This window comes from Medicago truncatula, chromosome 2 (assembly GCF_003473485.1).
Source record: "Medicago truncatula cultivar Jemalong A17 chromosome 2, MtrunA17r5.0-ANR, whole genome shotgun sequence".
Classification (NCBI taxonomy): domain Eukaryota; kingdom Viridiplantae; phylum Streptophyta; class Magnoliopsida; order Fabales; family Fabaceae; genus Medicago; species Medicago truncatula.
The window spans coordinates 8,226,195-8,287,873 of NC_053043.1; the positions used below are offsets into that span (position 1 = coordinate 8,226,195).

The 61,679-nt window shown below is 31.8% G+C and overlaps 5 protein-coding genes across 6 annotated transcripts in view; 4 read left to right on the forward strand and 1 right to left on the reverse strand.

The window, feature by feature from the left end:
- Positions 1-6,497, forward strand: part of LOC120578139 (uncharacterized) — a 13,451-nt gene extending 6,954 nt beyond the window's left edge. For both annotated transcript variants that reach the window (XM_039830333.1, XM_039830334.1), the window contains exons 8-10: positions 1,031-2,509; positions 3,419-3,496; positions 5,293-6,497. In XM_039830333.1, the coding sequence (XP_039686267.1) occupies positions 1,031-2,509; positions 3,419-3,496; positions 5,293-5,454 (1,719 nt within the window). In that variant the 3' untranslated portion in view covers positions 5,455-6,497. The remainder of the gene's footprint in view (positions 1-1,030; positions 2,510-3,418; positions 3,497-5,292) is intronic.
- Positions 6,498-6,842: 345 nt separating this feature from the next.
- LOC25481739 (ATP synthase gamma chain, chloroplastic) lies at positions 6,843-8,476 on the forward strand. The gene has a single exon (XM_039830335.1). The coding sequence runs from the start codon at positions 7,058-7,060 to the stop codon at positions 8,180-8,182; it is 1,125 nt and encodes a 374-aa protein (XP_039686269.1). The 5' UTR covers positions 6,843-7,057; the 3' UTR covers positions 8,183-8,476.
- A 16,102-nt stretch (positions 8,477-24,578) lies between these two features.
- Positions 24,579-37,176, forward strand: LOC25486162 (starch synthase 3, chloroplastic/amyloplastic). Its single transcript, XM_013607374.3, has 15 exons — positions 24,579-24,996; positions 25,143-26,366; positions 26,955-27,169; positions 28,224-28,494; positions 29,032-29,207; positions 31,120-31,227; positions 31,642-31,751; positions 32,483-32,588; positions 33,150-33,320; positions 33,439-33,567; positions 34,130-34,312; positions 35,764-35,898; positions 35,999-36,110; positions 36,218-36,341; positions 36,656-37,176. Exons 1-15 carry the CDS (start codon positions 24,867-24,869, stop codon positions 36,789-36,791), a joined length of 3,330 nt encoding a protein of 1,109 aa, XP_013462828.1. The 5' UTR covers positions 24,579-24,866; the 3' UTR covers positions 36,792-37,176.
- Positions 37,177-39,808: 2,632 nt separating this feature from the next.
- On the reverse strand, positions 39,809-41,300 carry LOC25486164 (nuclear transcription factor Y subunit C-2). The gene is made up of 2 exons (XM_013607375.3): positions 41,161-41,300; positions 39,809-40,704 (listed from the first exon to the last, which is right to left on the reverse strand). The coding sequence occupies exon 2, from the start codon at positions 40,688-40,690 to the stop codon at positions 39,956-39,958; it is 735 nt and encodes a 244-aa protein (XP_013462829.1). The 5' UTR covers positions 40,691-40,704; positions 41,161-41,300; the 3' UTR covers positions 39,809-39,955.
- Positions 41,301-57,841: 16,541 nt separating this feature from the next.
- Positions 57,842-58,773, forward strand: LOC25486167 (uncharacterized). The gene has a single exon (XM_013607377.3). The coding sequence runs from the start codon at positions 58,104-58,106 to the stop codon at positions 58,572-58,574; it is 471 nt and encodes a 156-aa protein (XP_013462831.1). The 5' UTR covers positions 57,842-58,103; the 3' UTR covers positions 58,575-58,773.
- The last annotated feature ends 2,906 nt before the right edge of the window (positions 58,774-61,679 follow it).

The following is a 61,679-nucleotide window of genomic DNA, read 5'->3' on the forward strand; positions in this document are numbered from 1 at the left end:
TCAGTAGTCATCTTAAATGTAGTTTTTGTTAACTGCCAGAATGGCTTAGGACAAATAACATACAAATGCACAATATACAATTTAGTCTACCTTTATGCAATCTTGGCTCATACGTACATGCACCATAAGTATATAACAAATTGTAATCATCATGATTTTATGTTAGTGTGCTTGTAAATGTATCAAGAGTAAGTCTAAAGAGTTACTCCAAATCATGGCCCTTCATTTGAATGGTAATTAATGGTTGTGATTAATTGATTATAATTGTTATGGTGAGGGTTTTGTACTCCTTCTTGTAAGTCTGATGGGAATACCGGTGTTGCTTAATTCTTCCATTATCTCTGTATCTGTCAGCCCTTCGACACCTTCCCATACCACAATTCAATTTCAATCTTTAATTTTTTTTTTAGATCAAGTCTCATTCACAAAATACTGATCCCCCATGTAGCTTTCATGGAATTGAAATTCATGGGTTTCCTCTTTTTCAATTGATTAATGAATGGCAGACAACAACGTATATGAGAAAAAACAAATCTTGCTGATCTTCCCAAGTAGAAAAGGTAAAACACAAAAAGCAAATAAGGTGAATTGTTGTCCATAGAAAATAAGCGATGTCTATGTGTATTGATGTCAGACTTGAAAGGAGTACAAAACCCTCACCATAACAATTATTATCAATTAATCACAACCATTAATTACCATTCAAATGAAGGGCCATGATTTGGAGTAACTCTTTAGACTTACTCTTGGAGTCAATGGATCCCTTCTCTCTCTCTCTCTCTCTCTCTCTCTCTCTCTCTCTCTCTCTATATATATATATATATATATATATATATATATATATATATATATATATATATGTGACATGTTCACATTTGCACTGGCTAGTTCATCGATCATTGCAGTGGACAATGAACCTATGGCTTAGTCTGAGTGCATAGGTCATCTGGGCTTTTATATTTGTTTTTAAGGATTGGAATTATCAGATTTTGGATTTACTGTTGTGAGCTTTCTTTGGAACTTAATGCAGGATTGTGAGGCCGAAATTGCAGATGGCATGGATCATTCAGATGTTCCTTATGTCCACCAGGCATTTCTGGCAGATTGGAGACCAGACACGTCTACTCTTAATCATTCAGAACACATTTCCTCGGCATCTGCAGAAGTAAATCTTGGCCATGATTCAGTTTCACAAGATAGTCAGCTTTATAGAGGAATTAACAACTATGGTTTAAGTGGAAATGTTCAACATCAGAATGGTAATCAGCCTGCATTTCCATCCATATACAAGCTTCCCCTGCCTTTTCACTCTACATCTGATTTTAGGAGTGGCATGAAAGGTGCTCCCAGTGCAACTATTCCTAAAAACCCATTTTTGGGTACGACCTCTAGCTCCAAGTACTGTTCTCGGCCATATCGGTCTCGGAGGCCAAATAGCGCTCACTTGGTAAAATTAGCACCGGGCTTGCCTCCTGTAAATCTTCCTCCATCTGTTCGTGTAGTTTCTCAGACTGCTTTTAAAGGTTTCGAGACTGGAACATCAAAAGTTCATCCTTGTCGAGATGGTGTTAATGATGTTAGAAAAGATAATTCTGCGTCTCAAATTCCTCATGGTGAGAAAATTGGAATTGATCATCGTGCTAAACGTGCAAGACCTATGCCAAAAGACAGTGGGGTACATTCTCAATTAGAAAGTTCTGAAACTGCTGAAGGCAGATCTACTGTGGCAGAGAAATCCACTTACGCTGATCTCCAAATGCATCCTCTTCTGTTCCAGGTCACTGAAGTGGGTAACACACATTATTATCCATTTAAATTTAATTCTGATCCTTCTAGTTCCTTCAGCTTCTTCTCAGGTAGACAGCCGCAATTAAATCTGAGTCTGTTCAGTAGTTCACAGCAACAAGGGCACGTTGATAGTGCTAACAAGTCATTGCAGTCAAAGAATTCCTCATTAAGGTTAGGAGGCATTGATTTTCACCCACTTCTGCAGAAATCTAATGATACACAGGCGCCAACTAGTTCGGATGCTATTCAGGCCGAGCCACTTGTCAATAGTGGTGTGCCTGATACAACTAATATATCTTCTGGTCTTTATGACAAATCCAATGAACTTGACTTGGAGATTCATCTAAGTTCTGTATCAGAAAGTGAGAAATCTATGAAAAGTAGACAGCTAAAGGAACACGTTCCTATAGAGTCTCAGCAAATCATAGCTAGTAGTGCAACAGAAATGAATGCTCCATATTGTCAGCAGGGTGGTAGAATTCCTTCACCGAGCGGCTGTATACTTGCTTCAAGTGCCCCTTTAGTCGTTCCTGATGATAACATTACCAGATATGATGATGTTGGTAACCAGTCTCATCCTGAGATAGTGATGGAGCAAGAAGAGTTAAGTGATTCCGAGGAAGATATTGAAGAACATGTTGAGTTTGAGTGTGAGGAGATGGCTGATTCTGAGGGAGAGGATGGTTCAGGATGTGAACAAGCTTCTGAGGTTCAAAATAAGGTAGGTTCTTTATTTTTTTTGCAGTTAGTTTTAGATTTTAATCGTGCGTGTCTTTGTGTGTGCTATATATGTTACAAATTTCAATATTGAGGAGAAATACATTCTCACAAATTTCAATAATGTGGAGAAATAACAAATCTTCTGTTATACAATACAGTTTTTTTTTTTTTTTTTTTTAACTTCAATCTTCTCTTATTTAGTTTTTATGCTGAACCATGAACTTTTAATTTTCATTCGGTTTTCAGCATATACTTTACTATGTGGTCCTCTCTGCTTACCAGAAAAACTTTACTTTCTTGTCTTGAGTTTAATTATTTAACATGAAAATTCGCAAGTACGCATTTTGTTTGAGCCTTGCAATGAGATGGCATACATCTATATTGAGACTGCCCTGTCCATGTCTTTCCAAGTTTGACTCTGTTATTTGTTTGTCCTGTACGCATGCTACATTGGATGGTAATTAATATATCAGTTTGTCAATGCCAGCATGATAATTCTTTACTTTAGCTGACAAATTTGAATTCATGTTATTCTTGTGAGGTTCTCAGCTCTTCCATGCCATGTTTAAACTCAAAAGGCCCACATATAATTCATTTGTTACACATGTAAATCCAGCTTCCTTTATGCAAAGTTGGAAATTTTCTAATTTCAACTTTTGCTCCATGCTTTAATTCATATGTTTTTCATCAATCTATTAACTATTTGTTTCTGTTGCTTCTGATTCATGACCATCTGCTGCCAACCTTATTCTGTTGAATAACCTTTATGCTGGGTGATGGTTGTCCATTTTTCTTTGCTTTATAGTCGTGTACCATTCAGCACCTCATTCTTCTTTGGTGCTGGTTCGTATTCTTAGTTTTAAAAAATTTTTTTCCTTCCCTTATAACCTTGATTTTAATTTTGTTTTAGTTTGAGTGTGAGGAGATGTCTGATTCTGAGGAAGAGGATGGTTCAGGCTGCGAACAAGCTCCCGAGGTTCCAAATGAGGTAGTTGCCTTATCTTTTTCACTAAGTTTAGTTTTAATCGTTTGTGTCTGTGTGTGTATATTACAAACTTAATATTGAGGGAAACATTTTACAAATTTCAATAATCGTAAGAGATAGTATATTTTTTCTCTTATATAGATATAGATTTTTTTATGTTTTCCTCAAAATAAATCTTCCAAATGCAAAACTGAATATTTTTGTAAACCAAATTTTATGTTGAGCCACCGATTATTAATTTTCAATGTAGGTTTTCATCAGATGTTTAATGATGTGTTGCGTTTCTTACTCCTTACTATGACTTCTTTGTAATGATTTTTGTGTTAGGATATAAGAAAATATCTTGACGTTATGTCAGTATAGATGTTTGCTAAATGGTGGAGCTCAGTTTTTTGTTTTCTATTTATTTTTTATTTGCTAGACAATGCATTATTTTCTTGTAACAAGCTTAGTAAACCTTAGCTTGAGGGAGAGTATTAGAATAACAACAACAACAACCAAGCATTATCCCACTAAGTAGGGTCGGCTACATGGATCAAACGACGCCATAATATTCTATCATATATCATATTTCTATCCAACTCATTAATCTTTAGATCTTTCTTAATAGTTTCTCTTCATAGTTTTTTTAGGTCTATAAGAAAATAAAATATCTTTTAATATATTGATATTATGTCAAAATATCTTAGTTTGTCTCTTAGGATTAGTTTCTTATCTCAAAGTTTCTTAGATTATCTTTTAGGACTGGTTTCCATATCTTAGTTTTATCATGATTTATTTATTAATTAGGACGAGGAGACTTGTATCCCTATATATTAAGGATAATATTTAGTCTTTTGTATAAAGTTAGTATCCAGTTATTACTTTTCATCTAAAACCCATAACTTCAACAAGTTTAATTATTTAACATAAAAATTACACTTTTTTTAGCCCTGCAATAAGAGGGCATATATGATATTATCTATTTTGAGACCGCCATTTACACATCTTTCCACGTTTGACTGTGTTATTTGTTTGTCCCTTGTGAGCTGTGACTCCTTAATTGGGTGGTAATTAGTATATAAGTCAGTCAGTGGCAACAACATAATAATTCTTTACTTGAGCAGGACATTTGAAAATAATGTTATCCTTGTTAGGTTCTCAGCTTTAAATTCTGATCCATGCTTAGACTAGAAATGCCCAGATAATTAAGTTTTTGCACTTACACATGTAATTACACCTTCCTTAGAAAAATCTTTCTAGTTTCGACTTTTGCCTCATGCTTTAATAGATATCTTATTCTGTTGACTAAACTTTATGCTAGGTGGTGGTTGGTTATTTCTCTCTGTATAATCTTGAACCATTTAACTCCCACATTGGAGGTCCTTTAAGTTATTTAATTGTAATAAATTGGTTCTTTAAATTTTTTTCGTACCACTTAGGTCGTTAATTAATTGTAACAAACTAGTCTTTAAATATTTTTCTTAACACTTAGGTTTTAAGTTATTTAATTGAAACTTTTAGGCTCCAACTAACTTACATTTTTAAGATCTGAAATCCCCTAAATTGTTACGGTTAAATAACTTAAAGGACCTAATTGGTACGGAAAAAACTTAAAGGGCCAACTTATTACAATTAATTATCTTAAAGGACCTAAGTGGTACGGAAAAAACTTAAAGACCAATTTGTTACAATTAACTAACTTAAAGGATTTCTGGTATAATTTAGCCTTTTCTTTTTATGCTAGTTTATACTCTTGAGCAGTTTTTCAAAATATATTTCCTTCCATTATAACCTTCCTTTTAACTTTATTTTGTTAGGAGGTCCCAAGAGCCAATTCTGATATTCAACTTGATTCTTGTCTCCCTACAACTGATGCTATGCCAAATATGACTTTGATTAGTAAGGAAATGGATGACAAAAGTAATTCGTCGTGGCTAAGTTTAGACTTTATGTTTAGACTTAAGTTTAGACTCAAGTAGATTCAAAAATCTTGTACCATCAAAGGCTATGCTTCAGCAGGTAACAACTGGTGAAGATTCTGCGTCCAAAAACTTCTCAATTGGTAAAGCAGACATGGGGGAGGGACATTCCGAAGACATTGTACAATCGCCAAGCATAGGTCCTCGTGTGTGTAGACCACGAAATCCCAGGAAGCGTCGCAGCGAATTGAATACAAATAAATGATTGACCGTTGAAAAAATCAAACCATGATGGTAATGGTGAAGATAGCTTATTGAAATTTTCTGGCAAGTCGTGTGCAAATTGGATTCAATGTTATTGAGTTCAGGACATGGTGGTAGTGTTCAAGACTTTTGATTGATGCACCATACTACCATCTAAATTCTGAATTAACTGGACTTTTTGCTGCTGCTGATGTTGTTGTTCGTCGTCGTCGTATTCGCCATCATCTAATATTATTGCAATTGCTGGATGGCAGTTAATCAGAGGTCAGTTGCTACAGGATAAAGAAAATCGACAACAATTTTTCCCCTTCCCTTTGTCCTTTGATGGAGCTCCTTCGTATTTTCAAGGTAGTCTGAATAATTTGAACTTTAGATTTGTATAGTTACTGGCAAGGGTTCAAGTGATGTGTTTTGTCTTTGTAAATATGTTAAGAGGTCATGGCCAAAAAAAAATTGATCTTCACTGGGTCATGTTCACTGGACAACATTTAAAAAAAAAAAAATTAGTTCCTTGTGGAATTATTCAATTGTACAGAACTTCGTCCACTAATTTTGACCTCCCAACAAATAATGTCCAAAGAAGTGCCAAGAACTTATCCATTGGATCCTTGCTCATAGCTTTTGCTGTAATTATTTTTGTTCAGGCTAGAACCTCCAATATTTAATTCACCCATTAACCATTTATTGTATCTGAAATATCAGGTTGGGAATGTCTATGATATTATTTTTAGCTATTGTAATGTTTTAACCGATAAGGTGTTTAACTTATAAATATCTTTGCATCATACCTGCAAGAGAACTTAAATTTGTATATTTGAATACAACTTGTGTTATGTTAATGAATATCACATATATTTAATCACAATTTAAATAGGTAATGTTATATCTATATTTGAACACTTGAAAATTGTAGTTAATTGTGTTCTACTGAATGAATATTTAATTATGACTCCTTGTTATATTCATTAATTATCAACTGAAAGTTGTTAATTACATATTTGAACCATGTTAACTAGTATCTAGTTTATTGTCCAAATTTGATGTTAAGTTTGAGTTAACAAGTTCAAAAGGAATCACCACTCAAATAGCCGCATATACCCTCAGACAACACAACAGCCACATCAGATTGGACCCACAAATGGAAATCTACTCTTACTCTCTCCAACACCCAAAATCGTTATCTCAAAACCTCATCTACTTCCTTTCATTCCCTCCACTCATTCCTTTCATGCCAATAGAGATTAGAGAATCCAAACACAACACACACAACACATTAACATTAGAACAAGATAAGACATCACAAAACTAAAAAAACAACTCATAATATAACCAACCAAATCCACACAGACCATCCTCTCTTTCTCTGCTGTAAACTCTGCAGAGCCTCATCATTGCAACAATGTCTTGCTCCAATATCACCATGTTGGTCTCATCCAAACCTTCATTACCTGATGCCTCTAACCTCTCTTTCCGTTCTGCTCTCAACCCTTTTCAGCTTCCTTCACAAAACTCATCATCTTCTTGCACTCCTTCAAGACCAACTCAAATTCAGTGTGGTCTAAGAGAACTCAGAAACCGTATTGATTCTGTCAAAAACACTCAGAAAATCACTGAAGCAATGAAGCTTGTGGCTGCTGCAAAAGTCAGAAGAGCTCAAGAAGCTGTTGTTAATGGCAGACCTTTCTCACAGACACTAGTTGAAGTCCTTTACAGCATCAATGAACAGCTTCAAACCGACGATATCGAAGCTCCTCTAACTAAGCTTAGACCAGTGAAAAAAGTTGCTCTTGTTGTTTGCACTGGTGATAGAGGTCTCTGTGGTGGATTCAACAATGCAATATTGAAAAAAGCTGAAAAAAGGATTGCTGAGTTGAAAGGTCTTGGACTTGATTACACTATTATCAGTGTTGGTAGAAAGGGTAACTCTTATTTCCTTCGTAGACCTTATATACCTGTTGATAGGTTTCTTGAAGGTGGAAACCTTCCTACTGCTAAAGAAGCACAAACTATTGCGGATGATGTTTTCTCACTCTTTGTTAGTGAAGAAGTTGACAAAGTTGAACTTTTGTACACTAAATTTGTGTCATTAGTGAAATCAGAGCCTATAATCCATACTTTGCTTCCACTGTCACCAAAAGGTGAAATCTGTGATATTAATGGAAACTGTGTTGATGCTGCCGAGGATGAGCTTTTCAGGTTAACAACAAAAGAAGGAAAGTTAACTGTTGAAAGAGATGCTGTTAGGTCTAAGACGATTGATTTTTCGCCGATTTTGCAGTTTGAGCAGGATCCTGTTCAGATTCTTGATGCACTTTTGCCACTTTATTTGAACAGTCAAATCTTGAGGGCTTTGCAGGAATCACTTGCTAGTGAATTAGCTGCTAGAATGACTGCTATGAGTAGTGCTTGTGATAATGCTATTGAGTTGAAGAAGAATTTATCAAGGGTTTATAATAGACAGCGTCAAGCTAAGATCACTGGTGAAATCCTGGAAATTGTTGCTGGTGCTGATGCCTTGGTATAGAGTGTATTTATATGTTATATTCTCTCATCCATGGTTGGATTCCTTTGTAGGTATAATGGATATTGCCCTTTTCATTCTATATATAATATGCTTATGCTTGTATAAGACTGTTATGCTATGCATGCAATTGTTACAATTTTATTGTCTTTTCCTAATATGCAAACTTTGTGCACTAGGAAAACTGCAATTTAATTTGAAGTGGACTCACTCTTTGTTCAGTTTTTTTCCATTCTGAGTTATATATAAATGTAATAACATATCTGTATAAATAATATTCAGAAAGTTCTGTGTTAATTTGTTCTATATGGGCATGGTTGTAGTCTGATATTCTTATAGTGAAATTTCACTTACTATTTTCTATGAATGAGTCACAAATTTGTTGTCTGTAATATGGTAATTTTGATTTGATACTTCGACAAATGTTGATTTTTGTCTCTATAATGACTCTTAAAGATATTCATGTATCTAAGTAATTAGATATAATAATTGCATAATTCCTGTCTTATGGAGTAACACATACCAGTAGGTAGTAATTAGTAAGTAAGTAGTTGAGGGTATTCTGTTCACGTTGTTTCCTTGAAATCAAGTTATATGAGCAGATGAAAAAGTTGTTGAGCAATCCTTTGATTGATCAAATTATGTAGTAGTAATGTGGAAGTGGAATCACCTTAGAATCGTTACATATTTGTTATGATCCAAATATTTAAATACCAAGTGCAATGACTATGAGCACCCTTAGATGATGAGTCACACTCACACCACCTTCTAAAAGGATCTAAATGACTATTATGAGGAGTGATAGTTTGTGGTGAAGTGAATGTGCCAAGTTTCACCGTGGAATTGTTAATACACAAGAAAACTATGGAAGGAAGTTAGTTAGTTAGCCTAACATAGTTATTTCTCTCACTTTTACTCTTACTACATTTCCTTTCTTTTTCTCTATACTACCAAAAGCTGGTACACTACAATATTCTTATGTGACCTCGGAAAATTAGCGCCTAAAGAAAGGATGGTTGAGTCAATGTCCTTATGATTTCTACACCAGAAACATTTTTGTTCACAAATTCTACGATGGAGCTGTAGGAAATATGAATACTAGAGAACACTAAGGCCAAAACAAATTAGAAAGGATGGTTGAGAGTTTGTATCTGAAATTTTATTAGACTATAATAGCAAAACAGTCAACTTGCAATAAGTTTATTATACTGAAATTAAGAAGGGTTCAAAGTAGCTGGTGAGATAAAGAATGATTTGACTTCAATTCTGTGATCAGAGGTGCAAATACAACTAAGATAGTTCCAAGAGAACTATTAGAGTTAGAATTTAAGAGAATTATTAGAGTTAGGATTTAATAACTATTCACTCAAGGTGGGGGTGTTGGTAAAATTTCTTTAGATTGGAACACTAAATTGCATTGTATCACAAGGATGCTGTTATGTACAAAATGCATATGAAATCTGTTCATATGCATCTTTGCAATATTTGCAGTATATCTGCCATGGTCAATAACTAGAGGAAGCGCTCATTATAATCGGTATATATTATCACAAGCGTGTAGTCGAACATTCTTTGACGTGAGTGTCTAACGAAGCCCCTCCCACCACACCGCGTGTTCTTTCCCGTGAGAGTTGATGTATTTACAGCGAGTGTTTAACACCATTGTTGACGAATCCATTTTCGCCTCACCTTTCCTGCAAACAAGAGTCCCACACGGTGTTGTTCTTTCCATCTTGCTATTTCCGGGTCAACCACCCTGTGCCGAGAGCAACACAACCAGTTCACTTTGTGAAAAATAGCATTTTTTTCTTCTCAGTTTTACTTTCCCAACATAATAGGTGAGAATCATGTCCGTTTCCTTTGTTTTTCTTCTTCATCAACCTCTATGGTTTAAACAATGCAAAGCAACATTTAAATCTACATCTTTCATTTTGTAGACGTGTGATTTTTTTGTTCTTTTCGTTCCTGTCAATCTCACCTTATGGCTTATTATAGTATGAATTTATGTTAATAAATGATCTTCCTTCAAATAAAAATGTTAATAAATGATCTAGGTGTATATTGAGGGCATGGAAAATCATATAATACAGACATCGAAGATCATGTTATTATACTTTTAGTTGATATGAAGAAAAGTGAAAGGAGGTTTCTCGTATATGAAACTTGTTCATTGTTCATATGTATCTTTGTATTATTTGCAGTCTATCTACCATGGTCAATAATTAGATGAAATCACATTTGCGATGTTAGATTTTATAATACAAATAACCCGTTCAAGGCTATGTTAGATGTGTGTAGTAGCAAGTTTATACTCTAACTAGACTCTAACCCGTACGATGTACGAGTTTTTGTAAAGTTTCATATATAAGTATCAAACTGATTATATTATTAATTTTAGAGTTATAAGTCATAGACACAATCAAATTAAGTATGATTGAGAGTGCCAACATACAAAATCTCAAAAAAGAAAATTAGAAACATTTTGTTTGCATAAAAAAAATGCATATGAAACCAAACTCATAAACTAAATTATGTGAAAGTAATCAAACGTGGAAATAAACGCAATAAAAATGAGTGTTGGTTGGTGGCTTAAAAAAATGCCTTTAGGATTGCATATCTATTTTAGAAGCAACAATCTTTCAATAAAAATATTAGTGGTCTAGTGGTAAAAGCTCAAAGGTGTTGGTACCTAATTCAATTCCTTGCAAACCTTTTTTTCAAAATAATTATTTAGACCCGCCAAAAAAAGGCGGGATTAGGGTTAATCAGGGTTGATTGGAGATTGTCTAAAATTTATATATATATATTAAGATATATTATGGTCAGTGATAATTTTACTTAAAAATAGAAAGAAAGAAAGACAAAGTTAGCATTAAAAAAACACTTTTTCAAATTTCAAAAGGTAAACATTTCTAAGGTAGATATTTCCTTTTCTTTTTTTTTTGACAAAATAAACATTTCTTTTTATAATACCTTAACCAGTGCCCGTAGGCACTAGTTAGCATTTCTCATATTTTAATTCAACTTTGATTTTGTGTAATACCAACAAAGAAGTATGACCATTGTTAAAAAAAAAGTATGACCATTGTTATAAAAGAAAAAGCCTATTATATTTACTATTCAAAAGACGGAAAAAAAAAAAAAAAAGGTTTAAATCATTTAAGATACCAGTATTTTGCTAAATCAATTATAAGAAAATAAATTTGCTAAATCAATTATAAGGTTTGATCGCACCCTAGATCCGTGGGGATGCACGGGTTTGTAATTAGTTTTTTAGTTATCAGGCTTCAGAATTTTATCGGGAAAAAAAAATAAAATTGACAAAAGGTCAACAAAAGAACCAACATTTTTTTTTTTATGAAATAGACATAAATTTAAGGAAATATGTATCTTATATTTTGTTTTAAAAAAATGAAAATTTCAAATGTTTCCTTTGTTTGGGACATAGTTAACGGGATAGAATGATTTTTTGTCAAAAGCAAGTGAGTCTGAATTGCTAACTTACTCTCAATTATTTTTAGACAGGTATATATATTAATAGCTCTTATATATAATCTAAAGCATGAATCGCATGTGATACTCATCATTTATAGAGGAATTTGAAAGACTAGTCACACGATTCAATTAATACAACCTTTTAATTACAAATCAATTTATAAAAGAGGAAGTAAAAATTTGATGAACCCTATATACTTGCATCCTACTCCAAACTGCAATGTACATATAACATGTCGAGTCCTTTGTCAAAAATTAATTGTCAGACCTCAATCTCCTATTTAATTTAATAAAAAAAAAAAAAAAAACATGTCGAGTCCTTTGTCAAAAATTAATTGTCAGACCTCAATCTCCTATTTAATTTAATAATAAAAAAAAAAAAAACATGTCGAGTCCTTTGTCAAAAATTAATTGCCAGACCTCAATCTCCTATTTAATTTAATAAAATACATTGTACTTAGTGACAGAAAAAAAAAAACACTTTTTTCTACTACTTCTTTGCCCACTCACCTTTAACACGTTGGTTCTCAACTGAAACCACCCACACCACCAGGGACGACCTTACACTATTGAAGTGTGTAGGCCTTTGCCCTCACTATCTTAAGGATTTTCTTTCGATACTGCGTACATTTTATGGGTTTCATTTGAGTGATTTTGAATCTAGTAATTTTGATAACTTTATATCTTACTTTAATCAATAATTCTCTCTCATCAAAATAATTTATTTTAATCATTCATTTACCATTCTTTTTTATCAAAAGTATACTAAAGTCACCAAAATCAACAATAATATTTATTGTTAAAGTTATTTCTAATATTACACGTAGAAATTGCAACTACCAAAACATTTTTTTTAAGATATATTATCAACAATCTGATGCAAAAAGGTAAAAGTTTGTTTAGTTAGTTACATAGATAGTGTCATTTATGTTTTCAATATTTTTTAATATTATTATTCTAATATATTTGTTGTAATTTTGTTTTACAACTTCATTAGTAGCCAATGATTTTTCATACAACGACGCATGTTCTGAGATAATGAAACTGAAGTATAGGACATACCATATTGAATTTGACATAAATTATGTAACATATATTTTCGATGATTTTTTTTATACATTTTACTTATTCGTGTTTATAATATTGTATCTCGACTAATGTTATATTATTTGATGTTTGTGCATATAGAGTGTTGCTCGATTACCATTACTATTTTTCGATGACTTTGAGAAGTAGTATAAATCAAATGTTGTTGATAGCAAAAAATTGAAAATTTCGAATGGTTAAATATGTTTTGGATCACAAAATCATAGAAACATAAACCAATAAAAACTCAATATTAAGCATAACATAACAAAAACTTGAATCAATCAATAAAAATATAAATCAAATAATTTTTATCTAAACAAAAATACTTGTAGAAAACATGGTCAATATTATCCATTGTACACACCTCAACACATTGAATTGTCAAGGTCACCATCCCTTCACGAAAAAACATTATGTTGTATTGATCAAATTAGCAGAGAGGATGAGGTTTTAAACTGCATCAATTTCTTTGTGTTTAATTTTAACTCTGAATACTTCTTTCAAAAGATTGTTTTGCGTGAATTTCTCATTGTTTTCTTGTATGACATACAAGAACACGTTGGTTAGACCAATATTATTTGTCTCCCCATTTTATTAGAGTGCTAAACTACTTAAAAAAATACTGGAATTTTGAACTTATAACGAAAATTGTAACTTCGACTCTTGCTCGACGTCATGGAATAGTTGGAATGTGTAATACATCTATCAAACGAGTTGGTATTCAAACGAGTGATCAAAGTACCAAGTATGGTGTAAGATGAGAGTGAGACTCATCTCATTCGTTTTCTCTTTGTTGTCAATGGTAACAGTGAGACTCATCTCAACCAGTCGTACAAGAGTTCATATAGTCGTCTCCGGCGAGCAAAGAACCGGTAAATTCACTCTCATCAGAACCGCTTTCATCGAAGACTTTTGCGAGAATGTCGCTCCCGTATTACCTCCCACCAGGTTATCTGTCAATAAATTTCTTAACGGTGTTTCAGTCACCCTCATCGACACATTTCTGATGGGTATAAAGTTAACACATTTTAAATTTTAATCATGGATGTGCAATTTGTTTAGGTTAAAGCATTGTTTTGATTTTATTTTTTTTCAATTGTTCACAGCCTTGAAACTGAGAATTAAAGTTTGTTTGATTTTTTAATTTGACCTTAATTTTTGTATTATTAAATCGGTAGGTAACTTATTTTCTCATGATTTGGAGTTGCTGTTTGAAAACTAGTTTGGTTGTTGAGTTGTTATCATTATGTTAGTTTTATTTTTCATATTTTTTATTTTCTTTTATGTTTATATTTTCTACTTGGTAATTAGGGAATACAAAAAAATTAATCCGAATGTTAACCATTTTGCGGATAGTGATGAAATTGATGAAAAAATTGATGAAGAACTACGAAAGCTGACACAGTTGTCCTCGCTGTCGCCATGATGAGATTAAGACATTTGAAGGACTATGAACATTTTGGCTCTCTCCCCTCCACTATTTACAAGTTACTTAATTGTAATCCCCCTCACCTTTAAGTGAAGACATAAAATTAAAGAAATTTAAACTTATTTGTATACAGATGTTAGTAATACAATTAATCTTAGAATGAATGAATCCATACAAAAATATTTGAACTTGTGAATGCTCGAGTCGTAATAGTTGGTTGTAAGTTGTAATTGCTACCTAAAGACAAGAAGGTGAACCAACGCGAGGTGTTGAGATCAATACTAGACGAATTCAACCAGACTGAAACTTCCTATGACTTTTCACCATTTATGCTCAATGATTTTTAAGAGAGTTTTGAAGAGGATTTTTAAGCTCAATGATTTTGACGGTAATGGTGCCCATGACGATGAAGAACTGAACCAGTTTCAGGTCTTAGTTTTTTCTTCTTACATTGGATACAAACTTGTGGCTTATTTATTATCTAGGTATTTTAGCATGGCACCTTGTAACTTAATTATAAGCTTGATAACATAGTTTTATACTAGATTAACTTGTGTACAAGATTTGTGAATGATTTTGATAAGCAATATATATATCAATTGTTGTTACATGACGTTATTTCAAATGTTGTGTATGGTTGAAAATTTGTAATAATTAATAATGTTAAAATTGCATTTGGATAATGTATTTTTTTATATGAAACATTTTGATAATGTATATTGTTTTTAGCGTTGATATATATTTGAGGAATTATTTATTTTCCATAATATATAATAACACATAAGAGACGTATCGTATGAGTTACCAATCTAGTAAATCAATATTCAACTTAACAAAACAACAAAAGCATAAACTAATAACAATCTAATTTACTTGTATGACATACAAGAACAACTTGGTAAGACCAATATACCTTAAATAAAAAAAGGTAACTTCAGCGCTTGATCGTACAAAAAGAAAGGAATCATGAATATATTTGAACATAATTAGAATGATGGTATTGATGTGGAATATAATAATGAGATGACATTTAAAATCATGAGATAACACTTGAACATTTGCAATTTGAATGTCGATTAACCATATGTGTCACCTTAAAAATTATATAAGCAATAACAAATATGCGATTAATTCAACCAGGAATGGTTTTGTTAGGTTGCAACTCATAATCTTTATAGATTTAGATAATTAGACAAAAAAAAAAAAACATAAAATTTTTCTAATTTCATTTTGGTTAGCATTCATTTTTTGTGTTGGTATGATAGATTATGTCCATATCCATGTAAATGCTATTAGCAAAATGATAAAGATGAACGTGGAACTTTATTTGATACAACTATGTCACAATGTTATATATGCAAAATATATATTAAAAAATCAGTGTCATTCTAAATTTTGACCTTTATTACTATGTTAGGATTATCTTTATAATTATGTTTTTGTTTGGATGAATTTTAAACTTAAGAAAATAAACTCGTTACTTAACGAGTTAATGATTTTCATGACTTTTTGTTATCCTGTATCACAAGAATATAGTGCATACACATGACCTTCATTCCTACTCGTTAACACTAATTATACTTTTTTTCAGGGAATACTATTTATACCTTTTTATAGAATCGATAATAATAAGATATCATACTGACGAAAAAAAAATTCAAGAAACAGATATAGACTCACATTAAATATTAAACTAACAGTTGTAATTAAATTTTCAAATTTTGACAACTCACATTAGATTTTTTTTTAACCTAGTTGCAACAGTTACTTCTGCACCCTCACCCTTTTTCAATCAATTTTCTTGTTTTTCATGACAACTAAAACTGAAAGTATACCCGTTGAAAGTGCTCCTGCTGCTGTAAATGTACCCGTTGAAAATGCTCATCCCACTGCTGTAAGAGCTCCCAGGAAAATGGCTTTTCTGATTCCCTCACTTACCAACAAAAATATGATGACTTTGAGAATTGGTTGAAATGTGGCATTGATGATGCTAAGAAAGTGATTTAAATGTTAAAAAAAGTTACGATTACAACGATTAAGACATTGAATCTAATTATGATGAATGAGGTCCACTAAATAACTCTAGTGCACACATATTTTCTAGACTAAGATAACTGGTCCATACATCGATACGAGACGATGAGGTTTTCATTTACTTGAACAAAGACGGAAACGACCTCATCAACGACCACCAAGAACCACACGAAATAAGATGTAGTTCCGCATACCGTAGAGATAGTGGAGAGATCCTTATAAATAAAAGTTATTTTCATTCTTCTTAGTAATTACTCATAATAATAATAATAAGTAGCATGTGATAATTATAATTAGTTGTAAGACCTCATCAATACTTTAATCACTTCATTCATATCATCAATGTCATCTTCCATCCAATCCTCAAAGTTATTCTCTTTTTTAAGAAAATAGAAGTTATTGAATATAAAAAGATGTGTGTCTAATCTAAAGTGTTGATTTAACTTGTGTGATCTTCGATTAAAATTAATCTTTATCTAATTTTTCTTATAAATGAAGAAATCACTTTTAAAAGGTATTCATCCATTTGTTACAGTTTTTAAAAAAAATCAGAATTGAGAAAAAAATATGAAAATCGGTTGAAAAGATTATTTTGGTGTAGTAGTTTTCATTTTAGATATATTATAGGGTTAATGGTGTTTTACCCCCTGTAATATAGGTCATTTTTTATTTTTATTTTTTATGCTCAATGATTTTTAAGAGGGTTTTGAAGAGGATTTTTAAGCTCAATGATTTTGACCGTAATGGTGCCCATGACGATGAAGAACTGAACCAGTTTCAGGTCTTAGTTTTTTCTTCTTACATTGGATGCAAACTTGTGGCTTATTTATTATCTAGGTATTTTAGCATGGCACCTTGTAACTTAATTATAAGCTTGATAACATAGTTTTATACTAGGTTAACTTGTGTACAAGATTTGTGAATGATTTTGATAAGTAATATATATATCAATTGTTGTTACATAACGTTATTTCAAATGTTGTGTATAGTTGAAAATTTGTAATAATTAATAATGTTAGAATTGCATTTGGATAATGTATTTGTTTGTATGAAACATTTTGATAATGTATATTGTTTTTAGTGTTGATATATATTTATTTATTTTCCATAATATATAATAACACATAAGAGACGTATCGTATGAGTTACCAATCTAGTAAATCAATATTCAACTTAACAAAACAACAAAAGCATAAACTAATAACAATCTAATTTACTTGTATGACATACAAGAACAACTTGGTAAGACCAATATACCTTAAATAAAAAAAGGTAACTTCAGCGCTTGATCGTACAAAAAGAAAGGAATCATGAATATATTTGAACATAATTAGAATGATGGTATTGATGTGGAATATAATAATGAGATGACATTTAAAATCATGAGATAACACTTGGACATTTGCAATTTGAATGTCGATTAACCATATGTGTCACCTTAAAAATTATATAAGCAATAACAAATATGCGATTAATTCAACCAGGAATGGTTTTGTTAGGTTGCAACTCGTAATCTTTATAGATTTAGATAATTAGACAAAAAAAAAAAACTTAAAATTTTTCTAATTTCATTTTGGTTAGCATTCATTTTTTGTGTTGGTATGATAGATTATGTCCATATCCATGTAAATGCTATTAGCAAAATGATAAAGATGAACGTGGAACTTTATTTGATACAACTATGTCACAATGTTATATATGCAAAATATATATTAAAAAATCAGTGTCATTCTAAATTTTGACCTTTATTACTATGTTAGGATTATCTTTATAATTATGTTTTTGTTTGGATGAATTTTAAACTTAAGAAAATAAACTCGTTACTTAACGAGTTAATGATTTTCATGACTTTTTGTTATCCTGTATCACAAGAATATAGTGCATACACATGACCTTCATTCCTATTCGTTAACACTAATTATACTTTTTTTCAGGGAATACTATTTATACCTTTTTATAGAATCGATAATAATAAGATATCATACTGACAAAAAAAAATTCAAGAAACAGATATAGACTCACATTAAATATTAAATTAACAGTTGTAATTAAATTTTCAAATTTTGATAACTCACATTAGATTTTTTTTTAACCTAATTGCAACAGTTACTTCTGCACCCTCACCCTTTTTCAATCAATTTTCTTGTTTTTCATGACAACTAAAACTGAAAGTGTACCCGTTGAAAGTGCTCCTGCTGCTGTAAATGTACCCGTTGAAAATGCTTATCCCACTGCTGTAAGAGCTCCCAGGAAAATGGCTTTTCTGATTCCCTCACTTACCAACAAAAATATGATGACTTTGAGAATTGGTTGAAATGTGGCATTGATGATGCTAAGAAAGTGATTTAAATGTTAAAAAAAAGTTACGATTACAACGAGTAAGACATTGAATCTAATTATGATGAATGAGGTCCACTAAATAACTCTAGTGCACACATATTTTCTAGACTAAGATAACTGGTCCATACATCGATACGAGACGATGAGGTTTTCATTTACTTGAACAAAGACGGAAACGACCTCATCAACGACCACCAAGAACCACACGAAATAAGATGTAGTTCTGCATACCGTAGAGATAGTGGAGAGATCCTTATAAATAAAAGTTATTTTCATTCTTCTTAGTAATTACTCATAATAATAAGTAGCATGTGATAATTATAATTAGTTGTAAGAACTCTTCAATACTTTAATCACTTCATTCATATCATCAATGTCATCTTCCATCCAATCCCAAAGTTATTCTCTTTTTTAAGAAAATAGAAGTTATTGAATATAAAAAGATGTGTGTCTAATCTAAAGTGTGATTTAACTTGTGTGATCTTCGATTAAAATTAATCTTTATCTAATTTTTCTTATAAATGAAGAAATCACTTTTAAAAGGTATTCATCCATTTGTTACAGTTTTAAAAAAAATCAGAATTGAGAAAAAAATATGAAAATCGGTTGAAAAGATGATTTTGGTGTAGTAGTTTTCATTTTAGATATATTATAGGGTTAATGGTGTTTTACCCCCTGTAATATAGGTCATTTTTTATTTTCCCCCCTGTAAAATATTTTTTTTTATTTACCCCCTGAAAAATATTTTATTTTTGGAATACCCCTCCTAATAGGTCATTAAAAAACAAAAAAATTCTGCTTTTTTTATGACCTATTAGGGCGGTATTCCAAACATAAAATATTTTACAGGGGTGTAAATAAAAAAAATTATTTTACAGGGAAAAACCAAAAATGACCTATATTACAGGGGGTAAAGCACCATTAACCCTATATTATATAATCTCTCCTTTGGGCTGTGTTTGAGCTATTGAAATATTCGAACTATATGGTTTATTTATATAGGAGTGCAAAGGGAATGAAGTTTTGAAATTCATCAATTTCTTTGTGTTTAACCTGAACTTTGTATATTTCTTTCAAAAGTTTTAATGATTATCCCAACTGTTTTTTGTATGCCATATAAGAACGCGCTGGCTAGACCAATATACCATGTTTCCCCATTTTTTAAGAGTGGTAGAATACTGAAAAGATTACGAGTGAAAGAGAGGGAAATAAGAGTTTAAATTTCTTGATAGTGTTTGAATTGATGAGAAATTATAAGAAGAAAGGAAGATAGTGAAAAATAAGAGTGAAATATTATTTCCCTATAATGTTCATGTTGTTTGGTTGATGAAAGATTATAAGAAGAGAGAAAGAGAGACAAAGAATGAGAAACAATAGTGGAAGATTGTTTCTCGATCATGTTTATGGTATTTTTGTTGAAGAAAGAGTACAACATGAGAGGTAGAGATTTAACAATACAAGTAAAGTATTGTTTCATGACGATGTTTAGTTGAAGAAAGATTATAAGAGAGGAGAGTGTGAGAGAATATTTAGTTAAGTTGCATGCAAATGATATATAGATGGTAATGAAATAAGATCAAATGAATTTTTTTTGAAAGTATAATATCGACTTTCTTTTTGACACACAAATGATAGCAACAATTAAATATTATAAGTTTGTAACACATATAATATATACTCGCACAAGACACACATGACATATATAGTCATATTTAATACATGAAGAATGAGAAGCACATGTATTATTTGCAAGATATATTGGTGGTTCATGCATGTAATTTGTGATGTTGTTTATGATTGAAATGGATGTGTCCAAGAGTCATATTTAATTGATAAATGGATGATATATATATTATTTGCAAGATATATCAGTGGTTCGTGCATGTAGCGTGTGTTGTTGTTTGTGACTGAAATGCATGATTGCAAAAGAAAATAAATTGGGTATGATTGATTTATCTAGTATTCATAGTTTTTTTTAAATTTAAAACCAATAATATATTAATTGTATTTTTTGTTTTTTATATGATTAATAAAACAATCATTCACCAATGTTTGATAGATTTCTAAAATGACTTTGTTTGTTAATTGATTCAAGTATGTTTTGAATCAATTCATAGCAAATTTAAATGTTGCAATGATTAGTTTACTAGAAGGATATATGCTTTTTTATATACTTTTTAGCTCATTCCATATAAAAAAAATAATATAGTTTTTTATTGAGACTAATTTTTGGAAAAATAATTGTTGTTGTTTATTGTAATGTTTCTTACACAATGAGACGTTTTTCTTTGTTTAAATAGGTCGTCCATATAGTCATACTAATATCATATACAAGCAAAAAAGACGGGCACTCAGAAAGTGGAGAGATTAAGAGGAATGAAGTTGAAACGGTGATGGCGAATATGGGACTTTTTTGCAGCTTAGAAAGTGATGAACTTGAAGAAAAATATAGTTCGAAGGAGTTTTCTGAATTGTTTGATGAGAATGAGCCAAGTTTGGAGGAAGTTTAGATGGCTTTTGATGTTTTTGATGAGAACAAAGATGGTTTTATTGATTCAATGGAGTTGAAAAATGTTATGTGTATTTTGGGATTTAAGGAAGGTTCAGAAGTTGAGAATTGTCAGAAGATGATTAAGAATTTTGATGCAAATCATTTGTTTAAAGGATTTATATAATGTGAGTTATTTTAACATTTTCTTTTATTTCTTTTGGCTCTTTTCCTCTTTGTAATTTATTTTTAAGCTAAATAGAAAATATAATAAATAAAAACAAACAGATACAAAGATTGGGGAGCATTGGGCCTGACCCAAGATTAACCCAAACGGAGATACATTGTGATAAATCTGTCAAAGTGGTACAACTCTAATCTATCCTAACAAAAATACACTAGTCACTGACGCAACCCAACGAACCCGCGTACGGGCGTGAAACCAAGTTACAAAAACAAACGTGAAAAGTGGACATCCGCATAGAACAGTTAAAGTTTTGAAATAGGCGAATGGATTGGCCGTCAACACGGAACCAATCCAAGTGCCAACAACCCCCTGAATCAATAGCAGGCATAAATGCTCTTTCGAACAAACAACGCGTAAAAACTCAGATCGAGGGATGAGTTCAATACATCAAGAACCAGACCCTTTCGGGTTAAACGAACAGACCCTTATGGATTTTTGAAACTCAACCACTGCAAAAAGAGTCAAGATCTACAACCACCCCATCCTCTGCTGAACAAGAGCTAAGAAAACACATACCATACTCACGAAGGCCCAAACAACGAACAACACGACGACGGCAACGAAAGGCAGCCACCCACAAACACCACCAACGACTCAACCGGAACAACCGACCACATAAGCACTTTCAACAGGTACACTTTCAGTTTCAGTTGCCATGAAGAAAAAAAAAGGATTGAAGGAGGGAGAGGGTGTAGTTTCTTGATTAACAAGATTATAAGAAGAGGGGGGAGAGAGAGAAATAGGATTGAAAGAGGGACAAGGTGTAGTTTTCGGTTAAAGAGGAAGAAGGAGAGTGTGTAGTGTAGTTTCTTGATTTTAGTGAGGGTGTAATTTCTTGTAAGAGGGAGAAAGAAAATGTGTAGTGTAGTTTTCGGTTAAATAGGGAGAAGGAGAAATACACAGTTTTAGAAATACCGTCAATTTTATCTTTTTCGTATTGCTTGTTTATGATTTGTTTTAGTTACTAAAAAAAGATGATATCGTTGATAAATTAGAAGAGAAAAATAATATTTGTGACATTTATGTTTTTTTAAAAAAATTAAAATGAAATATTATAAATCATCGATCTGGAATTTCAAGCATAAGGAGTGCCTAAAAACTAGAAAAAATCAAGTTACATCAAGAGTCTAAGTCTAAGAATAGTAGTAACAAAGAACCAAAAAGACAATCCCGTTACAAAAAGATTCCCAAACAATGTAGAGAGTTTAGCCACCACAATTGATAGTTAAAAGTAAGATTGTGCCGTTTTGCTTTTAGTAACCAAAAAGACTGAATCTTGATTTTATCTAGAAGTTGTTGTAACTTATCTAGAAGTTGTTGTAACGAGGACCTATTTTTTCTAAACATCCAAGCATTCCGTTTGTTCTAAATGACCCAAACATAAAATAGCCAAATAAGATTAAAAATTAAGCGGATACTTTTATTAAAACGTGACAGTTATGTTATGTTGATACAATAATGAAATTAAACATGAAAAAGAAAAATGTAGTGGAAGAAGTGACAAAAAAGATAGAAACATAAAATGTAAGGAGTAAACAAGATTAATAAAAAAAGTTGATTTCTATCACATATGACAATTGAAAAAGAAGATTTTCATTGCATCAAAGACGAAAAATTGATTACTGCAAATTGTTGAAAGATTGTGTAAGTTGGTAAACATTGTGATATCCCAAAAGAAGGACATGATTTTAACACAACACAATGAAGAATTCTGAAAAGGCAAAATAGGGATATCCGGTTTATCTTTCATTCTTATTCTTAAATTCTTAATTTAATTGATACTCCCTCCATTTCTAAATATAAACAAATTTTATTTTTTAGGTTCATTTAATTAAATAAACCTAAAAAATAAAATTTGTTTATATTTATAAACAGAGAGAGTAGTAGATTAGAACGAATTCCACCAAATTAACCAAATTCGTATGAGACTCTTTTAATTTGGTGAAATCCGAATGAAATTTAATCAATAAAAAGAAGGATATTGAAAAATTATGTGTTAAATAAATATTTCACCTTTCATGCTTCCACCTTCATATTTTCATTAATTTAGTTCAAAAGACTGTGACTAGACGACCATATATTAATGATTTCATTGAAGATTTGAGTACAAAACTCTGCATCAAAATTTTCCTTTCCTTTCTCACTCTAGTCAATAATTTATTATTGCTTCTCACCCTTCCCATCAGATCAAAAGTCGAACCATTGTACAGTTAAATCATACATTGGTTTATGCTATTTGGATTCTAATAATTCACCTATTCTTCTTCTAGTAATATATTATGTCTTTTTCATTTTATTTTTTAAAACTTTAGACTCTAGTATATTATATATTTCACTCACGTAAAAACATGCTTTAATGCATTTGTATCCTAAACTAAAAAAGTCTTAGTCCTTATCGTATGACTTTTTTTTTTGAAGGAAGGAAGGACTTTTTTACCAGTAAATTTCTCTCAATATGAAAACTATAGGGATTCAGTGTCAATAGGAATAGGTGAGGAAGTGATTTAAAATACTTGCATCCCATCGCTAAGAAATGAATTCTTTAACTTTGAGATTTTGGCGACTTTAATGCATCGTGAAGAAAATATTACAATAAAATTATTTAAATGAAAAAGAAAAATTGATTAAAAGAGATAGAGTGAGCTAATTGTAACCAAAAAGATATTGGAGAGTAACAAAAAAGATAGAGTGAGCTAATTTGTAAAATGTCATTTTAGTCGTGGAGATTAGTCATTAAATAGGAAATGAATCGTCATTTTAATTCTTAAGTGCAAATAAATTGTAAAATAGTCTTGAATGTAGACTCTGTTAGTCAATTTAGTTTCTGAATGCAGACTCCGTTAGTCAATTTAATCCCTGAATGTGGACTCCGTTAGTCACTGAAATTGGCCAACAGAGTCTGCATTCAGGGATTAAAGTGACTAATTCCCCTTTTGATTATTAGATCACTCAACAAACTTTTAGTACTTGGTCCGAGACTATCATAAAAAAGAAGAGACGCAAAAGAGAGACATAGAGAAGAGAAAAATTCAGTAAAGATAGAATTGAAAGTTTGATATAGTACATTTTTATCAGTGGGAATCAATCGTAATTACCAATCATTCACATGACTATTTGTGATTCATCAATTAATAGTTATTAAATTTTTTAATTATATACAGAAGATAGGTCTGATAGAGCTGGGAAAATTTTATTTTTATGGTACCTCTGTTTAACAACAATATAATATTTTGTCAAGTTGGCATTATTATATTTGTTAGCATAGACGAAGACAAAACATGAAAACAGAAACATGAACACCACATTCGATCTTACTAGTAGCCACCACTCAAAAAATATCAACTCTTTTTCAATGTCGTAGTCTTTATCTATCTATTCCCCCTAACCAATCATCAACAATGTTATTGTTGACACACTCATAATTACTATTAACACCACCGCCACAAACACAACTTAACAACAACAGTTCTTGTTTTGTTTTATGATTTCTTTTTGTTACATTGATTCACACAAAACATCATCATATTCATTCTTTCAAATGTTCAGCTAACAATACCAAACTACCATGGAGATTTCTTTGTCGTTGCAGTTTAGCTGCAAAACTGTGTTCCCCAACAGAAGCACTTGTTTCAACCGAACCCCATCTTCATGGTGCAAACCAAGTACAAAACTTTCTTGTGTTAATGCTAGTTCAGGTTAGTTACCCTTATATTTTTGTTGTGTTTTATAAATTTAATTATATTATGATTTTTTCATCAAAGTTTTGATTTTTATTTGTGGGTTTTTAGATGATTTAATTTTTCTAGAAATGGGTTTTTTTATTTTATTTATAATTTTGTAGATTTTTCTAGGAAAAGACAACAAAAGAAAGGTTCAGTTGCAAAGTCAAAAGGGTCTTCTCCAAAAGGTTTTGTTCCAAAATCATCTATTGGATCAAGTAGTAAGAAAAATGCTAGAGTGAAGAAAGGTGAACAAACACTTGATGTTAATGTTGATGATGATAAAGACGGAGAAGTTGAGTTTTCTCTCGAGGAAAAACATGCAATTGTCGATAAAACTAATGAAATTGTTCGGGAGTTTGGTCAAACGTCTTTGTCAGATGAGACATTGGATGTTGTCGAGACTAATCGGGGCGAGGAGGATGTTGATGATGATCTACTACATGGGGAGGGAACTTCTTACATTGGAGATGATGGATATGTTAAAGATTCCCAGGAAGCAAGTCCTGCTACCGATGATAGAATAAATGAGGAAGCTTCTAGGATGTTGAAGTTGAAGTTGGAAGAAAATTTGCGAAAACAGAAAATAGAGAGGATTGCTGATGAAAACTTTTTGCGAGGGAAACAGATGTTTGTATATCCTCCTGTGGTTAAACCTGATCAAGATATAGAAGTTTTTCTTAATAAGAACCTTTCAACACTAAGAGATGAAGAAGACATTTTGATATTGGGGGCATTTAATGATTGGAGGTGGAAATCTTTTACCATCAGATTGAATAAAACAGATCTCAAGGATAATTGGTGGAGTTGCCAATTGTATGTGCCCATAGAAGCCTACAAGTTAGACTTTGTGTTCTTCAATGGACAAAGTGTTTATGACAATAATGACCAGAAAGATTTCTGTATAACGGTTGATGGTGGAATGGATGCATTGGCATTCGAAGAATTTTTGCTTGAGGAGAAACGTAAAGAATTAGAAAAACTTGCTAAGGAGCAAGCTGAAAGGGAAAGACAGGCCGAAGAAGAAAGGCGAATAGAAGCAGACAAAGCTGCAAAGGAAGAGGATAGGTTGCAGGCAAGATTGGAGGTTGAAAGAAGGCAAGAAACAGTGCTGCAGTTGATGAAAAATGCTGTAAAATCTAATGACAGTGTTTGGTATATTGAACCTGGTGAATTTAAAGGCAAGGACTTGGTCAGATTATATTATAATGGAAGCTCAGGTCCTCTTGAGCATGCTAAGGAAATATGGATTCACGGCGGGTACAACAATTGGAAGGATGGATTATCAATTGTTGAAAGGCTTGTCAAATCTGGTTTGAAAGGTGGTGCTTGGTGGTATGCTGATGGTATGCTCTTTTACACAGCTATTCTTTATCTTTGATTTTCATTCATTTCTTCAAAATTAATCTCTTGATTTAATAAGTGTATGAGTAGAAAAAATATGTACTATGATATAACTTGTACATTATACATCAGAAAAACAAGTAATGAAGAACTGTTTCGATATATCTGCCATGTCCATCATTTAGTCTAATCATTAAAAGGTTGCGGGTTTTAGGGACTGTGATACCTGTTTTGGATCCATCATTATATTTAAAATAACCGAGAAATTTTGAACTTAAGTTACACAACCAATTCTAAATTCTCACTTCATGCTACTCATTGCCGTGGGTTTGTACCGTGTGTGCATTTGTTTGGCTAGCATTTCATAGAGAGAGGAAGAGATGAACTTCCTAAAAGAAACAATAAATGTTTTTCTTGTAGACTAGGGTTAAACTGACCTCATCAACTCTTCAAGCAGTTTTAGATCAATGTCTGTTTGATTATCAGCAAAAGCATACTAGTCAAGATGGCGGATAAATGCTTAATCTTTTCTTTTGGACTTATTTGAAGTATAACACACTTTTTTCTTATCAACTGTATGTTTTATGCAGTTGTTGTACCTGACCAAGCTCTTGTCCTGGATTGGGTCTTTGCTGATGGTCCACCTCAAAATGCAGCTGTGTATGATAACAACCATAAGCTAGATTTCCATGCCATTGTCCCTTTGGCTACGCCTGATGCACAATATTGGGTTGAGGAAGAGCAACTTATATACCAAAAACTTCGGGAGGAGAGGAAGTTGAGAGAGGAAGCTATACGTGTAAAGGTTTGTTCTTGCCTTTGATGACCTCCAAGTTGTAGCATTTATTGGGTGTAACCCAAGTTCAACATTGAAAAGGATAATTTCTGAATTTTATTAAAAGTGCTACCCTTCAACTTACAAGCCGGTTTTGTAAGGTTGAGTTAGATCAAATATAAGAACCTAATAGGGTATCAAGGCTTATATGTTCGAGCTACCTACCATGTTTTCCATGCACCAGGCCTAGTTGTTCTGAGTGTGAGAAATTGTATTGGGAAAAACCCAAGTTCCACATTGAAAAACAGATAAGGCCTGAAAATAGTTTATAAAGAGTGACAGACTCACCTTACAAGTCGGTTTTGTAAGGATGAGTTGGCCCTATATAAAAATCTTATAATATTTTTCAATTGTTTGTGTTCTTTCTTGTGCACCTTTATGTACCGGAATGATTGTAGTAGCGTGGTCTTTTAGAGAAAACCCTTATTAAGTTGGTCCTCCTAAGTTATTTCACCACAGAAGATGTCCAAAAAACTTTAGTTGCCCAGTTAGTTCCTTAACTTTGAAACGTCACTGCATCAGCCTTAAATTTTTTTTTTGTCATTAAATTAGTTAACACACGCCAAGGATAAAGTGGTGACACAAAATTACACATTTATGATGAATTTTGTGAATTAAACCTTTGAGAGACTTATTTAGTGGTATTTTTGCAAGGCTACTGTGGTAAAGTTTTAGATCTTTGAGGAGATTAATTTGGTGACCGGAGTTATTTGAGGACTAATGTGACGACACATGTCGACAACCAACATATAACTTTGTCGAATGGGTTAAAGGATGTTATAGTGTGACTTTGGACCAACTTGGGGGTCTGGTGGTCTTCTTATGATGTATAATCGTTATTAGTTCACCTTTTTTACTTTGGTTAGGTTGATAGTTGAAATTCTTTTGATGACAGTGTGTTTTAGAATGATACCTTTAACTGTTTGAGTAAATTTTATTTGTCACAATTTGGAAGAAAAAAGATTAGCAGATACTCAAGCTATTGAATACTCATCTTGTTTATTTGGTTCTGTTCATGCTGTAGGCTGAAAAAACAGCACGAATGAAAGCCGAAACAAAGGAAAAAACTTTGAAATCATTTTTGCTATCTCAAAAGCACATCGTCTTCACTGAGCCTCTTGATATTCAAGCAGGGAGTACAGTGACAGTGTTTTATAACCCCTCAAATACAAATCTGAATGGCAAACCTGAAGTTTGGTTTAGAGGCTCATTTAATCGTTGGTCTCATCGTAATGGTCCATTCCCACCTCAGAGAATGTTGCCTGCAGAGAATGGCACACACGTCAAAACATCAGGTTAGTCTCTTTTGTTTAAACTTGAAAAATGACTGTACCATAGTATTATGGCAATTAGCAATATCAAGGATAATAATGTTTATTTGGTTGTTAAATTTTTTTAATCTATTTTTAAATGATAATCAGAGGGTATTATTTATAAAATATGATCTGTCTTCCAAACATATTGCATTAATACTTTGGATGTTATCACCATTTATGATGTGATAATCTGGTTAGCAGATTACTGGTGTTAAAGGAGACAAAAAATGATAGCATCTGTCCTAAGCTGTAGACCGGCCTTGGATTTGAGCGCTGATATAGTTCATATTCTCAAATATTATGAATAAGGCTGCACGCAGTTTATTATCTATATCAACTATGGTTGAGTTTAGATTTTATATCCACAACTTGTGTATAACAGATTAGAAACAGCTTTTCATGGACAATTTTACTATACTTTTGTAAATTTGGCATTATTCAACTTGGCGCTAAGTCTAATTATGTTGTTCCAACCAGGAAATCTTGAAGAAGCTTGATGATTTTATGTTTGTGCAGTTAAAGTTCCACTGGATGCATACATGATGGACTTTGTATTCTCTGAGAGTGAAAACGGTGGAGTTTTTGATAACAAATTTGGAATGGATTACCACATACCTGTTTTTGGAAGCATTGTGAAGGAACCTCCTTTGCATATCATTCATATTGCTGTTGAAATGGCCCCAATTGCAAAGGTAAGCTAACCTATTGCATGGAGCATTAAATTGGTTACTCTAGGAAATCATAAAAGTTAGGGTTAATAGTGTTTTTCACCCCTGTAATATATGTCATTTCCAGTTTTCGCCCCTATAAAATTTTCGGTTTGATTTGTGTCCTCGTAATTTTTTTTTTCCCGGAAAACACCCTTAATAGGCCATTTTCAGAATTTTTTTTCAAGAAATTTTGGTTTTTGAATGGCCTATTAAGGGTGTTTTCCGGAAAAAATATATTTTACGAGGATGCAAATCAAACCGAAAATTTTATTGGGGTGAAAGCCGGAAATGGCATATATTACAGGGGTGAAAAACACTATTAACCCTAAAATTTAAAGAGGTTGTCTTATCTATAGTTGATCTTTAAGATTTCCACTTCACATTTTTTCTTACACTGATTTCTTGTTCCACTCGTTATGTAAAGCTAACATTTCTATTTTAAGAAGTTTGTTGCATTGTTACTGTAATCTCCAATTATTTTCAATGATAGTAGGAAGAAAAAGAGAGGCCAAAATTAAAAGAGTGTAATCTTAGTTAAGAAACAATAACTACTCTTATTTTCATGAAGAGATACAATGATTGAATATAAAGGAAGAGTTGATTAGTAAAATACTAACCAGTATGCTACAACTTAGGAAAGAAAAACAAAAGAGAAAGGTAAGAGATAATACATGTAGAAAGATAATGAGTAGAAAGAGAGGATATATGAGAACACTGTTACGGGATACAGTACAATGTGTAGTGACCCTCATATTTATATTACCAAGAGAGTAAGCCGAAACCCTAGTAACTTGATATAACAACTCTTAACTCGCATTCTTAAGCTGGAGCATAGACTAATCAAACCAAGCTTGTTACAAATGAAATCACTGCGCACTCCATTCAATGCTTTTGTAAACAAATCCACTATTGTTACTTGTCCTAACATTGGAAGTAGATATAAGTTTCTGTTAAACCTACTAGCGCGGATGAAGTGACAATCTACAATGTGTTTTGTTTTTTCATTAAAAACTGGGTCTGATGTTATATGTATGACAGCTTGGTTATCACACCACAATTTCACCTGACAAGTATTGCCAAATCACATCTCATCCAAGATCTGCCAAATGGCATCTCATCACAATTTCACATGTAATTTGAGCCATAGCCCTGTATTACGCTTTTATACTAAATCCTGCCCCCATATCTTGTTTCTTACTTTTCTAGGGTATCATATTACCTCCCAAAAATACACAATATCTTGTGGTATAGGCTTCCGGTCCACAGGAGATCCTGCACAATCTGAATAAAAAGAGCATCCACCTTCACATGACCATGGTTTTGGTACACAATTCCCTTTCCTACAGCATTCTTCAGATACTTAATGCGGATTAGTGTTTGTCAATGAGTTTCAGTAGGAGAAGACATAAACTAACTTACTGGAGAAACAATATCATGTATAGTGATTAGTGATAGTTAGGTAATTCAGCTTCCCCACCAATCTGCTCCATCTTTAGAATTTGACTAGCATTAGATTTTTCCAACAATAACACCCAACAAAGTCTAGTGTGGTCATCTGGAAAGGTCATGAACCATTTTTTGTTGGAGAGTGTACTCGTTTTGTTAGAACCCCAGCATCATTTCTTTATTACAAAAAAAAATTACGAAAATAAGTGTTTTAAATACCGAAATCATAGGTCGCATACTATATAAGTTTGATTAAATACAGATGATTAAATTGCATCCTCACATAGCTTGGCTTTTCCGAAAGATAGTTGTTCCCTTTCATCAGTTGTTATGGCATTTTTTTGTTCTCAAACTGGATGACACTTGTTATTATATTATTAATGCAGAGAACATTTGAGAGTTATTTTAACATATTTTTTCTGTTTCTGATGGTGTTCATTTTTGAAAGGTTGGAGGCCTTGGTGATGTTGTTACTAGTCTATCCCGAGCAGTTCAAGATTTAAATCACAATGTGGATATCATCCTTCCAAAGTATGACTGCTTGAACCTTAGCAATGTAAGCTTCTTATTTTTTCACACTTATATTTCATCCTCTACCCTGCATTAGATATTTAATGTATGTTCCTTAATTCATGAGTTTTCTAATCCCTTCCTAACTCTATCGAATACACCGATGTTGTGATTATAAAAATATAATATTGTTTGAGTTTCAACTTTCAATGTGTAACTTGTTGATAATCAAAGTAGTGGAAATTCAAGTATCGTTTGACTTGCATCTGCAGGAAATGCATGGCATGTTGAGAACATTTCTAAATATTTGGCTGTTGAGCACCTGCTTAAGTGTCTCATAAAAGATATAAATAGCATTGTCGAGCATTTTCTGTAGCATTTTGTGGGAAAAATGCAGATTTCTTGTTTTTGTTTTAGTTAATGTTATTCATATCTGTTGATCAACTGACTTCTGATGCAGGTAAAGGACTTTCAATTTCACAAAAGCTATTTCTGGAGTGGGACTGAAATAAAAGTATGGCACGGAAAGGTCGAAGGCCTCTCTGTCTACTTCTTGGAGCCTCAGAATGGGTATAAGCTCTCGTTCTTGATCTCTTTCTCACAAACTTAAAAATAACTGATTCTTTTATGCCAGGGTGTCGATTTTTTTATTCTAAAAAAAAAAAAAAATACCTCATTGTCATCAATTTTCTAGGTTAGAGCAATACCATGCTGAGATAAAATGTAAGCTTTTATGGTTTGTCCGCTACTAATAAGTACACAAGTTGTGAAAAAGATATTTTCTGTGTCAAACCATAGCATAGTATATGAATTATATGTGTAAGAAGATTTGAGGAAACAATAAAGAAGCAAATTGTGTCTGAAACCAATCAGTTGATCTTTCTTGTTGTATAAATTATGTTTAGTTGTGTAACCGAGTCAGTAGTTTGAATTGCTTTTTGTGAACTTTTGTTTGGCATTATGTTTTAAAACTATATCTACATTATGATTATTTTCATCTGTTATTTCCAAATGTTAAGAGTCACACATTGGATGAGAGATGGCATGAACAAGTGTTTATAAGTGGGGGCAATCCTCACCTTACGAGGCGGTTTTGTAGGGTTATGTTAGTCCCAACCACAAATTCTAAGACCAAATTCAGAAGTGTATATTTTTCAATCATGTTTGCACTATTTTCTTTGTATTTTTTTTTGGATAACTGCATTTTTACTCTTTACGAACATTGCCATTAAGCTTACTTGAAAAACTTAAATGCTTCATAAATTGAACTGTGCTTTACAAATCAATACTCTTTCGTGCAGATTCTTTTGGGTTGGCTGTGTATATGGTCGTGCGAATGATGCAGAGAGATTTGGTTTCTTTTGTCACGCCGCTCTCGAATTCCTACTCCAAAATGGATTTAATCCTGTAAGGAATACAGTTTCATTAGTGGTTATTAAGTCGTTTACTTTTTATTTTTTTGAAGAAAGTATTAATTCATTAGCTTTTACAATACATTTCCTTTCTCTGACATGGGTGAAACATAAGTGCTAACTCAATATTCTCTATCTGAAAGTTGAAAAGACAGACAGGGAATTTTCGTCCCTATTTGTGTGGGGGTACTATGTCCCTATTTTTTACACATTAACTAGATTGTTTTATAATTTATTCATTTTTACAATGTTGATCTATGCATACCTGCACACATATGTTTAACTGTGACAAAACATCCTATCCATAACATTACATTAGAAAGAACTGCTTTCATCATATCATTCTAAATCGTATCAGAAACCACCTTTCGAAGTCGTCAGCTCTCTTACTTGGTGTATTTCTCATTCAGATTTAATTAACATTACATTCATATATATTTGCACGCGACCATGGGTTTAACAATGTATATGTTCACACATTATTGGAAGAAAAAATGTATGAATTTAATCAGTTGTCAGCAATAATGTATTGTAATTTGCTCTTACCTTTGAACAGGATATCATTCACTGCCATGACTGGTCAAGTGCTCCAGTTGCATGGCTATTTAAAGAACAGTATACACATTATGGTCTTAGTAAGGCTCGAGCAGTCTTCACAATTCATAACCTTGAATTTGGAGCCGCTTTAATTACTAGAGCTATGGCATTTGCAGACAAGGCTACAACTGTAAGTGCTGCTTATGTTAAACTGCAATTTGAAAAGAAGCAAATGTGATTTTTGCGTCTTTATCATATTTTGATTTTCTATTATTGAATATATGCATTTTGGTTATACATGCTTGCAGGTTTCCCCTACTTATTCAAGGGAGGTTGCTGGGAATCCTGCAATTGCTCCTTATCTTTACAAGTTTCATGGTATAATAAACGGAATCGACCCAGATATATGGGACCCATATAATGATAACTTCATTCCTGTAAGTTGGTATATATCCCAGATCTTTCTTTTTCTTTTCTTACACAACGACAATGTCAATGACATGCACGTAGTTATCAAATTCATGCCCAACATGGTAACTGCTTGAGATCCAATGCCTACTTAAGCTATACAACTCATGTGGGAAAACAATGCTGACAAACTGTTTTATCTTCACTTTTAACTTCCAATAAATGAAACTAAGTAATGAATAATGACCGGCTCCATCCTATATCAGCTCTTATCTATGCCCCTAAGATAAAGTAACTGATTAGGGTGAAGATACTTGCATCGTTTATTCTGTAACTTTTTAAATGTTTGTGACGAGGCACTACTGCACACATTTTTCCCATCTGAGTTTAACATAGAAAAATTTAAACTAGATCTCTTCATTGCACAGATGGAACAGATTTATGTATGCAGTTGAGTTCAATAATTAGTGCAACGAATCAATAGTACCACTACGCTGCCCCTTTTAACTTTACCTGCAGTTTCATATATATAAGTTATATTTTTTTTCTATTGATTTGGTTATAACTAGCTCCCGTATCACATTTTTCCAGGTACCATACACTTCAGAAAATGTTGTTGAAGGAAAAAGAGCTTCCAAGGAAGCCTTGCAACAAAAGCTTGGTTTAAAAACAGCTGATCTTCCTTTAGTAGGAGTCATTACTCGATTGACTCATCAAAAAGGGATCCATCTCATCAAACATGCCATATGGCGTACTCTTGAACGTGGTGGACAGGTATTCCTTTTTCTATTTTACATCAGTTTGCACCAGCAATGCCTATCAGGGTTCAACAGAAAACATAGCTTATTCTCATACAATGCCATAGTTGTCTCCTGCATAATGGCAGAGTGTTTCGTAGTATATGGACACTAGTAGAATAATTTTGAAATATTTCAACTATTATTTTTATTATAATCATAAAAATCATTTTTTTTGCTATACTTGATACTTCATAGTTTAGGCTTTTAGGCTAGGTGGTTCTTTGACAACTGGTGTGGTATTAAATCTTCAACTAAGTTGTGTTGAACTGAATCCCATCACCAGCGGCGAAGCTAGCATAAATTTTATGCAGGGGCCAAATTTAAATATATATATATATATATATATATATATATATATATATATATATATATATATATTTAAAATCAACATATTAAATTTAAAGAAAAATTTAATTATAGTCTAATAAATTATAACTTTTTAAGTTTCGTTACTACAAAAAAATTATTCAATCCTTGCCTAAACAATGAGTGTTTTTGGTCATTTAATCTTGATAAGAGCAAATTAAGGATTAAAATTAAATAAACTATTAGGAACTTAACTTAAAAATCGAGAATGTTCTATAGACTAAAACCAAATTTAACCCTAAACTTAACTAATATGTTAAAAAAAACACAATAATTTTTACTTACATGAAATGTAAATAAAAGCAATAACAAAGAAAATAAAAATTGACAATAACTATTTAAAAAAGTTGGGCTCAACACGTTTTAAAAAGTTAATTTTCTTTAGAATTGATTGCATACTAAATAGACTAATAATGTCTTTTTCAATGTAAACAAATAAGTTATTTGAAAAAAGAAAAAAAAAACTCATTATATGTTTAATTTGTTTCACTATTGTTTTGACAATTTTTATTCTTCCAAAAGTTTTCTCCAAATTTGTTATTGAGACCGAAAGTGTTGAACTAATACAAATAAATCTATCAATATCCCGTAGTAATTTCTTAAATTTCTTATTTATGTTAATTTTTAACAAATAAATTTGTTTGGGGTAGCTAAATATTTTTTATTTGGGGTAGCTAAATATAAAAACATACCAACATATTCAAGAATAATACTTTTTTTTGGGGTAGCCATGGCTACCTCATGCTAATGAAGGGAACCGCCCCTGCCCATCACCACCCTTGTGTTGGAGATAAGCAGCAAGTTTTTGGCTAGCACTTGTCAGTTTCAGTTTTTAAGTCAAGTGGTTTAATAGAAGTAACTGTACCTCCTCCCTATATACATTTCAAATGAAAATTTTATGCTTTATGTAGTTGCTATTGATATTTATTATAAGCCAACGGTAAATGGCAAATTAAGGCCTTTAATATATTTATTTTAATTTCTCCTGTTCAATTTAGAAATTGTTTACAAATGTTGCGTCGAAGGAGGTGTTTTGACTGCAAAATGTTTTGAATGCAGGTTGTATTACTTGGTTCAGCTCCTGATCCCCGCATCCAAAATGATTTTGTGCATTTGGCCAATCAATTGCACTCCTCTCATTATTGTGATAGGGCAAGACTTTGCCTTTCATATGATGAACCTCTTTCCCACTTGGTAATTTAGGAACAAAAACCTCTTCGATAACATTTTATCTATTATCTGTAAGTACTACTCAATAGGGCGCTACTGACTCATTAGATGTGTTTTATTCCAGATATATGCTGGTGCCGATTTCATTCTTGTTCCTTCAATCTTTGAGCCATGTGGACTCACTCAACTCACAGCAATGAGATACGGTTCAATACCTATTGTTCGAAAAACCGGAGGTTTGTACATACATTATTTGTAGCCATAAATATAATTCATTTAACCAGACCAGTACACTGCGTTGATCATTAACCATGTACTTTTTCATGTTGATATGATTTTACAGGCCTTTACGATACGGTGTTTGACGTTGATCATGATAGGGATAGAGCGCAATCTCAAGGTCTTGAGCCAAATGGATTCAGTTTTGATGGAGCTGATGCAGGAGGTGTTGATTATGCTCTTAATAGGTTAGTAATGTACCACATGATGAGACAACATTATATCATGAAAACCCCAATGTGCCAATAATATCCAAAAATTAAGAAGAAAATGCGACAGGACCAACTTATGTCGGCCCAAATGGAAACAAGAAAATGGCCATGACATGGATAGAGGAAAAATTAAACATTCCTCTTGCTGCTTTTTTAATTTTGAACTATTTTGTCTTGCTTGCTCATGTTGCTACACACGACCAACGAACACACATAGCCATCTGTGTTTCTGAATCTTTCCGAATCTTTAATATGTCTGAATGCAAGATTCTTATTATGGACTTTTTCAGGGCAATATCTGCATGGTATGATGGCCGTGAGTGGTTCAACACGTTATGCAAGACGGTAATGGAGCAAGACTGGTCTTGGAACCGGCCTGCTCTCGACTATTTGGAACTTTACCATGCAGCACGCAAGTTGGAATGAGATTTTAATGAGCGGGAAGTCATGCAAATTGAGATTCATCCCTTTTGTACAGCTTTAGCCTAAAGCATAGTCAGTGCACATAATGAATCCTAGTGAAAAGATCACAGCAAGGTGACATCATTTGTAGAGACCAGCCTCTTGTTCATTATTTTATCGGCACACAATAATGTAGGTAAGCATTTCATAGCTTTAGTATATATGCTGAGAGATTGAGCTTTGACGAGAGTTGTTGAACAAGAGAAGAGAAGCAAACAGATGATAAAAGAATTTCAAATAAAATAATATGTTCATTAAAATGTAATAATTAACAGATCGAATAAATTTGGTGATAAGAGGAATGTTGGCGACATGTTATCCAAATCAAGTTTTGGTTCCAGCTTTTCAACATTGTTGTGCAGCAAATAAACTCGTAGATGCACTTGTAGGCGAATATTTTTGTTTGCGCGAGACTTTACCAGTGTTGTGGGCAGAAAAGCGACACAGCGAGAGGTAACAAGTGGGAATACAGCGCAGTGGCGGCGGCTGAAGAGGGTTCCTCCCAAAAATAGTAGTTTCATAAAATTTAATGTCATTAAAATAGTGATGAAGAGTAAAACAATGAAGATATTTTCAGAGAAAATTGAGAGGATATAAACTCATATTTTAAACCCTAGTTTAGTGTGATTCAAACATAATTGACTCCATTACCATATGTCTTATCTAATAAAACAAAGGTTTGTATTTCATATACACAATTTATTGGCTAATGAGGGAGTATGGGTTGCCATAATCCTATGTTATTTGGGAGCTTATTTTCCTACGCCTCACATGTAATTTTGGATTGATAAATCTAAAAGGGAAGGTACACCTAAACAAAAATTGTGTTTTCTTCGAGTAAGTGTACTTTCTAATGTTGGACCGTTTTTAAGTTGTTCTCTTGCATTTATGAATTTCTCCAGATTAGTGTACTAATATTTACAAGCCAATAATAAATAAAAACAAATTACAAATCTACCTTAAATAGTTGTCTTTCAAATTGATGTTGAAAAACAATTTCACAGTTTTATTATATTTATATTTTACATAAAATGATTACATTAGTTTGATATAAAAGAAATATAAGCATATACAATTATACATGTACTTTTTATTCAAAGATGAACATGGATGAATGTAGTAAATACTATGTGCTTAATCCTCTGAATTTGGCGAATCAGTAGAATGGTAATTTTTTTGTTTTGGGATTGGAAACGTATTTGCAAAAGGGTGTGGTGATTGTGAGAAAATAATGAGTTTTGAAATCAACAGTCTCCCCAGAAGGTGTCAAGTTTTTCTTGGTTTTGTTTGCAGATCTTGTTGTTTTTCCTTGTTGGTGATTGTGAGAAAATTCTTGGAGTTGAATTGTTTCCATGTAGAGGGAAAAAATAAATTTTAAAAAAAAGGTGTAGGTGTTGAATTATTGTGTGTTGTTTCATGTAATTTTGAGTGTGAAAGATTCATGTACTTCTCTATTTTAAAATAAGTGTCGTTTAAGGTATTTTTTTTTGTGCATAAATTGAGAAATGCAATATAATTGTTTTATCCCCTAAAAAAAAATACAATTTTTTGAAGACGTGATTTTTTTTACTAAACTAACCTTATTTACTATTTTTTATGTTTTCTACCATCATAAATCCAAACCGAAATATAATGCTTTGAGATTGAGAGAAGTGTATGTATATACGTAGTATTTTTTAGATGACCGAATTGGAAAGAATAATGATGAAATCCACATCGAAAAGTAAAAATGACATTTATTTTGAAACAAATAATTACAATAACTCTTTTTAAATAAACTATCAATTTAATCTTTAAAATACCACTCTCTTCAATTTAATCTCTAAAGTGTGTAAATATACGCATTTTTGTCAATTGAGTCCATGCTATTTAGGTGTTAAGAGACGAAATAATTTACGCTGGCATTCTTTATGAACTAAATTGGAAGACTACATATAATTTAAGACTGCTTATTATTTTCATAAAATTTATGGACTATATTTATTATTATTCTCATTTATGAAATATATGTCATGAAATACATAATTAATAACAAAGAAATATTACACAATACACCAGATTATACTGAGTGAAAGCGGGCAAAAGATGAATGACATACCGCATTGTACGGAGCGAATAATGAACATACTTCCATTTTTACAACAATCACTTTTAGTAAAGTTCTATAAAGTTGATCATTGAAGTTTTCTTTGATATTCTTTAACCTTTCACATGGTCTCAAACTTGGATTCATTTGCATGTGCTTCACCATACTTATTTTTGTTAACTCAAATTGTGTCTTCTTTCTTCCGTGTTAGCATTTGCCAACTTCATTTATCTTTTTACCGACATGTATTTTATACAACAACTGCATGGTGCAATAGTTGTAACAACGAGGGCCATTAGATCTAAGGAAGTCTATTTCAATAAATATAAGGAAGTCCATAACTGCTGCACCATATAACTATTGTAGGAGATAAAAACACCTTTTTTTCTTTCTTTCTTCTTTTCGTCATCTACCATTTATTAATTAGCTATTTTTTAATGACCAACATAAATCATTATCCTATATTATATTTTTATAATTCGTTCTAATGTATTTAGGATGGATAAATCTAAAAGGAACAATTATGTTTTCTTCTTGGAAGCATACTTTCAATTGGGTGCAGTTTTTTTCTTCTTTCAGAAACCAAAAGAATAAAAGTAGCTCTCGTGCATTTATGAGCCTTGTTATCAATATTTTTCAGATTAGTGTACTCATATTGACAAGGTAAAAAATAAATAAAAACAAATTATAAATCAATCTTAAATAGTTGTCTTTTAAATTGATGTTGAAAAACAATTTAATAGTTTTATTATATTTATATTTTACATAAAACAGTTACATCAATTTTTTTTTTTGGTCCAGGTAGCCTAGTGGCTAGAATTCACCTTATAAGGTGAATAAGTGGGGTGTCCGGGGTTCGAACCCCGGCCCCTACATATAATAATGTATTGTCCTACCAACTGAGCTATGCTCACGGGACAAAACGGTTACATCAACTTAATATGAAAGAAACATAAACATATATGGAGTACTTTTATTTAAAGATAAACATGGATGCATGCATGGTAAGTACTACTGCTTTAATGCAGTAAATACTAAGTGCTTAATCGTCTGAATTTGGCAAATCAGTAGAATGGTCGCTTTCTTTCTTTGGGGTCGGAAATATTTGATTTGCAAAAGGATGTGATGGAGGTTGATTGGGAAGATGTCTTCCCATAAGCATTCCTGCAGGTCCATATGATGGACCTGCAGCATATTGAGGTGGAACATGAACCGGCATAGGCAGATAATAAGGAACATTTTCTCTTCTTGGTATACCCATGAATATGTCACGCTCCATTGTGTTTTCCCTGGGGACAATATCAACTAAGAAATCAAACACTTCATTACTTGAGACAGCAGATGCAATATCACTCTTTTGAAGTGTCTTTCTTTTGTTCACCTCTGCATTAGCCCATGATCTTGTTGCAAGCTCCATAATAAACATTTCACATGCCTTAGCAAACAGAATAGGTGCCTCAGCTGATATCATACTCACTCCTTCTTCTGCTTTCATTATCTTCTTAATCCTTGCTAATGGCAAGCCATTATTTCTGAAATCAACAACCTTCTCAACTTCTTCATTTTGTTTTGCCCAGAAGGTGCCAAGTTTTTTCTGCAATTCTTGTTGTTTTTGTTGTTGGTGGGAGATTTCTTGGACTTGAACTCTACTCATGTAGGATGAAAAGGCAGAAGCATTTGCAGTGTGAAACAAAGGGCGAGACACTGACACTATTTGATTTTGTGTTTGTGTATCATTCCTTCTTTCCTCTGGTTTCACTTGTGTCTTTTGATCCATATTTGTTGTTTGGACTACAAAATATATATTCTTTGATCATTTAGATGCAGAAGAAACAAATCAACGCATTCTTGAAAAGAAAATTAAATTATTGCAAGGAAACCATCTATCTATAGCAATGTTTTTAAAAGAGGAGTTGAAATCGACACGATCAGATCTCTCTAAGTCGTTGTTTAAATAAATCAATTGGTTCAACTATAATTGAAATAGATGACGCATAAACAAAGTAACAAATTTTTTTGTACAAAGAAAATATTTTTTATTCAAGATAAAAATGGTTTAAAAAAAAATAAGTAAATGTAAAAAATAAAAATAGATTGAACTCCTCAAATACTTTTGGTTGTCCATGAAACAACATGTATGAGATCCTTTATGTAAGTCAGTATGAAAAAATCTAACTAATAAGTAAATATGTATATCTACATGTAATTATAACAAGAAGAAAACATACATATGAGATGAAGATATACCTCAACTTTGCTTGGGAGAGATTGAGATTTTAGTTCGAAACTGAAGAAAAATACTTAAGTGAAGAAGAGAGATTTTTTTGAGGGAAAGTGAAGAAGAGAGATAACAATGGATACATAAGAAAGATGGGTGAGATTGGTTCCATGAGATGATATATTTATAGTGCTAGTGTGGCAATTTTATCCTCAATAAGAGGTTTATAACTAAGTAATTAGGCTCAAGTATTAATGAACTCTCTATAACATAATCGTTTGTGAGAATCTGAATGAGTGAAATAATTTTTTGTTAGACTTTACTTTATTTCGGATTGATTATAATAGGGGCCCTTTTCCATAAGAGCTGGAAGGTTCGTACCAAAAAATTGTTGATATTTTGCTTATAATCAAGCTGTAGCAAAAGAATTAGATTATAAAAAAGAAAGTAAATTGATAAATTTCATATATTTTAAGGTCTACTTATTATTTTTATATTGGAAAAATTACAAAATTCGTCCATTAACTTAATTTTAAGTAACACTTTCGTTCTTTATCTTTTTTTGTCCCGATTAAGTCCATTATGTTATAAAATGTCAACATAGTTATCTTTTTTTATTTTATAAAAAAACTCCCAAAAAAATTCATCAAACTCATAAACAAACCCAAATCTTCATCATACAAATCTAGGAAAATCATATTTCATTGAAAAAATCTCATAAAAAATGATAAGATATTGCCATCATAAAAGGCTAAATCGGAACAAAAAAAGATAAAGGACAAAAGTGTTACAAGAAATTAAGTTAATTGACAAATTATGTAATTTTGTCTTTTATATATTTTCTGGACTATATTTATTATTATTCACATTTATAAAATATATGTAACAAGATACATTACTAACAAAAGAAAAGAGTTAAACAATACGCCGGATTATACTGAGGAAAAGTGGGTAAAAAAGTTGACACGCCGTATTGTGCGGAGCGAATAACGAACATACTTCCATTTTTACAACAGTTTTTCTTGATGAAGTTTCTTAAAATTGATCGTTGGTTTAAAGATTTCTTCAGTTTTGTTTAACCACTCACGTGGTTTCAAACTTGGATTCATATGCATGTACTTCACCATAAATCAAAGACTAAACAACGTTCTAATATCCCTCTTAAACTGTGTCTTCTTTCTCTAGCCTTAACTTTTGCCAGTCTCATTTCTCTTTTTCTAGACATGTATTCTCTACGACAACTGCATGGTGTAACAATTGTAGAAGTGAGGACCATTATATATAGAAACTAGAAAGAGATTTTTTCTTACTAAATCTAAGGGTCTCCACTACTGTTGCACCATACAAATGTTGTAGGGGATCAAAATACCTATTTTTCTCCATTCATCATTTACCTTATTTTTTACTGGAAAAAATCATATACTTTTTTTTTCTGAGGCAATCAGATACCCTTTATTGAGCAGTTAGTTTAAAATAACCAACATAAATAATTAATTATGCATTTTTCCGTATAAATATTAACTGTGGGATTTCTGTGGGATTTTTTAAGAATTGACTTTTCCATATGATATTTTCTTTTTGCACCACCGTAAATTGTCATTCCACCTTTTCTAGACGTAATATGGCATTATGTTTAGAACAAGCTTATAACCGTAAAAATCGAGTTTAGGTATGCTCCATTTAGGCTAAGCTCCATTTAGGATTAGGATGCAAGACATGTGGCAAAAAAGTATCTAATAGTTGAGATTTTAAATTAAAAACAAATATTTGTTTAATAAAAATACATAATAATAACAAGGGTTAATAGTGTTTTACCCCATGTAATATAGAACACTTTTGGTTTTGCCCCCTGTAATTTTTTTTTTAGATTCGGTCCTTGTAAAATAAAGATTCTTCATATTTACCCCTTAAGCTATGTGACTCACCAAATTCTCCTACGTGACATTGACATGGATTTTTGTTTTAAATTTTAATTTTTTTTGTTAGCCATGTGTATTAATGATTATCCACATCATATTTCATTAAAAAATAAGAAAATTAATTTTCAAAAATTATAAAAAAATCAATTTTTTTTTTAAATTAAGGACAAATTATAAAAAAATCTCAAATTTAATATATCTTGAAATTTTCGAAGAAGTATAAAAAAAATTCAAAAAAAACCAAATATAAATTAAAATTAAAAAAATCGAAAAATACAATATTTTCTAATTTTTTTATTTTTAAAATTAATTTCCAATTTTTTTTTAAAAATAATCTTCCTAATTTCGAAAAAGATTTCATAAAAATTCAGGAATAAAAGTTTCAAAAAAATATCTGAATTCATTTCTAAATTTAAATTTTTTGAAAAACAAAACTGAAATTAAGATTTTGATTTGAATTAAAAATATTTATATTTAGATTAATATTGGTAATGTACAGTAACTTTGATTAATATTTACAAAATTATCCTTGATTTCATAGTGGCTTCAAATAGTGGTAAGCAATTTTTCTAGTCCAAATAAAAAGATGCACAAGTTGTACTCACGATGGATAAAAATTGTCGGAAACAAAAACAACAACAAAAACCAGCCAACCAGCTGCAAGCAAAAACATAAAAAGCTCTTGACACCCTACCCAATAAAAACTCTTGACACCATAAAACCAAGAAGAACCCTACCCAACCGAGCAAGGGAAATACAATGCAAGGTCATCCAAAGACATAACTCCCCATACAATCACCCCCGCAAGTCTCTATCGTTGCCAGAAGAGAACATGTTTTATTTCCCTTCCATAGTAGGAGCATGAATGACTAAAATGTTGACCTAAAAACCATTTCCACAAGGTGAATTTAATCATATCCACCGATTGATGCTTAGAGATCATCATTCCCAGGAAGATAAAATCGCTTTGAGGCCTCCCGATAGACCACACAAAAGAATGTAAGACCAGTATGAGACCTATTCCAACCTTTCTTCCATCTCAAGCCCCAAAACAAAACTAAGGGTACTTCCCAACTCCAAAGGTAGCGGAAACTCCTAGCCTAACCACCTGAAAACTATATACCACACCGGACTAAAGAACAAGCACATAACAAACAAATGACTAGTCGACTCAATCAACGTCCCACAAAAACTACAAGAGATACCCCCATGATAACCCTCACAACAAAAAGATTCTAGCGATCCGACAACCTATTCTGAAGTTGTTGCAAGGTGAACACCATGACCTTAAGGGGATCTCATGATTTTTAAACACTAGAGTAAAGATGGACTCCGTCAAAAGAAATCCCACGCCCACTAATATCCCTCCTCGTGAGGGTCAAGTAAGTCAACTTGACCGAATACAAACTATTAAAATCATGTCTCCACACCCAATAGTCTGCATTCGAGAAGATGGTTGTACCTTAAATAATTTCATGCAATGAGCTGAAAAGGTCCTTCTCCCAAATTTATCTAAATTCCCAAACCTAATATGTCATGAACCCACCATAGAGTCCCTCTAGATGGACACCTGATACAACCTAGGGAACAAAGAACGCAACCTTACCACCTGGTCATTCAAAAAGGATGTGGAGCACCCATTCACCTAATCTAGATTTATAATGCTTAATCAAAATGTTAGGCAAAATTTCAACAAGTGAAAGAGAAGGAAGTTTGCTGGAAAATAAAGCTAGACAAAATGTTTGAAGATGAGAATAGCCGATGTATTTTGGGATGTAAAAATGGATATGCGTGCTTAATAGGTCTCATTGACAAGAAATCGTGAGAATTATGGAGCCTTTTTCTTTATTGCTAGAGATAGAGTAAATAATACAAAAGAGAACATCTCATCCTTAGGCATTTATCTCTAAAGAAAAATAAAGCATTAAAATTTGAAGTGTTTGTTATATGATGAACTTCAATGATTCTATTTATGATGCACTTTTCATCGTTGCATATTTCCAAACAAAAAACAAATTATTTTCAATCATCTCGCATTTTATATAAGTATCCAATTTTTTTTTTCTTTATTTGAATTCTTAGAAAATAGAAAGACTACCTTTAGATTCACAAGTCCTTGAGTCGATCGACAGACGGTGATATTTAACAATATATTTGGTTCAATTGATCCTTCAAGCAAGATAATATAACATTAACACAAACCCTAAACAAATTGGCATTCCCCTTGTAGTAGTATACTATAACTTGCTTAGTATTCATTTATGTTAGATAAGTGTTTATGGTTCGATGGTGTGAAGTGAAAAATTAACTTAACACCAATTTATATACTGTTTTGTGGACCACATAAAATGTTGTTGCATGCAGGCTACAAAAAATCCCATATTGGATTGTTTCATAATATATAAACCGAACCCTTAAAATATTATTTATGATTATATAATTCGAATCAAGGATACACATGATTTTGGAGGTCGTTGAAATTGTGTTCAACTTTTCTAAACATAATATGACAAAGTAGAACATAATGTATCACATAATATTATCTAAAATGTAATAATCAAGTATTAACACATAATATCATGCGAAAAAAACTTAATTTAAATAAAATACAATTGACTTAACAGTAACAAAACAATAGCCACAAGACCAACTATTTGATCAATTCAAAAAAATTGAAAAAGATAAATAAATGCCCAAACTCACTCAAAGGTATATCTTATGGTAACACTTCATGGTTGTCTTCATGTGGATCAGGTGATGAAAGAGTTGTCATGCAAAGGATGGCCGTTGTTGGGGTGGTCCCACAGGGACAATCAAAGTTGACAGAGGATGGACTGCCACAATAGATGGCGGTCTCACAAGAACATTCAGACTCGACACGGGAAGGATGGCCGCTGTAGGGCGTGGTCCCACAGGGACAATCACCTTTGTTGGAGGAGGAGATTGGGCAAGATCTCTCAAAACATCGACCTTCTGTTCATGTTCTAATCTATCCAAATATCTTTCTATGGGATTCTTTTTAACAAAAGGGGGAAGAAGATGACGATCAACATGCTTCATTCTCTTTTTCATGAGGGAATGATTCTTGGCGCTATTATATGGCATGAAGGCAGACTTACTGAAAAAAATGATAAAATATGAAAAATATTAGCATGTGACGACATTTCACATTATATTTTCCAAAAATAGGATGAACCCATTTCAAATTTTATTTTTCAAATTGAGTTAATAATCTAGAAAGAAATAAAAACTCAATCAAACGATGATGTTCTTAAAGAATGTGTACTAATCTCTTGTTTAGCTTTATGAAACTCCTAAAATATGAAGGTTTGGTTGAGAATTGACACGATGAGGAATGATTCATATTTGAATTTCTTTAGTGTTTTTAGGCTAAATTTTGAAAATGGGGAATGAGTGAACATGTGTGTGTACTGGTACGATTCATATTATATAATCTAAAACACATTTTTCAATTCAGATTATATAAGCTGAATGGGGGTAAAACAAGAAATTTGGAGGGTTTGAGAGAGGGTAGGAGGGTGGAAAAAGAAATAGTCTTGTGAATTATCCTTACATGCAATGTTCACAACAACCAAAATTGCATCAAGCCCCAAACAATTTAGAATACTTTTTTATTTGAATTATGCTCTTTGTCCAACAAATAATGTTCATTCCTAACTAAAATGACTATAATGCCCCTACTTAAATTAACTCACGCTAGTGTAAATCTCTGCGTGAGTTAACTCACGCAGTGTAAGTTAAGTCACTCAGATTTAACACTAGCGTGTAACTCGCGTATGGGTATTTTTAGAGTTTTAGTTGGAAATGAGCAAAATGTGTTGGTAAAGAACATAATTCTTATTTTCAATTTAACTCAATACTTTGGGCTGTCAATAAAACAACATGTAAGATCCTTTATGTTAGTCAATATGAAGAGACATAAAATTACAAGAAATCTAACTAATAAACAAGCATGCATGTTTCTTAAAAAAAAAAAAGTATACATGTATTCCTAAAAAAAACAAGTATGCATGTATGTATACCGTGTGAAATTAATTTATGTACATATGATTATAGCCAAGAAGAAGAATACACTCAGAAAGAAGAATATGATATACCTTGACTTCATTGTGGAGAGAACGAGATTTTAGTTCAAAACTGAAGAAAACAATATTGTAATTGAAGTGAAGAAGAGAGAGATAATTGTGGACATTTAAGAAATTTGTGTGAGATCGGTTCCTTTTAATGTCATGAGATGCTAAATTTATATTACTAGCTTGACCAATTTATCCTCAAAACAAGCTGTTTACATTTGCTACTATCCAAAGTGGTACGTTGGAAATGTTTCCATGTCTAGAGGAGAAAATGGTGTAGGTGAAGACTCATTGTATCTCGTCCATGTTTCTAGTGTGAAAGATCCATGTATTCTTCCACAAGACCGTCCAAATCAAATTGAAGATAATGCTTTAATATTAAATAAAAATAAACCTCTAATATAAAATATGTAAATATTTTATAAAAAAAATTTCTCTATCTATATTGTAAATAACACCAATAACATTAAAAATAGCCATCCTTGTAACCAACATCAATAACATTAAATATGATTTTTTTTTTTTTTAAGGATTAAATATGAAAAATTGGAACAGAGTAAACTAACCTTTATAGATTGCAGAATCGGATTTTTTTTTGTATAAATTCTACATTAAAAATAGAAAATGGCATTCATTTCAAAACAAATAATTATAACAAGTCTTTTGAAATAAATCATCAATTTAGTTTTTAAATTACCACTTCCGTTTATTTAGTCTCTAAAGTGTCCAAATATAATAATTAGTCCTTAAAGTATATAAAATTTGTCACTTTAGTCCATGTAATTTCGGTGTTAGAGACTAAATAATTTACGGTTTTTTTTTATAATTTAAGAGCTAAATTGACACATTTCATATACTTTATAGACTATATTTACTATTATTCACATTTATAAAATATAAGTCACGAAATACATTGATAACAAAGAAAATAATTACACAATATGCCGGATTAGATGGAGTGAAAATGGATAAAAAAAAATAATAACATTGCCCCATTATACGGCACGAATAACGAGCATACTTTCATTTTCAAAACAATCTCTTTTTGTAAAGTTCTATCAAGTTGATTCTTTTTTTTAAGTTTTCTTTGATTTTCCTTTACCTTCACATGGTTTTAAAGTTGGATTCATTTGCATGTATTCACTCCGCTCAAAACGTGTCTTCTTTCTTTGGTGTTACCCTTAGCCAGCTTCGCTTAATTTCTTCTAAACAATTATTCTCTACATCCGTTGTATGTCACACCGTTGTAATAGTGAGGACCGTTTGATTTAGAAATAGAAAATTAATTTCACTAAATGTAAAGGTCTCCACAACTGCCGCATCAGACAGTTGTTGTTGGGGATCAAAACAAACTTTTTTTCGATTCTTCATCAACCCTTTGTTAACTAGCTAGTTTTTTTTTTAAGGACAAACATCAATTATTATTATTTATGCATTTTTTGTTTGTTCAAAAAAATTATTATTTATGCATCTCCAACAAAAAATAAATAAATTATGCATGACTTATCAAAATAATTAACCTTTGAGGAGTGCTAGAAACACACTATTTTCAATACTCTTTCTAAACTCTGTCATTTATTGGATAAAATCAAAGTTACTAAAGTGCGAATAACGAGCATACTTCCATTTTTAAAACAATCTCTTTCAGTAAAGTTCTATCAAGTTGATTCTTTTTTTTAAAGATTTCTTTGATTTTCTGTTACCTTCACATGGTTTCAAAGTTGGATTCATTTGCATGTATTCACCCCGCTCAAAACGTGTCTTCTTTCTTTGGTGTTACCCTTAGGCAGCATCGTTTAATTTCTTCTAAACAATTATTCTCTACAGCCTCTGTATGTCACACCGTTGTAAAAGTGATGACCGTTTGATTTAGAAATAGAAAATTAATTTCACTAAATTTAATGGTCTCCACAACTGACAGTTGTTGTAGGGGATCAAAACAAACTTTTTTTTGATTCTTCATCTACCCTTTGTTAACTAGCTAGTTTTTTTTTTTTAAGGACCAACATCAATTATTATTTATGCATTTCCAACAAAAAAATAAATAAATTATGCATGACTTATCAAATAATTAACCTTTGAGGAGTGCTAGAAACACACTATTTTCAATACTCTTTCCAACACTGTCATTTATTGGATGAAATCAAAGTTAGTAAAGTGCGAATAATGAGCATACTTCCGTTTTTAAAATAATCTCTTTTAGTAAAGTTCTATCAAGTTGATTCTTTTTTTTAAAGATTTCTTTGATTTTCTTTTACCTTCACATGGTTTCAAAGTTGGATTCATTTGCATGTATTCACCCCGCTCAAAACGTGTCTTCTTTCTTTGGTGTTACCCTTAGCCAACTTCGCTTAATTTCTTTTAAACAATTATTCTCTACAGCCACTGTATGGCACACCGTTGTAATAGTAAGGACCGTTTAATTTAGAAATAGAAAATTAATTTCACTAAATTTAAAGGTCTCCAAAACTGCCGCATCAGACAGTTGTTGTTGGGGATCAAAACAAACTTTTTTCGATTCTTCATCCACCCTTTGTTAATTGGCTAGTTTTTTTTTTAAGAACCAACATCAATTATTATTTATGCATCTTCAACAAAAAAAATATATGCATGACTTATCAAAAGAATTAACCTTTGTGTAACCCAAAAAAAAAAAAAAAAATTAACCTTTAAGGAGTGCTAGAAACACACTATTTTCAATACTCTTTCTAACACTCTGTATTTATTGGATGAAATTAAAGTTGGCTATACATTATATAAATGTATCCCACATAAAGAAAGTGGTCAAACTTTTGAATTTCACTTATTAAATGAGTGAGTGTTAGAGAAAATGTTGAAAAGGGAGCGTTCATAACATTTCTCTTTAAGTCTTAACCTTTTGATACAACCTTATATGAATCAATCTATATTTCAAATTTATGTACTGTTGTTGTTGTATGCAAATAACCATTTAGCACCGAGCTAAATAGATACCTCATTTGTGGAGTGATATTTATGGGTGCTTATAGAGAAGGGTGGTTACACAAGTATTTCATAATAAAGTAGGTAAACATTACATATCTTTAGTATATATGCTTAGAGATTGTGTTCTTAAATAGGGTAAAGGGAAGTATTATCCGTTTTGGTTGAGATGAAAATGTGCTCTGTTGATGATGAGAGTATTTGAACAAGAAAAGCAATGAGAATATGAGAAGATAAAATAACTTCAAACATTTAAATTAACAACTCGAATAAACTTGGAGATAAAAGGATTTTTTTTTCTTTTGATGAAAATAATAAAAGGAATGTTGGTCACATGTTATCCAAATCAAATAGTTTAATTTGGTGATAAATGTGCTTCTCATTATTGATGTGCAACAACAGCCAGTGGGTGCACGGCGCAGCTAGTGGCACCGGGTGGCAATCGGCCAAGAAGCACAGCCATGGTGATTGAATAAAAGTAATTGAGAAATTTTCGTAATATTTTTTTGCAAATTTTTGTGATATGAATTTTTTATATAATTTATGGACTATATTTATTCCTAACCATTGTAGTTAATCAGGCCTAACACAACTCTACAAAATTTATTATTATTCATATCCATAAAATAATATGTCACGAAGTTCGTTAATTAATAACAAAGAAAAGAATAACACAACACCCTGAATTATTCAGAGTGAAATCGTGCGAAAAGTGAATGACATGCTGCATTGTACAAAGTGAATAACGAGCATACTTCCATTTTCTCACCAACCTCTCTTAATAAAGTTCTACGAAGTTGATCATCGTTGTTAAGATTTCTTTAGTGTTCTTTAATCGCTCACATGGTATCAAATTTGGAATCATTTGCATGTACTTCACCATAAGTCCATACTTATTGATTCTCCCTGCTCAAATTGCGTTATTTTTCTTCGTTGTTAGCTTTTGCCAGCTTCGTTTATCTTTTTTTTAGACTTGTATTCTCTACAGTTGCACAATGCAATAATTATAATAGTGAAGACCATTAAATCTAGAAAGAGAAATTTATTTCACTAAATCTAATGATGTCCACAACTACTACACACTATATCTGTTGTAAGGGATAAATAAACCTTTTCTCATTTCTTCATCTGCCCTTTGTTATCTATTTTTCAAAGACCAACGTAAATCATTAATTATGATTAATCATATGGTATAGTTTTGCAATTCCTTGCCGTGCATTTGGGAACTGATATTCCTACTCCCCACATGTATTTTTTATGGATAAATCTAAAAGAAAAAATACAAATTTTTTATCTTCCATACATGTCAACAAAAATTATGTTTTGTTCCTGGAAATGTACTTTCAAATGGGTGTAGGATTTTTAAGAAACCATGTTGGTGAAAGTTGTTGTCCTGCATATGAGTCTTGTTATCGATTTTCTCTGGATTAGTGTACTCATACTCACAAGCCAAAATTAAGTAAAAGCAAACTATCAATTTTGTGTCCTGCATATCACTCATTTTGGTGGCTGAAAGCTAATAAGACCAATTTTGTGTATGATTCTCAAAATGATGGTCGGACCCTTTACTTTGCTTAGTCGGACCCATATAAATGAAATAAGACTCCTGAAAATGCACATATATAATAAAAAAAAATAATCTTAGAAAAAGAAGAAAGATCAATCCGAAAAAATGCATAAACACCATAAGCAGAATTGTTAAAAAGAAATGCTAATGTTGTTTTCTACATAGAGAGAGTACATAAAAATAACTCCATTTGGTAAAAATAAAAATAACCTCATTCCAAATTGAGGATTAAAAACAATTATAATCGGTTTATCAACGCTCAACTTTTTCTCTAAAAAAACCTTTGCTAAATTTTTGAATGGAAAGTCGCGTTAAATATACTAACATATCAAAACATTCACATAGTTTTTTTAACAAGAAAATACACACACATACTATTATTTTTTGAAGAAGCTAAAATGATACTCCCTCCGTCCCAAATTGTATGACGTTTTGGACATTTCACACATATTAAGAAATGTAATTAATATTGTGTGGGAAAGAGATATTATGAGTTGTTTTACAAAATTATCCTCAATAAATGATATGGGAAAGATAAATGAAGGAATTGAAAGAAGAGAGAGTAATAAATAGTTAATGATATAATAGAAAAAGTAACATTAATTTTTTATTGGTATTGTAAAGCGATATATAATTTGGGACAATTTTTTTTTCTAAAATAATATACAATTTAGGACGGAGGGAGTATATATTCACACCGAAAACCAACTCACACACATGCTATTGTTAATTATTCTTAGATGCAATGTTCACTACAACAAGAACTGCATCAAGCCCTAGACAATTTGACTTAACTCGATACTTTTGGTTGCCAATAAAACATGTATAAGATCCTTTATGTATTTTCTTTTTTTAAGAGGAAAGATCCTTTGTGTTAGTAAGTATGAAAAAGAAAAATCTAACTAATTTTTTTTTCTTTTTTGACAGTAAAGAAAAATCTAACTAATAAATAAATATGTATATGGTATAAAATTAATTTATGTATAAATAACTATTATCACGAAGAAAACATGGAGGAGAAGAAAGAATAAGATATACCTCAATTTCACTCAATTTCACTGTGGAGATATTGAGATTTTAGTTGGAAAACTAAAGAAAAAAATTGAAGTGAATGAGAGTGATAATTATATGAGTGAGATTGGTTCTATTAGATGACATATTTATACTACTAGTGTGACAAATTTATCCTAAAAAAGAGGTTTATAACCAAGTAATTATGCTCAAGTATTAATGAACTCTTTGAGCGAATTGTTTGAGAGAATTCAAGTTCGAAGCATGTCTGAAATAATCGTTGATCAGATTTTACTTTTCTCTTAGTCGAACTCTAAACTCTAAGAAAGACTACTTATCATTGTAAGGAACTAATTTTTTTTAAGGACTACTTATTATTATTTTTAAATATTTTATCGATTATATTTATTATTATTCAACAATAACAACAATCAAGCCTTACTATTATTCACATTCATAAAATATATGTCACGAAATACACTAATAACAACGAAAAGAATTTTGTACCAAAAAAAAAAGAAAAAAAGGAAAAGAATTAAAGTACGCCGGATCATACGAAGTTAAAGTGAGAAAAAGATGAATGACATGCCGCATAATGCGAAACGAATAACGAGCATACTTCCATTTTTCCAACAACCTCTTTCGGCAAAGTTCCTTAAAGTTGGTCATTGTTTTTAAGCTTTCTTCCGTTTTCTTTACACATGGTTTCGAAATTGGATTCATTAGCATAAACTTCACCTAGAAATACTACAAGATACCTCTCAACAAAGAGGATACAAAAATTAAGCTTGTTTAATGACTTTCATAATATTGCTAAGTGACAAGTACTGCCTACAAACTAACACAAAAAAGACATCTTGAGTTCAAATACACATAATCACAACAAATGTGAAGAATAGCAATCTCGACGTTGCTAGTTAAAGATAAATCAAACATAAGGCTTAAATCATCATCGTATTCATATTCTACTTCTTGATCAAATTATTGTCGTATCCCACACGATCTAACAATTGAAGAGTTTATTTGCAAAAAAGTTGATGTCAACCAAGAGAGTGAGATTTTCTTCAACAAAAAGTAGGACTCTTATGAAATTTTAACCCCTATGATGATTTTTTGGATTATATGTATCGAATGATGTTTTATTTTTGTTTACATATTAAAAAAGATATTTTGTTGCATTAACAATACAAAAAGTAGAGAACAAATGTAATTTGTAGAAGCTTATATTTGTATTTATCATAAACAGTTTTCTTGCCCCCACCCGAAATCTACAACTATTAGCTTAAAAAAAACTCAATAAAATTTATTACTCAACCAAAATTTTTACAAAGATAAAATTACAAACCTCTGAATTTATCTACTTTAACACAACATGGAGAGGCAAAATTATTCTAATCGACATCCCTCAAACATGCATGTAAAAATCAATTTTGTGTCTAAAATTAGTCTTTTCGTATCCACTCTTTTTTTCTTCTTCTTTGAAGTTAACAAATCGCTACTCTTTGATCAATATTGCTACTCTTATAGAAAGAGTAGTTTGAAATAAAATATAAAGCAACCATCGGAAGAAAATATTGGACCAGTGTATTGATATCACTGTCACAGGTTTTTTCTATAGGTAGTATTGATATCACAGTTTGGTCCAAGAAATGAGTCAGAAAATAAGATAATATCGATGGCATCCTCCAAATTCTGGACCCCTCCTTATAAATACCCACTCTGCGTGTACTTGAGTAATGAGTAATATACAACTAAGCACAAAATTAATTAACCTTAAAGAAAGCATAAAATTAATTATTTATTGTAAATAGTTTTCTTTTAGGTTAGCCATGAAGAATTAACCAGGAACTAGAAGGTAGTAGAATTTTATGATGGCTCATAACAAACAAACAAAAAAAGAGTAGGATGAGAGAGTCTTGACGAGTAGAAGCAAAACATTCTGATGGTGGATTTGTCTTGAGGTGGGGCACCCACTTCCGGTTCAACATATTTTTATTGAGTAAATCACCTGATTGTCTCTTGAATTTTTTTTTTTTTTATCGAGTAGTTTATTAATTAGAAATTTATATTTATTGTGAATAAATAATGTATTTGATGTTCGAACTTCGATCTTTATCTGTGATTAATATGTCTTTCGAAATTTATGTATAGTAAAAATACTTCAATTTTGAATGATTTGTACAAATAGGTTCTCCTTAATTTGTAAGGATTAATTTAACGGTAAGTTATATAATTTATATAACTCAAACACTAATTTATTAAAAAACATGATACTTTAAGGATTAATTTGACAGTCAGATATGAATAAATGAATAAAGGTCTTTTTTTTATCTACATGAGAGTTTGGCATCAAGATTTTGATGTTCAATAGGGTAACTTTGATTTTTGTGTGTATTTTGAATGTGAGTTGTAAGAGAATATATATATGTAGACACATATGATGTCAGTATTTTTAATAACATTATTTTCTTCTTAAAAAAAAAAAATTGTTACTTTTTTTTTGGTCAAGTATTCTAGTGGTTAGAGCTCACACAATTTAATTGTGGAGAGGTGAAGTGTCTGGGGTTCGAACCCCGGCCCCTGCATATAATATGCAATATCCCTACCAACTGAGCTAAGCTCACGGGGATATTGTTACTTTATTTATTGTGTAGCAATCAGAACAAATTTGAAGGTGGACTACTTTGGTAGATGGTTCACGAATATGATAAACAGATACTTAAAAATAGTTTAGAATTTCAATGATTAAAGACATCGTTTTTTAAAGAAGCTCATAGTATTCATCGTCCTCACGTAAGGAAGGGAATAAGTCAAGCTGTCCGTCAGGGGTCTATGATGTGGCCTACTTAAAGTTCGGCTCAACCTAACTTGTTTAGTAAATAGATTAATTAGGTTCACGCCTTTGAAAAAAGCCCATTAATATAAATTGGTAAGACTAAGGTGTGTAGAAAAGCCGCCGACCCATATATGTGTTACAAAACTCTTAGTATTACTTTCTAGTTTCAATTCCAACAGTACATATACTTTTTGGTATTACCCATTTAATCTCTTACTATTATCATTCTCATTTCATTTTGAAGTACCAGGTAAGGAACCTTATTACCAAAAACAAAAGACAATAGGTCAAATGTATGCAATATATACTTATTAGCTTATACAAAATAGATGTACATACTTTACAAATTTTATTGAATATATATGAAATATATGCTTATAAAGAGGAAACAAAATAGATGTACAAACTCTACAGATTTTATTAGTCTATTAACCTTTTAAAAAATATATGTTTATTAGCCTTTTTTACAAATAGACCAAATGTTTAATTTAAAATCCTTAACATAAATTAGGTATTTTAGACAAACTAATAAATGGATCAGACTTTAAAAAGGTCATGTCATGCTTAAAATAAAACATTTAACAAGTCAATAAATCAAACTTAAACTTTAGCTTTTTAAACTATACTACATCTAATCTATGTAAACAAAACTCGACTTAACCCAATCTATTTCCACTCCTATCCCCACGGCTGGAACAATGAAATCATCATGTGAATTGATAAAAAGAAGAGAAAACAAATAATGCATGATTGAGAATTCAACTCATTTTTTTTTTCTTCAGTATTAATCTTAAGAGATTAGGAGAACTATAAATTTCTAGTTTCAAATGACTCATAAATCGTTGTAAGTAATTTTATAATAATAGTAAGCATAGAATCCATCCTCAATGAGAGTTGAAACTTGAAAATCTATCTGTCAGCAAAATCCGGCTACAAATCTCAATGTTATTTATAGAAGTAATAGAAACACAATGGCAACATCCAATGAAAATGGCTTTTACTCGGTAAGCACTTATGTCATAGAGGGATGGTACACAAATGTAGCTCAAAATGAGCTTTTACTACAGCAGAGTTGAAGATAAGGTTTTGGATTTAGCCATGTACCTTCAAGCCAATAGTTTTTTACCACCTCTCCAAATCAACATTGCAGCTTTTTCAAAAGATAAAGAAAGTTAAAAACAAAAAAAGTGAAACTATTGTGTTTCTGTTTTCTTCTTCTTAATTGGAAACTCTATGCTATGACTCTCTCCTATCCTATTGCTATATGATGGGACTTGCTCAATGCCTTTGCGCCCACTTCCTTCTTCTCTTTGGCTTTTTTGGATTTTTGCATTTAACCACTTACTTTCATTGTTTTACAGCTAATCATGTTATTAAATATATGAACTGAGATTCATACTCAGACCCATCATTTTCTTTTGATTTCTTTACTATAATATCATGTACTTTTCTGGTCCAGGCAATAATACACTCTTATCCCATGTACATTATTACTTACTATACATTTGCATCTTCTCTTGGTTTTTTCTATCTATCCATCCCCCACCACAATGATTTATGGATACCAAACACGATACTGACATTTACACGTCAATGTTGATAATAATGTAAGAAGATAAAATAACTGAATATAATCCTATGTATTAGTGTTGTATCGATGTTAAAACTAACACAATCTATATATCAAATTCATCTTCAAATTAGATGCATGTTTGGGTGTGCGATATGATTATGAGAAACCATCTTCATTTGGCAAAGTTGCAAAATGTATTGCATACTTGTTATTACAATGAGCTTGTTATAATCACGGTGAATCACCATGATTTTCAAAAACTAGACAATGTTTTTTGAATATCATGTTAACTCATCATGATTCTAACAAAACCACCATATATGATACTAAACATGCGCGTAGTTTTTGTCAAAATCACATCAACTCATTGTGATTTTGTCGATCTCACCTCTCATCCAAACATGCATCGAAACATGTTGGGGAGCCCAGGGTCAACTAGAGAAATAACAAGGCTAATGTTCCAAGATCATAAGAGAGGGCGACACCACATCTCCATCCAAAACTTTAAGGCGTTAGGTATACGAGTTACCTCTCTTATATATCCAACATTTAACCTATTTATAAACGATGTAAGACTTAATCACTGACACTTGAAATCCAACAAAAACATCGGTTCTACATTGCCCATCACCACTCAAAATTTTGTCTTTTCTCAATATTAGTCTTGTCTCGGATTTCCAAGGCTATAGTAGTTGGTAATTCAATAAGGAATTTCAATTTTTGGAATAAATATAATTTTTCCATTTATAGGGTATTGTAAGAAAAGCTAGGGAGATTCCTGATATTATTCTCTTGAACCTTTCTGCTTTTTGATTCCCAAGGACAAGGGAAAAAGATATCTATTTTATCTCATTACAAAACCACAGTGTCATTAGGTGGAAAAGTTTCAGTTCTCTATGTCTATATATGCTGAAATAGGAAACATTGTCATCACTACTCATAGCTAATTAATCTCTTTATTACCCTCCTCTATCTTTTCATAACCACTCTCTTTTCACTTCATCAATAGCAATGGCAGATTGGGGTGTAATCAAGAACAAAAACACTAGTTTTGTTGAAGAAGACCAAGATTTTGATGAAGAAGATGTATGGGGTGATTTTGGTTCAAAAAAGATCAAAAGGGCTTCCAAGGATTTCTCTAGCTCTTCTTCCTCTGCATGTAGAAAAAATATTCCAAAGGCTAATACACTACCTTTTGTTGTTTGTGATGACCCTTTTGTTAAAGGTTCTTCAGCTCCTATGAACATTCCTGATTGGTCAAAAGTTTATGGTAAGAATAGCAAAAATGGTGGTTTGCATGATGATGAAGATGGTGATGAGGATGGTGATATGGTTCCTCCACATGAATGGATTGCTAGGAAGCTTGCAAGGAGTCAGATTTCATCTTTCTCTGTGTGTGAAGGGATGGGAAGGACACTCAAAGGGAGAGATCTTAGCAAAGTAAGGAATGCTATTTTGACCAAAACTGGCTTCATTGAGTAGTTTAAGTTAAGTTAATTAGTGGCTTCATAAACTAGTTTAACTTTCAAATTAGGCATTATCATTAAGCATAGTCCACTATCATAAAGTAGTTTAAGTTTCAAATTTTGGCATTATTATCACTAAGCTTAGTCCACTACCATATATATTATCCATCATTTTGTATGATTTAGATCCCATGCAATTGTTTTGTTTTTATTATTATTATATTATCAATGGTATTATAGTTTATTAGTATGGTATATGGTGTTATGCTGTTACCTTATTGGACTTATGGTTTATGGTAGTATTATAGTTGTTTTTGTTCTCAATGTCTAATGCCTTGCAAAGTAAAGTAATTAGCAAGTAATGCATATTGGATATGATCTATTTTATATGTTAATAACTACAGATATTTTATTCTTCAAACAAAACATGTGTTTAGAGCTCTTCTAGTGCTGTGATTTTTAAAAGCAACAATGACATTTAATCACCCTTTACTCATCTCTCTATCCATTAAATATTTTTTTTGGTATTTATCTTTCTATCATGTCATTATCTCTATTTATTTCTCTCTCAAGGTGTAATCAATATGTATGAGTGTTCATGGATAATTTTATTTTAAAAGCCCAAGGTATAGGTTTTTTGTTCATCCTCAAAAACTGTTGGGTGTTTTCCAAACATGCACAATGTAGGTGTGATTTCACATTGATTGTAAAGACTTGAATTGATTTGGACATGTCTAGATTTTTTTTAGTAGAATTGGTTTTGTCTGCGACATTTATTCTAATTTAAAACCAAAATTTATAATATTTACCTCTACAATTGACTTTTAGCTTTGATATTCAGACAACTAAGTCTTACACAAATATAGTAAGGTGAGCACAATGATACTTGTCGAGTTTGGTTGAACATACACTTTTTATTTACTTTAAATATATTTAATTGTGAAATAGATTTAGTCTATAAAATACCAATATTCAACCAAACTCCCCAAGATATATAAGAATGAGTCTAATCATAATAAACTTTACAATAAAATGATTCAAAATCAATTTTCAACACGCTGTAATTCTTCCAATTTTGCTCTTTAGATTATCCAAAAGAGAACCACAATAGTGTTTCTTTTCGTAAAGGAAGAATCTGACATCCTTTTTCATAAGAATCAGGGGCCACCACCCAAAATGGTATAAAATATAAAAGTTAAAAGAAGAATAATGCCATTCAGTCCTTCTTTGTTTGGATAAACATTCTTGGCTCTTGCTCCCCTATTAATCGACATTCCAATAAGAAATTTTCAACTTTTTTAATTACTTGATCATGATCGAATATAGAGGGAAGGGGAAGAACCAAAAAATACTGTAACACTTTTTTACAAAACTCATAAAATTAATAGTTATCCCGAAAGCATTCCTATTGGCTAACCACCTGTGTTTTCCGCCCAATTCCTTTTGAAAACCATCTCATGTATGTTCACACCCAACTCTGAGTATGACATATTGCCTTTGTGATTTCTTGGGATTGTTTTTCTCGCGGTGTATAGCAGTACTGTTTTTAAAAACCATAAAAATCAAGTTTTTTTTTAAGGACATAAAAACAATAGTTAAATATATACTATCATGAATTTAAAAGAAATCACAAGCAGGTTTAGCAAAGAAAATACCTACATCATAATCTCTCCATGACCATTTGTCTTTGTGATTCAAGAGCTGAACAAGAAAGACTGAAGTTTGAAGATCATCAAACAAGTTTCTTCAATAGCAAAGAAATCCCGTCTCTAATTAAGAGAACCCCCATTCCCACAAGATATGTATTGACGACTCCTAGTCAATCCTTTAGTTTATTTCTTTCAATTTGATGTTGGTTTTAAATTTATTTTGAATATATTGTTCTCGAATTCAATAAGGTGTTTATTTTGAATAAATTTGTTTTGGCAAAAACGCCACATGACCTTTTTTTTTTGTTGTTGAAAGAAACGACACATGACCTTGTGTGGTATCAGAATCTTCGGCGTTAATGTTGGGCAAAAACGCCACACTTTCAAGGCTGAAAGGGCACTTTTCTACAACGTTAATGTTGGGCGTCAAAATCTTCAGTGTTGAATGCTACTCTTCAGGTTCAGGGTGTTAGGCACCCTAGTAGCAGTCATGCGCTGTGATGTTTTCCAATTTCACGTATTTCTACCAATGTCATGCGCTCCAATCGGGTCGAGGCTCCCCCGTGCTGGGTCTGATACACTACAAATACGTTTTTTTTATCATATGGTAGTCATCTTGGAATCACTCTTCATATGAGAAACTTGTGTTCTAGCGGAGAAATTCATTAGAGGTTGAATTGGTACACAACAGAGGTGTTCTCTTCAAAAATTGTTGATGCCTACTTGTGATTCTTATCTTTGTTATATCAATTATGTTCTTATCATCGTTCTTAATATTTTTTATTGCTTGGTGGTCGTTGTAGAGTTGTCTAATGGACTATCTAGTATAGACCAACCAGTCAAGTCCGGAAAAATAGTGTCTAAGCTTTAAAAGTCTGGTCCATATTTTTCCAGGAATTTTTAGTCTGGTCCTACAATCCCTCTATCTGCTAGGGCTAGTTTGCATGAGCCATAGATAGCGTGTTTGCCCTCACCCCCACTTCATTGAGTATATCTTTTATATACTATTCAATCTTTTATATATCTTAGAGATCATGTAATATAATCAATTTACCTGATAGAAAAGTGTAGCTTAGTTCTTACTACATTATATTAGGCATCTTTACACCAATGAGACTATTAAGCCAAAAAATGGGCAGCAGCAACAAGTTCATAGGGCATGGGACGTGTAACACCCAAGGCTGACGAGGGTGGGGAGTAGTCGCCGGTGCACAAGGCACGACAATGAGCGGCTCCCGACAGCTTCTAGAGGAATCAAATCACGCCGGAATGAGAGGGATCTTGAAGCCTTGTAGGTATGGGACTACATGGTTGAAGGAAGGCTTATAAGAATTGTTGGGTACTACCTATATCAACAAGATGCATCTTCTTTTCGGTAGCTCATTCCATAAGAACTCCACAGTTAAGCGTGCTTGACTTGGAGCAATTTTGGGATGGGTGACCTGCTGGGAAGTTTTCCGATAAGCGTGCGA

What these genes read in the sequence shown, in the direction of transcription:
- LOC25481739 (XM_039830335.1), top strand. Translation starts at nt 7,058, where the DNA reads ATGTCTTGCTCCAATATCACCATGTTGGTCTCATCCAAACCTTCATTA.
- LOC25486162 (XM_013607374.3), top strand. Translation starts at nt 24,867, where the DNA reads ATGGAGATTTCTTTGTCGTTGCAGTTTAGCTGCAAAACTGTGTTCCCC. An exon ending in CACACACGTCAAAACATCAG is followed by an intron (nt 28,495 to 29,031) that starts GTTAGTCTCTTT and finishes ATGTTTGTGCAG; the next exon opens with TTAAAGTTCCACTGGATGCA. An exon ending in ACTGCTTGAACCTTAGCAAT is followed by an intron (nt 31,228 to 31,641) that starts GTAAGCTTCTTA and finishes CTTCTGATGCAG; the next exon opens with GTAAAGGACTTTCAATTTCA.
- LOC25486164 (XM_013607375.3), bottom strand. Translation starts at nt 40,690, where the DNA reads ATGGATCAAAAGACACAAGTGAAACCAGAGGAAAGAAGGAATGATACA.
- LOC25486167 (XM_013607377.3), top strand. Translation starts at nt 58,104, where the DNA reads ATGGCAGATTGGGGTGTAATCAAGAACAAAAACACTAGTTTTGTTGAA.